The sequence below is a fragment of the Mobula hypostoma genome, chromosome 5 (assembly GCF_963921235.1).
Source record: "Mobula hypostoma chromosome 5, sMobHyp1.1, whole genome shotgun sequence".
In the NCBI taxonomy this organism is placed as follows: domain Eukaryota; kingdom Metazoa; phylum Chordata; class Chondrichthyes; order Myliobatiformes; family Myliobatidae; genus Mobula; species Mobula hypostoma.
This window is the reverse complement of record NC_086101.1, coordinates 109,269,537-109,341,625: the sequence shown is the minus strand read 5'-3', so window position 1 is coordinate 109,341,625 and position 72,089 is coordinate 109,269,537. Positions and strand designations below refer to the sequence as shown.

At 44.9% G+C, this 72,089-nt stretch overlaps 1 protein-coding gene across 1 annotated transcript; it reads left to right on the top strand.

Annotated features, from left to right (window-relative positions):
* The first annotated feature begins 22,397 nt into the window (after nucleotides 1-22,397).
* Nucleotides 22,398-61,775, top strand: LOC134346905 (mucin-3A-like). Its single transcript, XM_063048739.1, has 8 exons — nucleotides 22,398-22,596; nucleotides 26,623-26,736; nucleotides 43,452-43,570; nucleotides 53,011-53,069; nucleotides 56,014-56,144; nucleotides 56,643-56,702; nucleotides 60,825-60,987; nucleotides 61,574-61,775. Exons 1-8 carry the CDS (start codon nucleotides 22,413-22,415, stop codon nucleotides 61,752-61,754), a joined length of 1,011 nt encoding a protein of 336 aa, XP_062904809.1. The 5' UTR covers nucleotides 22,398-22,412; the 3' UTR covers nucleotides 61,755-61,775.
* Nucleotides 61,776-72,089: the final 10,314 nt, after the last annotated feature.

The following is a 72,089-nucleotide window of genomic DNA, read 5'->3' as shown; positions in this document are numbered from 1 at the left end:
TTTATTCTGATTCTGATTCTACTGGTTTCTGCAAATCTTTCAGATGTTGCATGATTGGAGAATATTTGTCACTATTATGAGTATTGTTTTCTTTATGCTTATTACTCAATTGTTTTGGGTTCTCCTCATATCACTGCAGCCTGAGAGAATAGTAGATGGAGTAATGGAATTAGTTGTGTTTGAATGTAAAGTTTGAGTAACCTCCTATCACACTGAGCAGCTATTTTTTCCACAACTTGTTTTTACTGCCTACACTGCCTGCCATCTAAAATTCTTCTTTTTTCCTCTTGGTAGGAGGAAATGGAAACTACCTCACAGGTATGCTCCTCCTACAAGATTTGAGGGTTCTGGGACATTTGGGGGATCCGGCCCTGTGGGACCTGTGTCTACCTGCAGCCTACAGCAGCTGGAGTTGCAATTAGACTGGCTTTGGAGTGTCTGAGAGAGTGTGTTTAGCAAGTTGGTCACACTACAGATAGAGTAAGAAGATGGATGAGCACCAAGAGGGGCAGAAACTGCATACAGGTAGAGCAGGAGTCCCCTGTGGTCAATCCCCTCTCAAAACAAGATGATATTGAGGAAATTGCTTCTCTGAGGAAAGCACCACAACAGCCAAGTTCATAGCTCTGATGCATAGCAGGGGTGGGAACTCTCTGGGTGAGCATTGCTGGTGGGGGATTTGTTAAGGAGAGACCTGATGTTTGCATCTGTAGCTGAAAGCAAGAGTCCACAATGGGAAATTGCCTCCTGGTGCTAGGGATGTAGATGTCTCAAGATTCAATCCAGAACATTCTGAATGGGGAGAAAAGAAAGAGGGATCAGGTCCTGGAAAGTGTATTTATATTAAAGGGTTAAAAGTGGGACCTCTCGAGTTGTATTCTTGGGATTAGTCCCTGTGTCATATTCTAGTGAGGGTAGAAATAGGAGGTTAGGACAGATGAGTACATGGATGAAGAGTTGCTGGAGGAAGAAGGGCTTTCGGTATTTGGACCATCACTTCTGGGGCAGATGGGAATTGTACAAGAGGAATGGTTGGTAGCAAGTTGGAAGAGGACCAATATTCTGGCAGGGAGATTGGCCCATGTGTCTTGGGTCAGAGTGGGGAATGGAAAAGGAGAGAAAGGGAGGGGTAGAAATCAGAGTTCATGCTGTCAGGTTGGAGGCTGCTCTGAGGTGTTGATCTTCAACCAGGGAGTGGCGTCATCATGGTAATAGTGGAGGCCATAGACCACATGTCAGACTGGCAAAGGAGACTGGAATTAAAGTGGATGGTCACCAGGAAAACCCAGCTTTTGTGGTGGGCAGAGTGAATGTGCTTGACAAATCCTTCTCTCCCTTCCCTCTGTTTTCATTTCCCTTTCTAGTTCCGCTCTTACCCCTTCTCCTCTCCTCATCAACCCATCACCTCTCTGTGGGTCCCCTCCTCCTTCCCTTTTTCCCATGGTCCACTCTCCTCTCAGATTCATTATTCTTCAGACCTTTACCTTTTCCACCTATCACCTCCCAGCTCCTCACTTCATACCCCCCTCCCCAACACAACCAGCTTTCCCTTCATTGCTTCACCAACTTGCCAATTTTTACTCCTTTCTCCCATCTTCTTATTCTGGCTACTTCTGCCTTCTTTTCCACTCCTGACAAAGGATCTCAGCCTGAAATGTTGACTGTTTATTCCTCTCCATGGCAGTTTCTGACCAGATAAATTCCTCCAGCAATTTGTGTGTGAATCACAATTAGATTACAGGTTTCTAGGTAACCTTTCCTTATCTTAATTGTGGTATACTGAGTCATGAAAAGAAAGGAGATTGCATCAGTAGTGATAATGTCTACGTGTCTGAGACACACTCTTAACTGCTGCTTTGGAGCTTTTCCCGATTGTTTTCTGTCAAATTTCCTGTAGTAGCTCCATTAATTGGTGGTAAAATGTCATCAGAACCTGAACCAACATGTTACAACAGAATAATGTATCATATGAAACATATCTGTACAATCACATGAATAGACATATTCTGCTTCAATTGTACTGGATATAAAAACAATGAAATCAAAGTCCACTCTGCCTAAGCTGATTGATAGCTAGAAAATAGGTCATTCTGATTGGTGCATTCTGTTTCAATTCATTTTCTGGAAAGGTTAAGCATTGGAACTTTGATCTTCATTGGTCTCAAGGACTCCTGCGTTTCTACAAATGCTACATTGAATAGTCAGGTGGTTGTTTAAGTGGGCTGATATCACATGAGCGACATTCAGAGCAGAATGGTCACTAGTTAGAATACATTCCCCTTTATCTGATGGACGGTTAAACATCAGGGGAACAGATGTTTAACCGTCCATCAGATAAAGAGGAATGTATTCTAACTAGTGAATACATTCCCCTTTCTTCTGCCCAACTCATAAATGCCAGCCCAGGTGCTTATCTGTTACATATTAGATCTCGTCCTATTTGCCTGTGTTTTGCCCATAAGCCTGTGTTTTTTTTCTTAACTATGTAGCTGTCCAAATATTGATTAAATGTTGTAATTGTGCACACCTTGAACCCCTCTTCAGGCAACTTGTTCCATAAGCCACCATCCTCTGTGGGAAAATCTTGCCCCTTAGATCCTGCTTAAATTATTCCCCTCTCAGCTTTAAACTCTCTCCTTTAGTTTCCTCACCCTGGGGAAAAAGACTGTAACTGTCTCCCATATCTGTACCCCTCATGATTTTATAAATGTTTATCAGTCACCCCTCGGCCTCCTACACTCCAGGGAATACAGTCCGGCTTGTCCAGCCTCTCCATGTATCTCAAGGCTTCCAGTCCAGGCAACATTCCTGTGAATCTTTCCAGAATGCTCTCTAGTTTAATGACATTTTTCCGAAAGTCTGCTGATCAAAACTGCAAACAGTATTCTAAGTGAGGCCTAACCAACAATTTGTACAACTGTAGCACGGCATTCCAATTCCTTTACTCAATGTCCCAACTAACGAAGACAAGAACACATTCTTAACTTTTGAAATATTGAGCCGGATTGTTTTTATATCAGTCTAGCTGGAGGCAATCTGTTAAGTGTGCCCAAGCGAGGTTTTTTGAAGGCAGTATGTGGATAGTTGTGGAACACTGTGCCATTTAACTGGGACATTAGACTGCAGCTGAACTGTTTCTGAATAGTGTCTGTCACATGTATTTGTGTTACTATCAGACAATGCTCTGTGCTTAGAGTGAACAGTTTTTAAATAGCATGTGTTCGTCTTCAAAAAGCAGTAATTTTTGTCACTGTTAGTTGGTGAGAAATAAGCGGTAAGAAAATCAGAAACCGTTTTGCTCACTGTGGTTTCAAGCATTTAGGTTCAGAGATGCCAGAAACAGCTGGGAGTGAACATGAAATGATTTTGTTACTATAGTGAAGAATTTGAACGTATTGACAATCATCTTGAATGTTACTGTGAAAATGAAGATAATACCCCCCTGTGCAATTAGATCTTGGATTTCCTCACTTGTAGACCCCAGTCCATTCGGATTGGGAAAAAACATCTCCTCCACAATCTCCATCAGCACAGGAGCACCTCAGGGATGTGTACTTAGCCCCTGGGCTTACTCCTATCACTGTGTAGCTAAGTACAGCACCAACACCTTATACAAGTTTGCTGATGACACCACTGTTGTGGGCTGTATCAAACATGGTGATGAATTAGCAGATGAGAGGGAGAGTGAAAACTTGGCTGAGTGGTGTAATAACAATAACCTCTCACTCAGTGTCAATATGACCAAGGGACCGATTGTAGACTTCAGGAGAGGGAAACGAGAGACGCATGAGGCAGTAATCTTCGGAGGATCAGAGGTGGAGAGGGTCAGTAACTTTAAATTTCTGGGTGTCACTATCTCAGAGGACCTGTTCTGGACCCATCCTATAAATATTATTGTGAAGAAAGCACGTTAGCACCTCTACTTCCTCAGGAGATTTCAGAGGTTCGGCACGTCATCGTAAACCTTGCAAGCTTCTATAGCTGAGTGGAGGGAAGTGTATTGACTGGCTGCATTACGGCCTGGGATGGGAACACCAATGTCTTTGAATGGAAAATCCCACAAAAGGTAACAGATTCGGCCCAGTACTTCACGGGCAAAGCCCTCCCAACCATTGAGCGCACGTACATGAAAGATTGCCGTAGAAAAGCAGCATCCATCATCAAAGATCCTCACCACTCAGACAAGAACAGCTACTATCCCTCAGCCATCCGATTCTTGAATTAGGTGTGTTATCACTGGCACACTGTAGTGAAATTTGATGCTTTCTGGCAGCAGTACCTTGCAATAAATAAATCATTTCTTCTAAGATACAATAAGAAATATAAAAAAGTTAATAGTGCAAAAAGAGAGGAAAAAGTGAGGTAGTGTTGGTCTGTTCAGAAAAGGTAAGAAACTGTTCCTAAAATTCTGATTGTGTGTCTTCAGGCTGAAAGTATAGACCTATTAGCCTGACATCAGTGGTTGGGAAGTTGTTGGAATTGATTGTTAGGGATGAGATTACGGAATACCTGGAGGCACATGACAAGATAGGGCAAAGCCAGCATGTTTCCCTGAAAGGAAAATTCTGCTTGACTAAGCTAATGCACTTTTTTGATGAAATTACAGGCAGGGTAGACAAAGGAGATGCAGTAGATGTGGTGCTCTTGGATTTCCAGAAGGCCTTTGACAAGGTGCCACACATGAGACTGCTCAGTAAGGTAAGAGCCCATGGAATTACAGGGAAGTTACTAGCATGTGTGGAGCATTGGATGATCGGCAGAAAACAGAGTGGGAATAAAGGGATCTATTCTGGCTGGCTGCCGGTTACCAGTGGAGTTCCACAGGGGTCGGTGTTGGAACCGCTGCTTTTTACGATGTATGACAATGATTTGGATGATGGAATTAATGTATTTGAGGCTAAATTAACCGATGATACAAAGGTAGGTAGACGAGCGGGTAGTGTTGAGGAAACAGAGAGCCTGCAGAGAGACTTAGATAGTTTAAGGGAATGGGCAAAGAAGTGGCAATGAAAGTGTACAGTCATTCACTTTGGTGGAAGAAATAAATGGGAAGACTATTACTTAGATGGGGAGAGAACTCAAAATTCAGAGATGCAAATGGACTTGGGAGTCCTTGTGCAGGAGACCCTGAAGGTTAACCTCCAGGTTGAGTCGGTTGTGAAGAAGGCGAATGCAATGTCGGCATTTATTTCTAGAGGTATAGAATATAACAGCAGGGATGTGATTTTCAGGCTCTATAAGGCACTCGTGAGACCACCCTTGGAGTATTGTGTGCAGTTTTGGGCTTCTTATTTTAGAAAGGATATACTGAGATTGGAGAAGGTTCAGAGAAGATTCACAAGAATGATTCCAGGAATGAAAGGGTTACTGTATGAGGAACATCTGGCAGCTCTTGGGCTGTATTCCCTGGAGTTCAGGAGAATGAGCGGGAATCTCATAGAAACATTCCGAATGTTAAAAGGCCTGAACAGATTAGATATGGCAAAGTTATTTCCCATGGTAGGGTATCCTCAGTCAAGAGGGCACGACTTCAGTATTGAAGCATGTCTATTTGAAGCAGATGAGGAGAAATTACTTTAGTCAGAGGGTGGTAAATCTATGGCATTCGTTGCCACGAGCGACTGCTGAGGTCAAGTCATTGGGTGCATTTAAGGCAGAGATAGATAGGTTCTTGATTAGCCAGGGCATCAAAGGGTATGGGAGGAAGACAGGGGAGTGGGGATGACTGGAAGAATTGGAACAGCCCATGATGAATGGCAGAGCAGACTCAATGGGCTGAACAGCCTACTCCTGCTCCAATATCTTATGGTCTTATGGTCTGATGAAGGTGGGGTTGTAATCAATAGTCTAACATGTATCTTTCCTGTCCAGATGCTGTAGAATGACTGTAGGGCCAGGGATATGGCATTTGCTGGAGACCTGTTTTGATGCTCAGTGAACTGGAGTGGTCAAGGTTGTCTGGGATGCTGGAGTTAATGTGTCACATGACAAACATCTCAGAGTACTATATGGTGATGCATGTCACATCCGATGTGCTGTCGTCATTAAGGAACACGACCTTGTTTGCCTTAGGTATGATGGATCTGTTAGACTATTGATTACCTCCATATTGTCAGCAAGCTTTGCAACAAAGCCATCAATTCCATCACCCAAATCACTGACATATGAAAAAATGTACTGGTCATGATTTGTCCCAATTAACCAGAATCCACTGTATATTATTTTTCATAAAATCTGTTGTACATCATTTTTCATGTTAGTTCATGCAATAAAATACATCTCAAGGTAACATATACTATATACACTCTGATAATAAATTTACTTTGAACTTTGATAAGTGAAACCAGGTAAGGGAGTGATCATGGGCAAACACAGTCAGTAGGGAAGGGATAAAATTCTCAGTCTACAGCACTTCTGAAAATTACAAAACATTTTATTTTATGACGTGACCCAGTATTTCAGACTGCAAAATGCTTTGACAACATTCATGTGTTAAAGGGTGGGAAGAGCTGGACTCAATTATAAAATAACAATGAAAGGACGAAGGAGCAGAAGATGGTGGCGTGACGCAGTTTGCGTGGCCACTCCGCTGAATGATATCTGTAATCTGTCAAGTAGGGTGCCGTGCACAATTCTGATTTGATGGAGACAGACGTGAAAGAATGGAGGAACATCTGGAAAAACTTCTGAGATGCCTTTTTCACTGCCGCTGTTACTGTGTGATCCTGAATCTCCGGAGGAGAAGGCCCCGAGTCCTCGGCTTTGCTTGTTGCTTGGCGGCTGGGACGTGGTCGAAGCGCTCGGTGCTTAGTGTTGAAGGGCTGGTTGGAGGTTCAAAATTTTCGGTCGGACTCAGATTTGGCTGGGGTCGGGTGCTTCCAATGCATCGACAGTTGTCGGTGCCTGGAGGTTTATGGCAGAGAGAGTTTCTCCCTTCTGCCGCCTGCTATCGGGGACTATCGGGAGTCAATCGGAACTTTGAGACTTTTTTTTACCGTTCCCATCGTCTGTTCTTTATCAAATTATGGTATTGCTTTGCACTGCTGTAACTATATGTTATAGTTATGTGGTCTTGTCAGTGTTAGTCTTTGGTTTGTCCTGTTTTTTTTTGTGATATCACTCTGGAGGAACATTGTATCATTTTTAATGCATGCATTTCTAAATGACAATAAACAAGGACTGAGTGTCCTCATAATCTAAATACAAAATGGTGTTCAGGTATTGAGAAGGAAGGCAATGTCCAGCGAAAGGTGTTCTTTTTGTATAAACCTCCCACTGGATACTGGAAGCAGCAGTGAAGATAGTTCTATTTCTTATCTGCAACATCTTATAGGGTAATAACTTCCTTATCAAATTATGGGCTAGGCGTAACATTTACATTACTCCAAGATGCAAAGGTGACAATTGTGAGCTTTGGCACAATTTAGTTTCTGTTTCACCATTTCCACTGCAGCAGACAATTGATCACCAGAGAAAGAGAAAAGCTAGAGTTCCAATTTTAGTCCTTTTTTGTTTCATTTAGGTTTGGTTTTGTTTCGGTTTTAAAATGACAAGATAAACACTATATATTACCGCTATCTCTATTTTACTACAGCCTTAGGTAAGTTTCAATATAATCTATATTCTAAAAGTATTGTTGTGAGATTTGTATTTGTATTTATCTGAAACCTGTGATAGACATTGTAGCCAATATGAATGGGATGCGTGAGTTTCAGGCGCTGTGTGAAGAGGATAGATAAACCTTGGATATGCAGAAAGCTGGAGCAAAAGTTTGCTTCTCCCCAGTCAAGCAAACAATACAAAGAACCCAAATGACTATGAATAATAAATGCAGGATGGAGCTGATAAATCAAACTGCTTGTCTCTTTCACTATTTCAGTCTGGAAACCATTTTTATTTTCATCTGTTAAAAAGAACCCCGTCAAGTATGTGGTGTTTCAGTTGTGGGTTTTCTGAACACAACACATTCTAACCAATTGAAACAGAAAGCGAGTTAGCTAATTCTTTTATACTCCAGCTAAATGAAAACCTGAAGTCAGGTTCATAAGAAGAGACTGACTGAAATACCTTACTAACGTTACACTGGGTGCATTAGGTTAAAATTGTTCTCAGGGTTTCTAACCACTGTTGGTTAAAAGATCCTAAACTGTTAAAACACTTGACAGTTTCTAACACTATTAAAAGCTCTCAAACTCCCTCTGCTAACTCCTGATCAATTCAAATAACTTCAGACTATAAACATATCTGGAATCTCTCATTCCTTGTCCCATCCCTAAAAACATCCTTGACAAATATATGAAGTATGAGGGGGAGTAAACCATTCACTTCTTCATGCCCCTCTCACGTTCAATGTGCCTGATATAACTGTAAACTCATCACCACGTTCCAATCTATTCTCAGCCTTAAAATTCCTCAAAAACTCTGTTTTCACCATACATCAAGGAAGAGAGTTCCAAAGGTTCCCAACTCTGAGAGAATAAATTTTCACCTCATCTACACCTTAAATCAATAAACCTTTTTTTTAAACAGTGACCTCCTAGCTATACATTCTGAAAGATGAAATAACATCTCCTCTACATCTATATATGGAAAAAAGGCCAGTAATATCATGAAGGATCCCACCCACCCTGCTCATGGACTGTTTGTTCCACTCCTATCAGGAAGAAGACTATGCAGCATCCACACCAGGACCACCAGACTCAAAAACAGTTACTTTCCTCAGACTGTAAGGCTAATCAATACCTCCACCCACAAACTCACCACACCACCACTACTTTGTCATTTCCTCTCAAGTTACCATATGTACAGACACTCTTGTACCAAGCATCATTTTATGTGAATAGAATCAAAGTATAGAAACTATCCTCTGCATTTATATCTATCGTGTTTGTATTGTTGTTTTATTTATCTTATTTTTATATACTGCATCAGATCAGGAGTAACAATTATTTCTTTTTTTTGTAATTTATTTTTTATTGAGTTTCATCATCAAACAAACATTTCCATAAGATGTATTTCAGATACTGTACATATATATCATATAATCATATGTGTCACAAATCTCCACATAATATTTATCTGAAGTATACACTTATGGAAAGGAGAGGAAAGAAAGAACAATCGAAAGAAGAAAACTATGTATAGAGTAGGCAGTGATTTTTTTTTACAACGTATTCATTGATTGTGAGAATAAAATCAGGCCTATGAGGTGTTACGTAGTTAAAACATTTTTTCCAGTATGAATAAAATTGTTCCAACTTACGGTTAACAGATGCTGTTATCATCTCCATTTTGTAAATGTCCATTGTAATTTCCATCCATATGTTTAAAGTTGGGCTCTCATGTGATAACCATTTCCTGGTAAGGGTCTTTTTACCAGCCACCAGCAGTACATTCTCTGATGGTGGTGTCTGAAAAGAGGATGCTGTCCAAGTTGCACGCCATCTTGGACAATGTCTCCCATCCACTACATAATGTACTGATTGGGCACAGGAGTACATTCAGCCAGAGACTCATTCCACCGAGATGCAGCACAGAGCGTCATAGGAAGTCATTCCTGCCTGTGGCCATCAAACTTTACAACTCCTCCCTTGGAGGGTCAGACACCCTGAGACAATAGGCTGGTTCTGGACATATTTCCATCTGGCATAATTTACATAATATTATTTAATTATTTATGGTTTTATATTGCTATATTTATACTCAGTTCTTGGTCGGTGCAACTGTAACGAAACCCAATTTCCCTCGGGTTCAATAAAGTATGTCTATCTATCTATCTACATTCATTAAATATTTATATTTATCTCTTTTCAACCATTCTTGAGGTATATACCCAAAATATATGGTCTTACTCTCTAAGTGTATTTATCTGTTCGTATATTATTGAAATTTGCAGAATATAACTTAATCGATCTACTCCTTGAACAAATAAGAACCAAGAAAAGCGAATAATAAAAAAAGGGTAACGAAGGTGTGGTTCCAAGGCTGGGGTCTCTAGATGACCCTGGGTTGGGCTAGAAGAAAAGTCTAGCCATGGGGACTAGCCCCTCCTACCTGTGGGTTAAGGGCCCCCGCTGCAGTACCTATAAAAGTAAGTAAAAAAAAACTATGTCCATTACACAGAAATAATTTCCCTGTGTATTCCTCCCATGTATATATTCTCATTTAGGTGGGGAAAAAGGAATGAATAAATGAATTTTTTAAAAATTGAGTAATATAAAGAGTAACAATTATTTCATCCTCCTTTACACTTGTGCACTGGAAATGATATTAAACATTGCTGAATCACCGTGTCAAGATCTCTCAGAATACCTACTTACTGGCAAATATCAGCAGACACAAGCTTTGCCTGTCCAACTGTTCCTCACTCTTTTCTGGAATTAGTCATGAAAGTCTTCTCTGAACATTCTTCCTTAGATAAAGGAGAACCAACACTGTCACACGTAACAGAGAATAACTTGTATACGTTTACACTCAGTTCTCAAAGCCATGAACTTTCTGTTACTTTTTGCAATAACTTGCTGTACCTGCAAACAAACCTTTTGCAAATTATGCACAATGATACCCAGGTCTTTCTGGCATTTCAGAATTTAATTTAATGACTACCAGCTGAATTTAGCTACAACACTCAGCTGAGGCACAAAAGAGTATTGAAAAGTTTGTTTTGGATATTGATTCCTCTCTAATAGAAGAGGACTGCTGAAATTCGATCTCTCTGTTAAATGCTGGACTATCAGGGCAAAGATGACCAATGCCCATCAACAATGACAGGTAAAGATCATAAGACACAGGGACAGACTTAGGCCATTCAGACCATCGAGTCTGCTCCACCATTTCATCGTGGCTGATTTATTATTCCTTTTCTGAACTTCATTCTCCTGCCTTTTCTTGATTGTAATTTGCACCCCACACCCTGGCTACTAGTTACGCACCTGTATATGACTTGCATCGGGGTCTTTTTAACCCTTGCAGTTCCTTAACTCTACTCTTGATACTTCGACACTTTCCAATCCTACTTCACGTCTTACGTGAAACACTTCAACACCTCAGCCAACCTGTCTGACTTTTCAATATACACACATGAAAGTTGCTGGTGAATGCAGCAGGCCAGGCGGCATCTCTAGGAAGAGGAACAGTCGACGTTTCGGGCCGAGACCCCTTGTCAGGACTAACTGAAAGAAGAGCTATTAAGAGATTTGAAAGTGGGAGGAGGAGGGGGAGATCCAAAATGTTAGGAGAAGACAGGAGGGGGAGGGATGGAGCCAAGAGCTGGACAGGTGATAGGCAAAAGGGATATGAGAGGATCATGGGACAGGAGGCCCAGGGAGAAGGAAAAGGGGGAGGGGGGGAAAACCCAGAGGATGGGCAAGGGGTATAGTGAGAGGGACAGAGGGAGAAAAAGGAGAGAGAGAAAAAGAGTGTGTGTATATAAATAACAGATGGGGTACGAGGGGGAGGTGGGGCATTAGCGGAAGTTTGAGAAGTCAATGTTCATGCCATCAGGTTGGAGGCTTCTGTCCCTCTGACTATACCCCTTGCCCATCCTCTGGGTTTTCCCCCCCTCTCCCTTTTCCTTCTCCCTAGGCCTCCTGTCCCATGATCCTCTCACATCCCTTTTGCCAATCAACTGTCCAGCTCTTGGCTCCATCCCTCCCCTTCCTGTCTTCTCCTATCATTTCGGATCTCCCCCTCCCCCTTCCACTTTCAAATCTCTTACTAGCTCTTCTTTCAGTTAGTCCTGACGAAGGGTCTCGGCCCGAAATGTCGACTGTTCCTCTTGTTACGAGAATACACATAAAATTAAGATGTTTGCTGGCCTGGGCTAGCATCAGTGGCATCAGCAGTTGGTCTGCCACCTGCCCTCAGGGGAAGGAGAGATAAGGAACAATGGAGCAGCGTCTGGAGATGTGTAATGAAGGGATGTGGGAGGGAGAGCTGTCTGGAGCGGCTCCCCCCTTTGAACCCTGAACTGTTTGAAGTGATGGACAGGCGATACCCCAGCAGGGGGATAAAAAGGGACAGGTTCGCTAAGACAGGGACACACGCCACCCGAGGTAACGTACCCTGGAAGCGGTACGCTTCTCACGAGTGGGTGAGAAGTGCCAGACAACGACCAGGGTGGAAAGGTACGATCAGCGGGAACCCGGTGTGTGTCCGCCCTTGCCTGGGTGCCGGGTTCACTGCAGAGGATCGACCGCATCTGGAGGAGGGGTCACAGTCGGTGACCTCAGGTGACATCACCAAGGACCCGCCCAAATGCTGTTTGTGAGCCATCCCGCTGGTCTGTGAGTGAAGCTGTTCTGAATGATCAGTTGTTCCTATTCTATCTCTGTCTCTCTTCCCCCACCTTGTCCATCGCCATGGCAACGATTACTGCGAACTGAACTACAAACTGGACTGAACTTTGAGTCATTTTGAAATTGGTCATTTACCCCTAGACAACGATAGAGCTTGATTGATGCTGTTATCTTAATTCTGTGCACATGTGTGGTTATCATTGTTGAATTGTTGCATTTATTATCCTTTCGATTACTGTGTTGCTTGTTTCTTTAATAAAACTTTCTTAGTTCTAGTACTCCAGACTCCAACTGAGTGATCCATTTCTGCTGGTTTGGCAACCCAGTTACGGGGTACGTAACATAAGTGGGGGCTCGTCCGGGATTTTGAACGCTAAATTTGGGACGGAGTAAATTGATTGGGTTAAAATTCCCGAAAGAAAGAAAAGACAAACAGCAGAAATGGAGGTTGAGGAATTTATAAAGGCGCCGACCTTGGAGGCATTAGAGGATGCCAGGAAATCGGAATTGATAGCTGTGGCTAAACGGGTGAATCTTGCTAAGGTGAAGTCGACAATGAGGAGAGAGGAGATACACAGAGCTATTGTAGAGCACTATGTATCTAAAGGTGTGTTTCCCCAAGGTGAGCTGGGGGTGGTGTCTATTGAAAAACCTGCTGGAGACGCGGTACAGGTACAGCTTGAAAAACTGAGACTCGAGCACGAGTTCCGGGTACGGCAGTTAGAACACGAAGAGAGAGAGTTAGAAAGGCAGGAGAAAGAGAGAGAGTTAGAAAGGCGAGAGAGAGAGAAAGAGGTAGAAAGGCAAGAGAGAGAAAGACAGTTGGAGAGAGAGGAGAAACAGAGGGAAAGGGAATTTGAGCTGGAGAAGTTAAAGATAAGGGCCGAGCAGGGGCTCGTGCTGAACCAAGGTGGAGGGTTCCGGGCGACCCAGGAGGTTAGGCTGGTTCCCCCATTTGACGATACCGATGTGGATCGGTACTTTCTTCATTTCGAAAAGGTGGCTATAAGTCAGGAATGGCCGAGGGATAAGTGGGTTGTCTTACTTCAGAGTGTACTGAAAGGGAAAGCCAAACAAGCTTACTCAGCTTTATCCGCGGAAGATGCCCAGAAGTATGAGGTGGTGAAGGAGGCCATCCTCAGGATTTATGAGTTGGTCCCGGAGGCATACCGGCAGAGGTTCCGGAATGCGAGGAAGCGGTGGGACCGCACGTATTTGGAGTTTGCTCGCGAGATGCAAACATATTGTGAGCGTTGGTGCGCCTCGAAAGGGGTAGAGGGGGATCATGACAGACTGCTGCAACTGATTCTGATTGAGCAGTTTAAAGGTTGTGTCCCTGAGGGTATGAGACCCTACCTCGATGAGAAAGAGGCAGCCACGTTAGCCGCAACTGCTAAGTTAGCGGATGAGTATGCGTTGACGCATAAAATGAAGGTTGCCCCGAGTAAAGGCTACCAGAAGGGTAGTCAGGACGGCGGGGAGAGTCCGCCGGAAAAGTCAGAAAGTAAGCCGGGGACTAGTGAAAAGGATAAGGTAGACCGGGAGCAGTCTGGTCGGAAGTCTCCTGGGGTCGTCTGTTTTAATTGTGGGAAAGTCGGACACTTTGCGTCCAGGTGCTTTGCCCCAAGGAAGGAGACGGGGAAAGGAAAAGCGGAAATTTTGAATGGCTGTATTGAGCTGTTAAGCGAACCGCTAGGGAAGGACAGGTCTGAAAAAGTCCAGGAAGGGCGCGAGAGGTTTATCTCGGCCGGACTGGTGTCAGTGAAGGAGAGGTTAAAACCAGTTCCAGTGCGGATCTGGAGAGACACGGGAGCGTGTCAGTCACTAATACTGAAGAGTGTATTAGAGTTTAGCTCAGAGACCCAGACTGGGGAGGTAGAGGTCAAAGGTGTTGGGGAAGGGACAGAGTCAGTCCCTTTGCACCAGATACATTTACAGAGCAACCTGGTCTCTGGACTAGTCACGATCGGGGTGAGGTCCGAATTACCGATGAAAGACGTGGAAGTCTTGCTCGGTAATGACATCGCCGGAGGAATCGTGTTCCCAGTCGTGAGATTGACGGGTCAGCCTGCCAGCATGGAGGCCCCGCCCGCGATGGTGAATTTGGCTGAAACATTTCTGCCAACCTTGTATGAGACAGGGTGTAGTGAGATAAGAGGTAGTGAGGGAGCTGGGACGGACGTAGCAGTAGCCAGGAAAGAATTTGTGCAGACGCAGGAGCGAAGCGAGGGGCTGATGGGTTTTGCAGAGACAGCTCTCTCTGACACAGCCTTGACAAGGGAACTAGTAGGCTATTGTGCGGATGAGGAAGTGCTAAGGAAGAAAGGGAAATCAAGGACAGTATCCGCAGATGAGGAGTGGGGGGTGGTGCAAAAGAGTTATGGGGATGAGGTTTTTAACATGGCCCACGAGGTACCCCCCGGTGGACATTTTGCGGTGCTGGAGGAAACAGTTGGTGGAATCATGAAAGAGATTTACCGGCTGCCCAGGGGGAAAAATTTTATTGATCATGACCGACGCGAACTGGGACGGTCACCGGCTTTTGATATGCTAACAAACCTAGTCGGTGTTAGCGTGGAAATCAATGAAGCTAGGGGCCCCCTGATAAGAGAAAAGAACCATTTTGAAAAGACTAGGATGGGAACGGTCAGATGGGAGAAGGCTATTGTTTTGGCCAGGTCTACTGATAAGGTCTCTCCCTTAATCCCCGAACAAAGCGAATCTTTAGAAGGAGTAATTAAACGACTCGCACCTATGTGTTTGATTGTCCCGAGGAAATGCAAAGAACTGGGACGTTGGGTTATGTCTGTTACAATAGGGCAGCCCAGTAAACAACACCCATATTTTTTGAGTAATTCAGTGACTAAAGGGCTGATGAACACAGAGGTGTGTATTGGCAATTTAATACGGCTGTCTGAAGCCAGTTTGATAGTGAACCTTGAAAAAAATGAATTCGGCCACACGAGAGTCACTTACCTGGGAATTGTGGTGACACAGGGGCAGCTGGCAGTGATGCAAGCTACAGTGCAGGCTATCGCTGACCTCCCAACCCCGACAGACAAGAGGGCCCTCGGAAGGCTCTTGGAGATGGTGGGGTACTGCAGGAAGTTTTGCAATAACTCTGCGGTCAATACCCGTCCCCCTCCTTCTAAGCCCTTGCGAGAGAAAATTGAGTCGGAATGGGACGACCCTTGCTGTTGTGGTCCGGGGCAAAACCAAATGAGAGGTTACATTGGTCGCAATTCATCAGTGTTTTTGGCCACTATGAAGTTTGCTGAGTTGGAGCCTGGTCTAAGGGATTATTAATAACACGTGTAAAAGGAACAGAAAATGTGATGACTGTCTGTCAAGGTGTTGACAGCTTCAAATTCTCTGTATTAGCTAAATAACTGTTAAAGATGTATATTGTGTATGTATCAGATAATGTAGTCATGTTTGTAATTTTTACCTCCCGGTAAAAATCCTTAAAGGGGGGAAGTGTTACGAGAATACACATAAAATTAAGATGTTTGCTGGCCTGGGCTAGCATCAGTGGCATCAGCAGTTGGTCTGCCACCTGCCCTCAGGGGAAGGAGAGATAAGGAACAATGGAGCAGCGTCTGGAGATGTGTAATGAAGGGATGTGGGAGGGAGAGCTGTCTGGAGCGGCTCCCCCCTTTGAACCCTGAACTGTTTGAAGTGATGGACAGGCGATACCCCAGCAGGGGGATAAAAAGGGACAGGTTCGCTAAGACAGGGACACACGCCACCCGAGGTAACGACCCTGGAAGCGGTACGCTTCTCACGAGTGGGTGAGAAGTGCCAGACAACGACCAGGGTGGAAAGGTACGATCAGCGGGAACCCGGTGTGTGTCCGCCCTTGCCTGGGTGCCGGGTTCACTGCAGAGGATCGACCGCATCTGGAGGAGGGGTCACAGTCGGTGACCTCAGGTGACATCACCAAGGACCCGCCCAAATGCTGTTTGTGAGCCATCCCGCTGGTCTGTGAGTGAAGCTGTTCTGAATGATCAGTTGTTCCTATTCTATCTCTGTCTCTCTTCCCCCACCTTGTCCATCGCCATGGCAACGATTACTGCGAACTGAACTACAAACTGGACTGAACTTTGAGTCATTTTGAAATTGGTCATTTACCCCTAGACAACGATAGAGCTTGATTGATGCTGTTATCTTAATTCTGTGTACATGTGTGGTTATCATTGTTGAATTGTTGCATTTATTATCCTTTCGATTACTGTGTTGCTTGTTTCTTTAATAAAACTTTCTTAGTTCTAGTACTCCAGACTCCAACTGAGTGATCCATTTCTGCTGGTTTGGCAACCCAGTTACGGGGTACGTAACACTCTTTCTAGAGATGCTGCCTGGCCTGCTGCGTTCACCAGCAACTTTTATGTGTGTTGTTTGAAATTCCAGCAGCTGCAGAATTCCTCGTGTTTGACTTTTCAATAGTATCCACGCAACATCCACCACACTGCACACAGTTCTCTCTCACTTGGACAACAAAGACACTTATGCCAGAATCCTGTACATTGATTTCACTTCAGCGTTCAATACCATCATCCCGCAGAGACTAGTGGAGAAACTGTTGCTGCTTGGCCTTAACACTGCCATGTGTTGCTGGATTCTAGATTTCTTGACAGAGAGACCACAGTCAGTCCGTGTTGGCAGGAACATCTCTGACTCCATCACGCTGAGCACTGGATCCCCACAAGGCTGTGTGCTTAGCCCATTGCTGTTTACACTGCTAACACATGACTGTGCAGCCAGATTCAAGGAGAACCTGATCATTAAATTTGCTGATGATACCACAGTGGTGGGGCTCATCAGCAAAAATGATGAAACTATGTACAGGGAGGAGGTTAAACACCGAGAGAGCTGGTGCAGTGATAACATCTTGATGCTTAATGTCACCAAAACCAAGGAGATGATCGTCGATTTCAGATGGTCTCAGCCTGAGCACACACCCCTCAGCATCAGCTTCTCCACAGTGGAGAAAGTGGAAAACATCAAGTTCCTTGGGGTGCAGATCTCGGGCAATCTCTCCTGGTCCAGGAACACCACTGGGATTGTGAAACGGGCCCAGCAGAGATTGCACTTTCTGAGGAAGCTTAAGCAAGCATCACTCCCCACTAACATCTTAACTACATTCTACAGAGGCGTGGTTGAGAGTGCGCTGACCTTTTGCATCACAATCTGGTACTCCATCTGCAGTGCTGTTGACAAAAAAGCCTTGCAGAGAGTGGTTAAGGGAGCAGAGAATGTTATTGGGATCTCCCTAACTTCTGTCCAAGACCTCTTTCAGAGTCGATGCCTCCAGAAGACACGGTACATTATTAAAGACCCCTCACACCCTCTCCATGGACTGTTTGTTCTTCTGCCATCAGGCAAATGTTACAGGAGCATCAAAACTAAAACCACAAGGCTACTAAACAGCTTCCTCCCACAGGCAGTCAGACTGCTAAATAGCTGCTCCACCTGACTCTGCTTTGGACACTTTTAACTCGCACTGGACACCTATAACTTGATTTTAACTGACATGTGGCTGTTGTGTTTTACTATTTATTGTTATGTTTATTATTTAGTGTTGTGTTTGTTATGTCATGATTGCACAGCTCCTGGGAAACGTTGTCTCATTCTGCCCTGCAGAGCTGATGTACGGTTAGAATGACAATAAAGTTTTTTGAATCTTGAATCTTGAATCTAGATGATTTGGCTCAGCTGTGATATTCTTTCAGCTACTTTTAATAAAGAAGCTACTTTTATTACAAAACTTGAAATAATACACAGATGAAGCTTCTACAAGATTAGTTCTGCCATGTGAAAATGTTAAAAATGAAAACCGCTAAAAACTGTTGCTCCTTTCTTTTGCTTTATTCAAGTGATTGGAGGATTTTCTGACTCTCAACTAAACAAAACCCGACAGAGTACAAGACGCACAATGCTGGCATTACTTCAACACAAACGCCCAGTGTAGAGTCCAGCAGTTCAACCCGAGGGACCAGCACACTGACGAGTGAATCAACCACAGAGAACTGCATATGGGTCTGTGTGACAACCAGCAAAACCACCACAACAGCTACAGACTCAAACATAGAAACCACAACAACTACAGGAACCATAACAATGAGCACTACTTCGATCACAGTAACAAGTACAACAACCACAACATTTACCAGTACACCGACCAGCACACCAACCACGGTGACCAATACACTGACCACAGTCACAAGTACACCGACCACAACATTTACCACACTGACCATCACATCAACCACAGTGACCAGTACACCGACCAGCACATCGACCACAGAGACCAGTACACCGACCAGCACATCGACCACAGTGACCAGTACACCAACCAGCACATCGACCACAGAGACCAGTACACCGACCAGCACATCGACCACAGTGACCAGTACACCGACCAGCACATCGACCACAGTGACCAGTACACCGACCAGCACATCGATCACACTGACCAGTACCACAACCAGTACATCGACCACGGATACCAGTACACCGACCAGCACATCGACCACAATGACCAATACACTGACCACAGTCACAAGTTCACCAACCACAACATTTACCACACTGACCAGCACATCAACCACAGTGACCAGTACACCGACCAGCACATCGACCACAGAGACCAGTACACCGACCAGCACATCGACCACAGTGACCAGTACACCGACCAGCACATCGACCACAGTGACCAGTACACCGACCAGCACATTGACCACAGTGACCAGTACACCGACCAGCACATCGACCACAGTGACCAGTACACCTGCCAGCACATCGACCACAGTGACCAGTACATCGACCAGCACATCGACCACAGTGACCAGTACACCGACCAGCACATTGACCATAGTGACCAGTACACCTGCCAGCACATCGACCACAGTGACCAGTACACCGACCAGCACATCGACCACAGTGACCAGTACACCAACCAGCACATTGACCACAGTGACCAGTACACCTGCCAGCACATCGACCACAGTGACCAGTACACCGACCAGCACATTGACCATAGTGACCAGTACACCTGCCAGCACATCGACCACAGTGACCAGTACATCGACCAGCACATCGACCACAGTGACCAGTACACCGACCAGCACATTGACCATAGTGACCAGTACACCTGCCAGCACATCGACCACAGTGACCAGTACACCTGCCAGCACATCGACCACAGTGACCAGTACACAGAGCAGCACATCGACCACAGTGACCAGTACACCGACCAGCACATCGACCACAGTGACCAGTACACCGACCAGCACATTGACCATAGTGACCAGTACACCTACCAGCACATCGACCACAGTGACCAGTACACCGACCAGCACATCGACCACAGTGACCAGTACACCGACCAGCACATCGACCACAGTGACCAGTACACCGACCAGCACATTGACCACAGTGACCAGTACACCTACCAGCACATCGACCACAGTGACCAGTACACAGAGCAGCACATTGACCACAGTGACCAGTACACCCACCAGCACATCGACCACAGTGACCAGTACACCGACCAGCACATCGAACACAGAGACCAGTACACCGACCAGCACATCGAACACAGAGACCAGTACACCGACCAGCACATCGACCACAGTGACCAGTACACCGACCAGCACATCGACCACAGAGACCAGTACACCGACCAGCACATCAACCACAGTGACCAGTACACCCACCAGCACATCAACCACAGAGACCAGCACATCAACCACAGAGACCAGCACATCAACCACAGAGACCAGTACACCGACCAGCACACCGACTACAGATACCAGTGCACTGACCAGTACATCGACCACAGAGATCAATACACTGACACCATTGATAAGTGCACCAACCACAATATCTACCACAGCGACCAGTACACAGAGCAGCACATTGACCATAGTGACCAGTACATCGACCACATTCACAAGTACACCGACCATAGTGACCAGTACACCGACCAGTGAACCAACCACAGTGACCAGTACACTGACTACAATATCTACCACAGTGACCAGTATATTGACCACAGGTTCCAGTACACCGACCACAACATCCACCAAAATGACCAGCACACCAAGACAGAGACCAGTACACTGACCACAACATCTTCCACAGCAACCAGTACATCAACCACAAATACCAGTATACCAACCAGCACATCGACCACAGTAACCAATAAAGTGACCAGCATGAGTCCAGACATCTGTACAGTGATCTATATTCCAATCACACAGTCCTCCACACCAGCCAGTGCACCCACCACATTCTGCAGCACATTGTGCACCACACTAGACAGTGAGTCCAGTGCAGCTGCCAGTGTGTCTCCCTGAGTGACCCCATCAACAACAATCAGTACACCAAACAAATTCATCTCCACTGGCTCATCATCCACAGTGAAAAGTATACCATCCTCAGTGACCAGTTCCCTGACCAGCACACCGACTACAGTGAACAGTCCACTGCCCACAGAATCCAGCACACCATCTAGCACATTCACTACAGTGGGCAGTCCACCGACCACACAGTCCAGTACACCAACCAGCACATCGACTACAGTGACCAGTAGATCAATCACACAGTTCAGCACCTCAATTACAGTGAACAGACCACTGCCCACACAGTCCAGCAACCCAACCAGTACATCAGCTATGGTCATCATCATAGCTTGTCACACCAGACAGCCAGCCACTCTAGTGTTGTTTGGTTGATGTTGAGCAGGTCAGTGTCAGCTAGATCAGGTGAGAGTGGGCAGCTGCGCAGAACGTGTTCAATGTTCTGCACCCTTTCGCCACACTCACAGGATTCGCTGGTCTTTAAACCCCACTTCACCATATTGTCTCCCGTCCTACAAACTCCCGCTCTCGCTCTGTTGAGAGTGCACCACTTCCGTCTGACAAGCAGTGCCCCGTCTGGTAACATTTCTGTGGGGTCTTGCACTGTACTGATTGAGGTTCTGGCTGCTGTTTGTTGTCAGAGCTCAATCCTGTACGTTTGGGGGGGGGATGTTCCGTGCGGTAGTTCCTCCACTGTAGCAAAGCTTTTCCTCGATTTTAGGCAGTTGGATACTGGCAGATGATGGTGTAGTGGGTGCCATGGATCCGAGTTCTGTTTACCTTTTACAATTTTTGTTGTAGTGTGTCTCCGGATCTCTGAGGGAGCAAAAGCGTCGGCTATGGTGACCAGTACACCGGCCACACAGTCCAGCACACTGACCAGCACACCGACCACACAGTCCAGCACACTGACCACACTGACCAGTACACCGACCACACAGTCCAGCACACTGACCACACTGACCAGTGCACCGGCCACGCAGTCCAGCACACTGACCAGCTCATTGATTACAATGACCAGCACACCGACCACACAGTCCAGCACACTGACCAGCTCATCGATTACAATGACCAGCACACCGATTACAATGACCAGCACACCGACCACACAGTCCAGCACACCGACCACACTGACCAGTGCACCGGCCACACAGTCCAGCACACCGACCACACTGACCAGTGCACCAACCATACAGTCCAGCACACCGACCACACTGACCAGTGCACCAACCATACAGTCCAGCACACCGACCACACTGACCAGTGCACCGACCACACAGTCCAGCACACTGACCAGCACACGACTACACTGACCAGTACTCCGACCACACAGACCAGCACATCGACTACACTGACCAGTACTCCGACCACACAGACCAGCACATCGACTACACTGACCAGTACTCCGACCACACAGACCAGCACATCGACTACACTGACCAGTACTCCGACCACACAGACCAGCACATCGACTACACTGACCAGTACTCCGACCACACAGACCAGCACATCGACTACACTGACCACACAGTCCAGCACACCGACTATACTGACCAGCACACCGACCACACTGACCAGCACACCGACCACACTGACCAGCACACCGACCACACTGACCACACAGTCCAGCACACCGACTATACTGACCAGCACACCGACCATACTGACCAGCACACCGACCACACTGACCAGCACACTGACCACACAGTCCAGCACACCAACCAGCACATCACCTACAGTAACCAGTACACCAATGAGGACTTCAACAAAGCCACCAAGTCAACCCAACAGCACATCAAACTTGCTAACTACAAATACCACAACAAGCCGCACGACATCCACAACGACCTCCTCCTCGACATCCAAAAAGCCGGTGTTGACGACAGCTGTTACAACTCCTCGGACCACTGTGCGTCCCACCACAACTAAATTACCAGGTAATTGTTGATTTTGTTACTTAGTTTGTCCATGTCACTGCAAACAGTCTATTTTGTGCATCATCCTGTCCTGAATTATAGAATTGTCTTTCACCTTCTCCATATGCTAACTGACCACTGGATGTTTTCAATATTTCTGGTGTTATTCATTAGTTACAAATGATCCTGCTGTGTTGCCTCATTAATTAAACCGGAATATGTTCGATGAAATACTGGCGGCAAAATATGCAGCATCGAGATTACAAGGATGTTCAATAATAAAGGGTTCCAGCAGGATGTAGATCATTTATATATTGGCTAAGAATTAGAAGATGGAGTTTAAACCAGGCTAGTGAGAGGTGTTGCATTTTGGGAGGTCTAATGTGTGTGCAAAGTAAGTGATTAATGGCAGGACACTTAATGATGTATAATTGGATCGGATCCTGGAGTCCATGTCCATAGCTTCATGACAGTGGCCAAGCAAGTAGATAGGGTGTTAGGGTGTAGCTCATGCTTACCTTAATTGATCTGGGCACTGAGCATAAGAATCTGCAGTAATGTGGCAACATTATAAAACTTTGGTTAAGCCACTCTTGGAGTCTTGTATGCAAATCCATCATGGAAATGACGTGGAGGCTTTGGAAAGAGCACAGAAGAGGTTTCCCAGAATGTTGCCTGAATTTGAGGGCGTGAGTTATAAGCAGAGGTTGGACAAACTTAGAGCTTCAGAGACTATGGGAAACCAAGTAGAAGTTTATAGAATCAATTAGAGTAGACTGTCGGAGGGTAGAAGTGTTAAATACTAGAGTACGTGCATTTAAACTGATAGAGGGAAAGTTCAAAGGACCAGGACAAGTCTTTTTACACAGAAAGTGGGAGGTGTCTGGAGGGAGTTGACCTGGGGCGGTGCTAGAACCAGATGATATTGACGTTTAAGAGGCTTTTAGATAGACACAGAATATACAGGGAATAGAGGAATAGGGATCATGTGCAGGCAGACGAGATTTACTTTGGCATCATGCTTGACAGAGACATTGTAAGACAAAAGGCTTTTTCCAGTGTTGTACTGTTCTATGTTCTATATAAAATAGAACTGTAAATGTCGGAAATGTTTGGGAAGTTAGACAGCATTAGCTAATGTTTGGATTAAACTTCAACAGATTTTACTAGATTTCCATCATCTTCACTTTTCCTTCGATTTTGATCTCACATTGGGGGCAGTGTTCCAGTTGGTGAAGTACACCCAGCAGTATGTCTGTTATAAACAAGAGAAAGTCTCTGGATTCTGGAAATCCAAAGCAACATGCATAAAATGCAGGTGAAACTCTGCAGGTCAGACAGCATATATGGAAATGAATGAACAGTGAACGTCCAAATATTAAATATACATATGTTATATTTTCTAACTTAAAAACATTAAACTAATTCAAAGGAAGACATGTTAGTCTGAAATGCGGGTCTAACTTCAAGTTTACTTTAAGCAAGGCATGCATTCATCACAAGGTAGCATTGTGACGTTTGCAATTCATGTATTTATACACTCAGCCACAATGAATTATATAAATAACAAAGAATGCTTGATTGAAGAATATATATAGTACAAGATTGCTGAAATAATACTGAAATATTAAATACACAACAATGAGGTCCCAGCACTGACCACTGGAACACCACTGATGAAAGACCTCAAGTTAGAATAACACTCCTCTGCCACTACCCTATGTTTTCCATTGCCAAACCAATTTTGAATTTAGTCCACCAGTCCTCTGTGGATCCCATGTGCCTGAATTTTATGGATCAGTCTACTCTGAGAGACCTTGTTGAACTTTCTACTTAAGTCCATGTAGGCAACATCCAAAGCCTCGAGGGACCGTGTTGAATGCCTGACGAACATTCATAGATATATCCTACCCTCATCAATCATCCTCATCACCTGTTCAAAAAATGTAATCAAGTTTGTAAGACATGCCCTTCCCACACCAAGCCATGTTGACTGCCCCTAATAAGTCTATGCTTTTCCAGATGTGAGTAGCTCCTCATATCCATAGTTTAACACTAACATTTTTATTTTTAAATCATTCCTTATTCTTTAAAATTATTGAATTTTTTTTGCATGTTGCACCAACACACCACAGCAAATTCCTAATACATGTAAATTACATGGGGAATAAAGTTGATCCTTGATCTTAATATTGTTGTCTAGTGATTTAGGGCTTACCGACCAATCATTTCTGGTACAAACTGGTAACACATAAATTCACATGGAAATGATGGTGATCCCAAGCTATCTCATTATATATTCCAAAATCCAAAAATATCCAAAAGGCAAAATACTTCCAACCACAAGCATTTCAGATAAGGGGAAGTCAAACTGTACTTCCATTTTGTTTTTTGACTAAATTGACAACATATCCCATCATCCAAGGTTCCTTGCCATTCCTGTCTTTCTTCCTCACAGGAACATGTTGGTCCTGAATTCTGACCAGCTGGCCTTTAAATGAACCTTACATCTAAGCCAATCTCAATTATTTCTCCCCAGCTTTGTACCTCCTCCCCACCGCCATGCAAAGTCCATAAATATCCTTATACACGACTATCTGAAAACCTATGGAGTTAGATCACAATTCCCAAATGCTTTCTCATGGAAACTCCAATTGCCTGGCCAAGCTAATTTACTAATACATTGTCCAACATGGCTCCTTCTCTGACTGGATTACCCAAAAAACTGTATTAAAAACTATTAAGTGCATCAACAAATTCAGTCCCAACTAATCTTCCGGCAATAGGGAAGTGTCCGTCAATATTGAAAAAAAATTATAGTCACCTACAACAACTACCCTGTTGTGTTCTATCTTTCCATCATCTACCAACCTCTCTGTTCCATTATCTCCCTCTAGGTATTGGTGAGCCGAGAGTATAATTCCATCAGAGAGATTGCATCTTTCTTATTCCTGAACTCTACCCGTATTGCTTCACTAGATGAGCCTCAGTGCCACTGTGATGTTCTGTCTGCTCACTGGTACAACTCCACCTTATTCACACCCTCTCTATTGCACCTGAAACATCTGAGTCCTGCAATGTTCTGCCCCTCTCTCGGTGAAACTTCTATAATGGCCACAACATCTTATTTCCATGTGCTAATCTAGGCCCTAAATTGATCTGCCCAATCCTGTAATACTCCATGCATTGAAATAAATACACTTGAGCCCATCAGCATGGAATGACATCTCTCCATAGATGCTGTCTCACCTGCTAAGTTTCTCCAGCATTTTGTGAGTGTTACTCTGGATTTCCAGCGTCTGCAGAATCTTTTGTATTTATATTCATTAAACTTTTATTTCTCTTTTTCATTTTCAATTTGCTTGATCTAATCTCTACCTTCTCCTCAATCCCTTCATATGCTGAACCTATTATTCTGGTTTCCACCCAACCACACAAGTTTAAACACTCCCCAGAAGTTCTAACAAATCTCCTTGCAGGGATATTGCTCCCCTTTCAATTTCGGTGCAACTCATCCTTTCTGTGCTGGCCCCTGCTTCCCTGTGCCTGGGTGATGGGGTGTGGATATGTCACTACCAAAGGATGTGTAAGGTGCTCCCCACCTCCGCCAGCCTGCAGGTCACACTCGGGCTAGGTGTAGTACCTGCTTAGCCCCCTCCTCTCCCCCCGCCCGACCAGGGTCACGTGAAGACATGGAAGCAGGTGGTGGATGTATATATTGTCACCTGAGAGAGTCCAGAGGAGGTTATTACCTGAGGGGTTGTCCATTCGCAATGGAGTCTGTGGTGGGAATTGAACCTGGGTCACTGGTACTGTAAAGCTTTGTGCTGACCACTACACTACCATGCTGTCAGCCATTGTGTGTGAACTTTGGACCTTCTGTATGATTGAATAATCATGCCAAGAAGAATGGTGCATAACAGCAGATTAAAGATAGATTGATACATCTGTTCAGGTGGCAGTACAGTTTTCAATCTGTAGGAAGAACTTGTAATGTGAGCTTAATCCAAAAAATGCCTATATAAAACTCGTGATCTATTTTTACAGAAAAAAATCCATGCCAGAATGGAGGGACCTGGGATGATGATGACGATGAATGTGATTGCCCCGATCCCTATGAAGGGGACTATTGTGAACGTATAGATGATGACATTGATGTTGGTGAGTATGTTTTCAAAGTTGGTGAGTATGTTGTGAGTTTGGTGCTGTTGTTTTGACTGTCCTGCTGCTTGGCATTCTCTTGCTATACAAAGATCAACCTGCCTCCATCCTGAAGCCCAGTAAATGAAAGAACAGTTTCTAACTCTCCTCTGCTCCTACGTAGAAGTGTTATTGATTATTGAATCATGCTATATGATGGAATTTCAACCTGGTGTTAAATACAGTTGGGTGATATGGATGCAGAGAGGAAATCTTTGGGAATTCCATTAGAACAAAAATAATACATGTAACTTCTGTGAGCATATTACATGTAAGGAGGATCCTGGTGAATCTGAATGACATCTATTGTTCATTCAATAGAAGAAGAGTAGGCAACTTGGCAACTAACATCATGGCTCTGTGCCATTTCTCATTTACCCTCGTTCCCCAAGTCTCTTCATATTAAAAGTATTATCAATTTCTGAGTGTCTACAGTCTCCAGAAACCCTTACTTGAATATACCCAGTGGCTGAGCCTTTATACGTCCTTCTGTAATGAATGCAAAGTTTCATTATCCACTGGGTGAGGAAAGTTCTGGGTTGTGGAGTGGAGATACATGCTACCAAAGAAGATGTAAGGAGCTCCTTCCCTCCGCTACCTTGCTGGTCAACCTTGGGCACAGTGTAGCACCTGCCTGGCACCTCCCTCCCCGAACAGGGTCATGGGAGCAGGTGGTGTATGGTTGTATGAGAAGATGGTGCATATCACATCCTGGTTATGCGACCACCGACGCAGGGCAGAAAATTTCTGATAATGGTTGAGGTAACCCATCTTATCAAGACACTGGCCAGAAAAAGGCAATAGCAAACCATTTCTGTAGAAAAAATTGCCAAGAACAATCATGGTCAATAATAGACCATGATTGCCTATGTCATACAGAATAATGATGATAAGGAAAGTTCACCTCATTTCTCTTCTGAATGGCCAACTTTGTTTCTTTTTTATTTTGACTGTGGCCTTTAGATGAACAGGGAACACATTAACTCAGTACCCACCTGACCAACCCTCTTCAGAGTTTTATACTTTTCAGTGAGGTCATCTCTAATTTATCTAAAATACAGACAGAAATTACTCAATTTGCCGAATTATAAACATAGAAAGTCTGGACGTGCTGGAAATCCAAAGCAACACACGCAAAATGATGGAGTAACTCATCAAGTCGGGCAGTATCTATGGAAATGGATGGACAGTTTTGGACCAAGACCATTCTTCAGCACTGGAATGGAAGAGGCAAGACACCAGAATGAAAAAGCTTTGAGGGGGTGGAGGGAAGGGGGATAGCTCGATAGTGACAGGTGAAGCCAGACGGGTAGAAAAGATCAAGGACTGGAGAGGAAGGAATCTGATAGGAGAGGGGTGTGGACATCTCTTCAACCAAGTCATATGTCAATCCAGAAATCAATTGGGTCAACTTCTGTTGAACTCTGTTTGATGGAAGAGCAGAAATACACCCTTCCTTTGGGAGGAAGACAACATTCTAGATGCAAATTCTTCTGGAATATACAACTGGAGCAAGGTTTATTTATTCAAATCCTCTTGCAATGAAGTCCATCTTAATATTTGTCTTTCTGATTGCTTGCTGTATCTATTTACATGTTGAAAACTAACCAATGTCAGAACACAAAAAAATGCCAGACCACAGAGATTGCAACCTGATGATCTTCCACCAAGCAGACTGTTTTTTTTTAACACTGTTCCTTCAGGCACTCCACCAGTTCTATAAGTGATCCAAGAACTGTCTGTAAACTGTAGTTACAGATTACCCTGTACCCTAATGACTCTGATTTCAGTCTCTGAGGCTGTCGTGAGACAACCCTTAAGGAGGGTAAACCCATTGATAGCATCCAGCACCTGGCCGAGTACTGAAGATCTGTGCTGATCAACTGGCTGGTGTGTTCACTGAGATATTTAACCCCTTGCTTTAGCAGTCAGAGGTACTCACCTGCTTCAGTTATACTGGTGCCCAAGAAGAGCATGGTAACCTACCTCAATGACTGTCATCCAGTAGCACTTACAACCACAGTGATGAAGTGTTTTGAGAGGTTGGTGATGAAACATCAACTCTGCCTGAGAAGTGACTGGGATCCACTCCAGTTTGCCTGCTGACACAACAGGTCCACACCAGACACCAGCTCATTGGATCATCACTCAACCCCGGATCACCTGGACCGCAAAGACGCACAAATCAGAATGCTATTTACAACTACAGCTCAACATTCAATACCATCATCCCATCAAAACAAATCAATAAGCTTCAAGACCTGGGCCTCAATACCTCCTTGATTGTCAGACCCCAGACAGTTCAGATTGGCAACAACATCTCCTCCACGATCTCCATCAGCACAGGAGCACCACAAGTCTGTGTGCTTGGCCCCTGCTCTACTCACCTGACACTTATGACTGTGTGGCTGAGCACTGCTCCAGCTTTGAGCAGCACCCAATTGCAGACTGGAGATCAGAAGCCAGAGAAGACGTAGTTCACTCGGGTTCGCCAATTGAGCAGAAACGGCAGCGACTCGTGGTAGTTTGGAGCCTTGAGCATTTGGATTTGATTAGCAAGAACAAATTAAAGGAAGTCGGGGCAAGTGGAGTGGCCATTGTCAGAGCAGCCATTGTTGGAGTGGCAAGTTAGAGTGGAGATTTTGAGGCTTTTGCTCTTTGAGGTTTCAGTCAGAGAAAGCAAAAAAGTTGCAGGTAGAGTTTTTCTCCCCTGTCTCACAGTTTATTGTTTTTCCTTTGTTATATTTGCCAGAGGTCATGGTTCATGTTGGTTCATAGGCAGGAAGTGTGACGAGGTTCTGCAAAGTGAGTTCAGGGAGTTAAGTGCTACGTTAAACAGCAGGACCTCCAGAGCTGTGATCTCAGGATTGCTACCCGTGCTAGTAAGGCCAGAAATAGGAAAATTATACAGTTTACCATGTAGCTAAGGGTGTGCAGTGAACACTTAGCCACTAGTGATCACAATACCATTTGTTTCAAAGTAAATATGCAAAAAGATAGGTTGGTCCGTGGGTATAGATTCTAAATTGGAGAAAGCCCAATTTTAATGGTTTCAGCAGTGATCTGTCAAGTGTGGATTGGGGCAGGCTGTTTTCTGGCAAAGGTATGTTTGAAAGGCGGGGGGGTTCCTTCAAAAGTGAACATTTTGAGAGTACGAAGCTTGTATGTGCTCATCAGAATAAATAGTAAAGATAACAGATGTAGGGAACCTCGGTTTTCAAGAGATTCTGAGGCCCTGGTTAAGAAAAAGAGGAGGTGCATGGCAGATATAAGCAGGTAGGAACAAATGAGATGTTCATGGAGTATAAAAATGCAAGAGAACCCTTGAGAAAGAAATCAGGAGGGCTAAAACAAGGCATGAAGTTACTCTAGCAGACAAGGTGAAGGAGAATTCTAAGGGATTCTACAGATATGTTAAGAGCAAAAGGACTGCAAGGGACAACATTTGTCCTCTAGGAGATTAGATTGGTAATCCATGTGTGGAGACAAAAGACATGGGAATCTTAAATGGATTTTTTTGCATCTCCATTTACTCAGGCGATGGGATGCAGAGTCTATAGAAGGGAGGCAGAGTGGCATTGACTTAATTCACCCTATGCAGATTGCAGAGGAGGAGGGGTTTGCTGTCCTGATGCAAATTAGGGTAAATAAATCCTCAGGGCTTTACAAGGTGCCTCTTTGGACCCTGGGAGATGCAAATGCAGAAATTACCAGAGCCCTCGCAAAGATATTTAAATCATCCTTGGCGACGGGTGACTGGTGGATAGATTGAGGATTGGTGGATAGCCAATGTTCTTCCACTGTTTAAGAGAGGCTCTAAGAATAAGCCAGGAAATTGAAGGCACTGAGGAGTACTGTAGAATAAAGGGATCTGGGAACACAGGTCCATAATTCATTAAAATTGGTGTCACAGGTAGATCAGGTTGTAAAGAAAGCTTTTGGCACAGTGTCCTTCATAAATCAATGTATTGAGTACAGGAGTTAGGATGTTATGTTGAGGTTGTATAAGAAGTTGGTGAGGCCTAATTTAAAGTATTGTGAGCAGTTTTGTTCACCTACCAACAAGAAAGATGTAAATAAGGTTGAAAGAGTACAGAGAAAATTTACAAGGATGTTGCCAGATCTGGAGGATTGAATAGGTTCGTACTTCATTCACTGGAATGCAGAAGACTGGGAGGAGATTTGATAAAGGTATACAAAATTAAGAGGAGTACAGATGGGATAAATACAAGCAGGCTTTTTCATGAAGGATGGGTGGGACTACAACCAGAGGTCATGTGATAAGTGACAGGTGAAATGTTTAAGGGAACATGAGGGGAACTTGTTCACTCAGAGGTCATGAGAGTGTGGAATGAGCTGCCAACACAAGTGGTGCATGTGAGCTCGATGTCAATGTTTAAGTTTTGGATAACTACATGGATGGTAGGGGTACAGGGGGCTTTAGTCTTGGTGCACAGTGATGGGAGTAGGCAGTTCAAATGGTTTGACATGGTCTAAATGGGATGAAGAGCCTGTTTCTGTACTGTATTTTTCTATGACTATGACTCAATGTTATATTTAAATTTGCTGATAACACTACAGTTGTTGGCTACTCAAAGGCAGTGAAGAATCAGCATTTAGCAGGAAGATTGAAAATCTGACCATTTGGTGCCACAACAACAATGTCTAACAATGTCAGCAAGACCAAGGGGCTGATTATTGACTTCAGGAGGAGGGTAATGCCTGAGGGCCATGAGCTAGTCCTTATCAGGGGTTTAGAGGTGGAGTGGGTCCTCTGTGTTATCATTTCCTCTGCAATTAAGAAGAAAGCATGGCAGTGCCATTATCTCCTTTGAAGCTTGTAACATGACATCTGAAACTTTGACCAACTTGCATAGATGTGTAATGGAGAGTATATTGACTGGCTGCATCACAGCCTGAAAATGGAAACATCAATGCCCTGTGAAAAGTAGTGGATATGGCCCAGTCCATCAGGGGTAAAGCCCTCCCCACCACTCAGGGCATCTACATGGACCACTGTCATAGGAAAGCATCATCCATCATCTGGGACCCCCACCACCCAGCTCATACTCTCTACTGCTGCTGCCATCAGGAAGAAGGTGCAGGAGCTTCAGGACTCAAATCACCAGGTTCAAGAACAGTTACTACCCGTCAACCATCAAACTCTTGAATCAGTGGGGATAATTTCATTCAACTTTACTTGCCCCATCTCAGAACAGTTTATTATTATTTATTTTTCTTCCTTTTGTCTTTGCAGTTTGTTGCCTTTTGCACACTGGTTGTTTGTTCGCCCTGTTGGTGCAGTCTTTCACTACACACTAAACACTATAATACTACAGAACAGTACAGGCCCTTCGGCCCTCGATGTTGTGCTGACCCATATATTCCTTAAAAAATGTACTAAACCCACACTACCCCGTAACCCTCTATTTTTCTTTCCTCCATGTGCCTGTCCAAAAGGCTGTTAAATACCCCTAATGTTTTAGCCACCACCATCCCTGGCAAGTCATTCCAGGCACCCACAACCCTCTATGTAAAAAAACTTACCCCTGTTGTCTCCCCTAAACTTCCTTCCCTTAACTTTGTACATATGCCCTCTGGTGTTTGCAATTACATGCCCTGGGAAAGAGGTACTGGCTATCCACCCTATCTATGCCTCTCATAATCTTGTAGACATCTATCAAGTCCCCTCTCATTCTTCTACGCTCCAAAGAGAAAAGTCCCAGCTCTGCTAACCTCCCTCATAAGACTTGTTTTCCAATCCAGGCAACATCCTGGTAAATCTCCTCTGCACCTTCTCCATAGCTTCCACATCCTTCCTATAATGAGGTGACCAGAACTGAACACAATACTCTAAGTGTGGTGTCACCAGAGATTTGCAGAGTTGCAACATGACCTCTCTACTCTTTGTGACGACAAACCAAGTTATCAGAAGATTGATGCTAATGAGAGAGAGATAAGTGAGACAATGGAGAAACATTCAAAATGCTAATAAGAGAGAAGAGAGAGATTAATGAGAAAGAAACACATTTCAGAATATTGACAGACCGGTTGCTTTGAACCTGAACTGTTTGAAGTTTGATGGACAGGCGATACCCCAGCAGGGGGATAAAAAGAACAGGTTCGCTAAGGCACGACAAACCACGAGATCACGAGGTAGCGAGACCCTGGAAGAGCAGTGTGCCCCCACAAGTTGGTGTTAGTTGGAGGTCTGGTTCACGGGAACCGACCATAGACTGACAGGGTGAAAAGGGTACAATTGGTGGGAACCTGGCGTGTGTGTCTGCCCTTGCCTGGGTGCCGGGTTCACCGCGGAAGAACGGTCGTATCCAGAACAGAGGGGTCACAGTCAGTGACCACAGAAGACATAAAAGGGTTCGCCCGAAAGCTAACTGTGAAGAATATCAAAGGTCTGTTTGAATCAAAATTTGCGTTCTCTCTCTCTCTCTCTCCAACGGCACAACAGCGATTACTGCGAACTGTGCTAAGCTGAACTGAACTCTGCGTCACTTGAGACTGATCATTTTACCCCTAGACTGCGATAGAGCTTGGTTGATTCCTATTACCCTAGTTCTGTGTACATGTGTGTTTTATCATTGCTAAACCTGTTGCATTTATATCCTTACGATTAGAGTACTGTGTTACTTATTTCTTTAATAAAACTTTACTAGTTTCTGTTAAACCAGACTCCAACTAAGTGGTCCATTTCTGCTGGTTTGGCAACTCAGTTGCGGGGTATATAACATCTTGAACTCAATCCCCCTATTAATGAAGCCTAGCATCCCACAAACCCTCTTAACTATCCTATCAACCTGTGCAGCGACCTTGAGGGATGTATGGATTTGAACTGTTACGAGAATACACATAAAATTAAGATGTTTGCTGGCCTGGGCTAGCATCAGTGGCATCAGCAGTTGGTCTGCCACCTGCCCTCAGGGGAAGGAGAGATAAGGAACAATGGAGCAGCGTCTGGGGATGTGTAATGAAGGGATGTGGGAGGAAGAGCTGTCTGGAGCGGCTCCCCCCTTTGAACCCTGAACTGTTTGAAGTGATGGACAGGCGATACCCCAGCAGGGGGATAAAAAGGGACAGGTTCGCTAAGACGACACACACGCCACCCGAGGTAACAAGACCCTGGAAGCGGTGCGCCTCTCACGAGTGGGTGAGAAGTGCCAGACAACGACAAGGGTGGAAAGGTACGATCAGCGGGAACCCGGTGTGTGTCCGCCCTTGCCTGGGTGCCGGGTTCACTGCAGAGGATCGACCGCATCTGGATGAGGGGTCACAGTCGGTGACCTCAGGTGACATCACCAAGGACCCGCCCAAATGCTGTTTGTGAGCCATCCCGCTGGTCTGTGAGTGAAGCTGTTCTGAATGATCAGTTGTTCCTATTCTATCTCTGTCTCTCTTCCCCCACCTTGTCCATCGCCATGGCAACGATTACTGCGAACTGAACTACAAACTGGACTGAACTTTGAGTCATTTTGAAATTGGTCATTTACCCCTAGACAACGATAGAGCTTGATTGATGCTGTTATCTTAATTCTGTGCACATGTGTGGTTATCATTGTTGAATTGTTGCATTTATTATCCTTTCGATTACTGTGTTGCTTGTTTCTTTAATAAAACTTTCTTAGTTCTAGTACTCCAGACTCCAACTGAGTGATCCATTTCTGCTGGTTTGGCAACCCAGTTACGGGGTACGTAACATAAGTGGGGTTCTCGTCCGCGATTTTGAACGCTAAATTTGGGACGGAGTAAATTGATTGGGTTAAAATTCCCGAAAGAAAGAAAAGACAAACAGCAGAAATGGAGGTTGAGGAATTTATAAAGGCGCCGACCTTGGAGGCATTAGAGGATGCCAGGAAATCAGAATTGATAGCTGTGGCCAAACGGGTGAATCTTGCCAAGGTGAAGTCGACAATGAGGAGAGAGGAGATACACAGAGCTATTGTAGAGCACTATGTATCTAAAGGTGTGTTTCCCCAAGGTGAGCTGGGGGTGGTGTCTATTGAAAAACCTGCTGGAGACGCGGTACAGGTACAGCTTGAAAAACTGAGACTCGAGCACGAGTTCCGGGTACGGCAGTTAGAACACGAAGAGAAGCAGTTAGAAAGGCGGGAGAGAGAGAAAGAGGTAGAAAGGCAAGAGAGAGAAAGACAGTTGGAGAGAGAAGAGAGAGAGAGGGACAGACAGTTGGAGAGAGAGGAGAAACAGAGGGAAAGGGAATTTGAGCTGGAGAAGTTAAAGATAAGGGCCGAGCAGGGGCTCGTGCCGAACCAAGGTGGAGGGTTCCGGGCGACCCAGGAGGTTAGGCTGGTTCCCCCATTTGACGATACCGATGTGGATCGGTACTTTCTCCATTTCGAAAAAGTGGCCATAAGTCAGGAATGGCCGAGGGATAAGTGGGTTGTTTTACTTCAGAGTGTACTGAAAGGGAAGGCCCAACAAGCTTACTCAGCTTTATCCGCGGAAGATGCCCAGAGGTATGAGGTGGTGAAGGAGGCCATCCTCAGGATTTATGAGTTGGTCCCAGAGGCATACCGGCAGAGGTTCCGGAATGCGAGGAAGCGGTGGGACCGCACGTATTTGGAGTTTGCTCGTGAGATGCAAACATATTGTGAGCGTTGGTGCGCCTCGAAAGGGGTAGAGGGGGATTATGACAGACTGCTGCAACTGATTCTGATTGAGCAGTTTAAAGGTTGTGTCCCTGAGGGTATGAGACCCTACCTCGATGAGAAAGAGGCAGCCACGTTAGCCGCAACTGCTAAGTTAGCGGATGAGTATGCGTTGACGCATAAAATGAAGGTTGCCCCGAGTAAAGGCTACCAGAAGGGTAGTCAGGACGGCGGGGAGAGTCCACCGGAAAAGTCAGAAAGTAAGCCGGGGACTAGTGAAAAGGATAAGGTAGACCGGGAACAGTCTGGTAGGAAGTCTCCTGGGGTCGTCTGTTATAATTGTGGGAAAGTCGGACACTTTGCGTCCAGGTGCTTTGCCCCAAGGAAGGAGACGGGGAAAGGAAAAGCGGAAATTTTGAATGGCTGTATTGAGCTGTTAAGCGAACCGCTAGGGAAGGACAGGTCTGAAAAAGTCCAGGAAGGGCGCGAGAGGTTTATCTCGGCCGGACTGGTGTCAGTGAAGGAGAGGTTAAAACCAGTTCCAGTGCGGATCTGGAGAGACACGGGAGCGTGTCAGTCACTAATACTGAAGAGTGTATTAGAGTTTAGCTCAGAGACCCAGACTGGGGAGGTAGAGGTCAAAGGTGTTGGGGAAGGGACAGAGTCAGTCCCTTTGCACCAGATACATTTACAGAGCAACCTGGTCTCTGGACTAGTCACGATCGGGGTGAGGTCCGAATTACCGATGAAAGACGTGGAAGTCTTGCTCGGTAATGACATCGCCGGAGGAATCGTGTTCCCAGTCGTGAGATTGACGGGTCAGCCTGCCAGCATGGAGGCCCCGCCCGCGATGGTGAATTTGGCTGAAACATTTCTGCCAACCTTGTATGAGACAGGGTGTAGTGAGATAAGAGGTAGTGAGGGAGCTGGGACGGACGTAGCAGTAGCCAGGAAAGAATTTGTGCAGACGCAGGAGCGAGACGAGGGGCTGATGGTTTTTGCAGAGACAGCTCTCTCTGACACAGCCTTGACAAGGGAACTAGTAGGCTATTGTGCGGATGAGGAAGTGCTAAGGAAGAAAGGGAAATCAAGTACAGTACCCGCAGATGAGGAATGGGGGGTGGTGCAAAAGAGTTATGGGGATGAGGTTTTTAACATGGCCCACGAGGTACCCCCCGGTGGACATTTTGCGGTGCTGGAGGAAACAGTTGGTGGAATCATGAAAGAGAGTTTCCGGCTGCCCAGGGGGAAGAATATTATTGATCATGACCGACGCGAACTGAGACGGTCACCGGCTTTTGATATGCTAACAAACCTAGTCGGTGTTAGCGTGGAAATCAATGAAGCTAGGGGCCCCCTGATAAGAGAAAAGAACCATTTTGAGAAGATTAGGATGGGATCGGTCAGATGGGAGAAGGCTATTGTTTTGGCCAGGTCTACTGATAAGGTCTCTCCCTTAATCCCCGAAGGAGTAATTAAACGACTCGCACCTATGTGTTTGATTGTCCCGAGGAAATGCAAAGAACTGGGACGTTGGGTTATGTCTGTTACAATAGGGCAGCCCAGTAAACAACACCCATATTTTTTGAGTAATTCAGTGACTAAAGGGCTGATGAACACAGAGGTGTGTATTGGCAATTTAACACGGCTGTCTGAAGCCAGCTTGATAGTGAACCTTGAAAAAAATGAATTCGGCCACACGAAGGTCACTTACCTGGGAATTGTGGTGACACAGGGGCAGCTGGCAGTGATGCAAGCTACAGTGCAGGCTATCGCTGACCTCCCAACCCCGACAGACAAGAGGGCCCTCAGAAGGCTCTTGGAGATGGTGGGGTACTGCAGGAAGTTTTGCAATAACTCTGCGGTCAATACCCGTCCCCCTCCTACTAAGCCCTTGCGAGAGAAAACTGAGTCGGAATGGGACGACCCTTGTTATTGTGGTCCGGGACAAAACCAAATGAGAGGTTACATTGGTCGCAATTCATCAGTGTTTTTGGCCACTATGAAGTTTGCTGAGTTGGAGCCTGGTCTAAGGGATTATTAATAACACGTGTAAAAGGAACAGAAAATGTGATGACTGTCTGTCAAGGTGTTGACAGCTTCAAATTCTCTGTATTAGCTAAATAACTGTTAAAGATGTATATTGTGTATGTATCAGATAATGTAGTCATGTTTGTAATTTTTACCTCCCGGTAAAAATCCTTAAAGGGGGGAAGTGTTACGAGAATACACATAAAATTAAGATGTTTGCTGGCCTGGGCTAGCATCAGTGGCATCAGCAGTTGGTCTGCCACCTGCCCTCAGGGGAAGGAGAGATAAGGAACAATGGAGCAGCGTCTGGGGATGTGTAATGAAGGGATGTGGGAGGAAGAGCTGTCTGGAGCGGCTCCCCCCTTTGAACCCTGAACTGTTTGAAGTGATGGACAGGCGATACCCCAGCAGGGGGATAAAAAGGGACAGGTTCGCTAAGACGACACACACGCCACCCGAGGTAACAAGACCCTGGAAGCGGTGCGCCTCTCACGAGTGGGTGAGAAGTGCCAGACAACGACAAGGGTGGAAAGGTACGATCAGCGGGAACCCGGTGTGTGTCCGCCCTTGCCTGGGTGCCGGGTTCACTGCAGAGGATCGACCGCATCTGGAGGAGGGGTCACAGTCGGTGACCTCAGGTGACATCACCAAGGACCCGCCCAAAAAGTTGCTCGTGAGCCATCCCGCTGGTCTGTGAGTGAAGCCGTTCTGAATGATGAGTTGTTCCTGTTCTCTCTGTCTCTCTTCCCCCACCTTGTCCATCGCCATGGCAACGATTACTGCGAACTGAACTTTGAGTCATTTTGAAATTGGTCATTTACCCCTAGACAACGATAGAGCTTGATTGATGCTGTTATCTTAATTCTGTGCACATGTGTGGTTATCATTGTTGAATTGTTGCATTTATTATCCTTTCGATTACTGTGTTGCTTGTTTCTTTAATAAAACTTTCTTAGTTCTAGTACTCCAGACTCCAACTGAGTGATCCATTTCTGCTGGTTTGGCAACCCAGTTACGGGGTACGTAACAGAACCCCAAAGTCCCTCTGTTCATCCACACTCTTAAGTAACCCTGTACTCAGCCTTCTGGTTTGTCCTTCCAAAATGCATCACCTTACACTTATCCGGATTGAACTCCATCTACCACTTTTCTGCCCAACTCTGTCTATATCCCCTTGTAACCTTCGACAACCTACAGCTCCATCCACAACTCCTCCAATCTTTGTGTCATCCGCAAACTTACTCACCCATCCTTCCGTCTCTTCATCCAGGTTATCCAGAACTTCGTATTCATACAGCAGATCCACAAACTCAACGCATGTTATGCTCACTGGACCCTCTTCTTCAAACAGTTTAACTGCACCACCTCCTCCCAAACCATTTCCCAGTTGAAATGGAGACTGAGTCCTTGCCCCATCATCCCATCCCCACAGATCCTCACACTGATCATCTGGATCTGCCAGTCCCTATAGCATGAGCCTGATCCAGCCAGCACACCTGACAATGTATCCAGCCTCAACCAGATGCTCCTAGCTTAGACTCTCCCTGCCTAAAGTTTACCCTGTTGCCTGTTGTTTAGTTTCTTTACTCACTCGTTTTGTGGCCTGTTGTGGCTTGTTATTTTGCCACCTATTGGTAAAGTTATTGCTCACTGGTAAATCATCTCTGCTTCTCTGCTTTAGGGTCAAGCCTCTTCTACATTTACGAAGACTGCAGATTTCCAGCAACGATTGTGTTTTGTATCTCACAGTTTCAGTACGTTTGATTTTTGTTTCTCTCTCCTCTGTTCTCCGTCTGTAACTCCTCAAGATGAGCTGTGATGAACAAACTTTCTTCCCTCTTTCTCACTCAACACCACTCTGGGACTTCCGTTGCTCCTTGATCTCCAACATATCACAGACATTCCCCTTCTTCTCATCCCCATTTCTCTTTCCTGCAGCTCAAAACACAACTGGATTCTAAATGCTCCCAGTTCTGGAGAAAGTGTGTTTATCTAAACTGTGAAGTCCAATTCTCAATCCGCAGATACTGCTTTCCATTTTTATTTCAGATTGATAACATCAGCAGTTAAATGTATTGAAATGACTGACTCTCTTGTCCAGCATTGTGTTAATAAAAAATGTTATCTCAGGACAATATCATCCAATTTCCCCAAGAACACTTCAACTGAATTCTCCCCTTGTCACCCCTCTACATATCTGAAATGGAAATTGAAGCACAAGGTTAAGGGTTTCTCACACCAGGGAATAGCCGTGATCAACTGCCACTTAGCACCAAACAGCAGAAGGCAATCTGGCACACCATCCCGTAGCTGTTCTTTGAAACATGTTTCCCATTTATCCTTTCTAAATCTCTCAACGCTGCAAACATTCATTCTTCCAAGCATACTACTGTCATGGTCCAGTCCGAGAAGCCCCCATTCTGGTTCACGGTCCGGTCCGTGGACTCAGGACTCCGGGTCTTCCAGCTGAACCTTGTTTGAGTTAATCATTGGCACCTGATTCCCATCTTTGGACTTGCAATATATGTAGCCTTGGGGTTGAGTATGGGCTGCTGGTTTGTCCTGTCAGTTCCCCTGGGAGCAACCTGCTGATGGAAGGCTAGTGAAACCATTCATGATCTCCAGGCCTGGTTGGAGAACCACTGCTTCACGGAGACTGGTTGCCACTCGTTGGAGTAGTCTTTGCGGTATGGATTTGGCTGTTTCCTGGGCCAGATGAGTGGCTGCCAGCCACTCTGAGCTAGGTAGGGATCCGGCTGTTTCTGTAGCCAGCTGAGGTTGCTGGCTGAACTGAGACTTGGAGCTACCCTGGAGCAGAGATGGAACTGTCTGTTGTTCTTTGGTGTTTGTCTCTGCTTGTCCTTGTCTCTGTGGGGTAAGTCAGGCTGTTCTGTGTTGCCCCATGGGAGGTCATGTCTTGTCTTATCCTTGCCTCTGTGGGGTAAGTCAGGCCATTTTGCTGTTGCCCTGTGGGGGGTCATGTCTTGTCTTTGCCTCTGTTGGGTAAGTCTGGTTGTACTGCTGTTATGCAACAGGTGGACCTGTCCCACCTTGCGTGGAGATTAAGTTGAGTTCTGGCTTGTCTTAGGATAAGTCCTGGCTCTATGTTTATGTTCTGTCCTGTCTCATGTTAGTGTCGTGTTAATGATGAGTCCTGGCTTTTTGAAGGACAAGTCCTGGCTCTATGTTGATGTTCAGTTCCCAGTCAGTCTCCAGCTCCAGCCTCCGCATTTCAAGATGATGATCCCGAGGCCAAGCTCCAAGAGCCCTAGCCTCGAGGATCCCGCGGCCGAGCTCCAAGAGCCCTAGCCTCGAGGATCCCGCGGCCGAGCGCCAAGAGCCCTAGCCTCGAGGATCCCGCGGCCGAGCGCCAAGAGCCCTAGCCTCGAGGATCCCGCGGCCGAGCGCCAAGAGCCCTAGCCTCGAGGATCCCGCGGCCGAGCGCCAAGAGCCCTAGCCTCGAGGATCCCGCGGCCGAGCGCCAAGAGCCCTAGCCTCGAGGATCCCGCGGCCGAGCGCCAAGAGCCCTAGCCTCGAGGATCCCGCGGCCGAGCGCCAAGAGCCCTAGCCTCGAGGATCCCGCGGCCGAGCGCCAAGAGCCCTAGCCTCGAGGATCCCGCGGCCGAGCGCCAAGAGCCCTAGCCTCGAGGATCCCGCGGCCGAGCGCCAAGAGCCCTAGCCTCGAGGATCCCGCGGCCGAGCTCCAAGAGCCAAGAGCCCTAGCCTCGAGGATCCCGCGGCCGAGCTCCAAGAGCCCTAGCCTCGAGGATCCCGCGGCCGAGCTCCAAGAGCCAAGAGCCCTAGCCTCGAGGATCCCGCGGCCGAGCTCAAGACCCAAGACCCCAGCCTGTCTCCAAGCTCAGGCCTCTAGACCCCAGCCATGTCCTGTCCTGAAGCCATGTCATGTCCTTGCCTGGTTCCGGGGTCCGAGCCCAAGTCAAGACCCAGGTTTTGGGTCCTTGTCTAGTCTTGGGCTCGGAGTCCAAGCCTTGTCTCCTAGTCCTGGTCCCGCTTTCCCTAGCCCAAATCTGCGTTCTTGTCCCTGCTCCTGGTCTGAATCCTGTCACGTCCCTAGGCTAGTCAAGTCCTGTTCCTTGTACTTCAGTGTCTGTGTCTCACATTTGGGTCCATTCCCAGCACCCCTTTGTGAGAGAACGAACCAGGCAACCATGAACCCAGCAACACAGACACTAGAGATGAACTCTAGCCATCCAGGATTCCCTAGTGCCGAAACCTCCCACCCACCCGCCAAGTTGTCCTTAGTAATGAAGAGCCTCTTCATTTGCCGGGAGGCTCCCGTAGAAGGGAGGACACTGTCATGGTCCAGTCTGTGAAGTCTGCATTCCGGTTCACTGTCTGGTCCGTGGACTCAGGGCTCCGAGTCTTCCAGCAGTCCCTTGTTTGAGTTAATCATAGGCACCTGATTCCAATCTTTGGGCTTGCAATATAAGTAGCCTTGGGATTGTGTATGGGCTGCTGGTTTGTCCTTTCAGTTCCCCTGGGAGCAACCTGCTGATGGAAAGCTAGTGAAACCATTCATGATCTCTAGGCCTGTTTGGAGGACCACTGCTTCATGGAGCCTTGTGCCACTCATTGGAGTAGTCTTTGCGGTATGGATTTGGCTGTTTCCTGGGCCAGCTGAGTGGCTGCTAGCCACTCCAAGCTAGGTAGGGATCCAGCTGTGTCTGTAGCCAGCGGAGGTTGCTGGCCGAACTGAGACTTGGAGCTACCCTGGAGCAGAGATGGAACTGTCTGTTGTTCTTTGGTGTTTGTCTCTTCTTGCCCTTGTCTCTGTGGGGTAAGTCAGGCTGTCTTGCCGTTGCCCTGCGGGGGGGACATGTCTTTGCCTCTGTTGGGTAAGTCTGGTTGACCTGCTGTTACCCAACAGGTGGACCTGTCCCACCTTGGTGTGGAGATTAAGTTGTGTCCCGGCTTGTCTTAGGATAAGTCCCGGCTCTATGTTTATGTTCTGTCCTGTCTCATGTTAGTGTTGTGTTAACGATGAGTCCCGGCTTTTCGAAGAACAAGTCCCGGTTCTATGTTGATGTTCAGTTCCCAGTGAGTCTCCAGCTCCACCTTCCGAGTTATCAGCCTCCGCATTTCAAGATGACGATCCCGCAGCCAGGCTCCAAGAGCCCAAGCCTCGAGGATCCCGCAGCCAGGCTCAAGACCCAAGACCCCAAGCCAAGCTCAAGACCCAAGACCCCAGCCTCAAGAGCAAAGACCCCAGCCTGTCTCCAAGCTCAGGCCTCTAGTCCCCTGCCACGTCCTGTCCTGAAGCCATGTTATGTCCTTGCCTGGTTCTGGGGTCCGAACCCGAGGCAAGACCCAGGTTTTGGGTCCTTGTCCAGTCTCGGGCTCGGAGTTCAAGCCTTGTCTCCTAGTCCATGGTTCCTAGTCCTGGTCCCGCTTTCCCTAGCCCAAGTCTGCGCTCTTGTCCCTGCTCCTTGCCTGAATCCTGTCACGTCCTTACTCTAGTCAAGTCCTGTTCCTTGTACTTCAGTGTCTGTGTCTTGCATTTGGGTCCATTCCCAGCACCCCCTTGTGACAACTACTTCTCAAAGTCACTCCTTAATCTGCCAGCACCTTTCATACAGCAGCCATTTCAGAATCATAATCAGGTTTAATATCACCGGTATGTCATGAAATTTGTTGTTTTGCGGCAGCAGTACATTGCAATAGACAATAATAAAAACTGTGAATTACAGTAAATATATATGCACACAGAATAGTTAAATTCAATAATTAGTGCTAAAAAAGTAGTGAGATAGTGTTGACTGGTTCAATGTCCATTCAGAAATCGGAGAGCTGAGGGGAAGAAGCAGTTCCTGAATTGCTGAATGTGTGCCTTCAAGCTCCTGTACCTCCTTCCTCATGGCAGCAATGAGAAGAAGGCATGTCCTGGGTGATGGGGGTCCTTAATTTCCAGTTTATTACAAGCTACTGTATCAAAAGAAGAATTACATTTATCCCCCATTTAATGTTTGCTGATGTGTGATTGATTGAATTGTAACTGATGATTTACAGATGAAGTTGAAGCCGGTGTCGATGTCACACTCAGGATAACAAGTCGCAATTTTACAAAAGACCTGGAGGATAAGGAATCACCAGAATACAAAGACTTCTCAAAGGACTTTGAAAATCAGGTTAGTCAAGTATCAGCTCTCCGGTATTTACTGTGCTCCCAATGGTAACATGTATTGGTTTAACATTACTTCCTTGCTTTCACAATCATTCCCTCCGTGTATTAATGTTATTTGATTATTGATTTTTTTCCTGTGAAACACTCAGTTTCCTTGGCTGTGTAAGTCTAGGGAAGACTCTCTGGTCTCACCAAACCCGTGAGACTGAGCCGGCTCTCCCACCCCAAACCCCGGTTAGTGTGGATGCTGTGTAATTTGTTGCCCTGTTACAAATTAGTGCCAGGAAATAACAGACATACACTGCATACGATTAAAGGAATTATGTTTATCAATCTTAACTTAACTGAAGGGTTAGTAAAGAAAAACAGAAAGAAAAGGGCCCATTTTAATTAAACAGTCAAATGTGCACAAGTTGGAGCTCAATATTTCACCGTACTCACCGATCCTCAATCGATCTCGGAACCTGGCTGCATTGAATCACAGTCCCACACCGGGTCGAATCCTACGACCCGTTCTCTCCAGTGCCTTCTCTCTTCATCGCCCGCCAAACAAAAGCCCCAAGACCAATCTTAGTATCCCTCACCAGAAAAACTTCCCCCCAGTTCCACCATCCTAATTGGATGGCACATATTCCTCATCATCCCTTATCTTCAACAATAACCCAAACAGGCTGACAGCAGAACAGACTGCTCTTACAGAACTGCTACATGAAATACCTGCAGCAGAACAGTAAAAATGTGAACCAGTACATTACACCCGTCATATCCACATTGACTCTCTTTAATCAGTGCCAATTGTCCAAATGACTGTTAATTCAGTCTAATCATTACTAATAGAATCCACCCCATTACCAAGTTAAAATTAACTGGTCTGTAATACAGAGTTGATCCCCACCATCTTTTGTTGAACAAGGATGTAACAATGCAATTTTCTGATATTAAGACATCAATTGGAATCTATAGGTACTTGGAAAATTATGGCTCATGTCCTTGCAGCTTCAATCAGTAACCATAGACGCATCTTATCTGCAATATGTAACGTATCTACTTCAAATGCACCTGGTCTTCCCAGAACCTCCATTTTAAAACTTTTTACCCATCCAGAATCCTGACAAAAACTTTTGGTGCTGTAGATACAGCCACCATCATCTTTCTTGGTGGCAAGTAATACTTACTCAGATACTTACTGAGGATCTTGGCCATGCCCTTTGACTCTATTAGAAAATTTCCTTTTGGTCTTCAACTGGCCCAGTTCTTCTCTTGTAACTTTTTGTTTCCCATTTACATACCTACTTTTGGATTCCATTTAATGATTCTGCCATCCTTATTTTCATTGTCTCTGGTATTTCATCTCTATAATCAGTCTTGTTTCCACTGGTGTATTCAACCTGGCATCTTTCATATGTTGCAATAAAACAGAAATATTGATAACACACAACTGAACAGGCAGCATCTGTGGAAACAGAAACTGAGTTAACATTTACCATCAGGAAGGTACAGGAGCCTCAGGACTCACACAACCAGGTTCAGGAACAGATTCTACCCCACAACCATCAGGCTCTTGAACAAGGGAGAAAATGTCACGCAACTTCACTTGCCCCATCATTGAAATGTTGCCACAACCTATGAACTCACTGTCAATGACTCCTTTCATCATATTCACCTGAACCACATCCCCCACCACCACTACTGCTCAACAGCACTTTTATCTGCCAAACTCTGATTCCAATTTAACCCCAGGGGTGCCTGAGAGGGGGGGAAGATGAGCACCCCAGTCGGATGGACACAACGACATCAGACCCAGGCAATGAACAAACGACGATGAGGAAGCAGTGTGCATGTGGCAAATTCTGCAAGAACGATCGTGGCTTGTGGATCCACCAAGCGAGGATGAAGTGTTTGGCAGGAGCAGGAGCAGCACAACGCGTAGGTGTCCAACCTGGCGAGATGAAGGAGGGGCGAGGCCCGGAGTCACCCCATAGTGCCCGGAACCTCCAAGTGTTGCAAACTAATCCCTCGAACATGAAGTCTAACAGGAGGCGGATCAAATGGCCTGCAGCTAACATGACTTCACTGTGGAAGCAGTTTGATGACGATGTTAACCAAATCCTGGAGGCAACGGCGAAGGGAGGGGTTGATAGGAAGCTGCAAGCCATGACAACAATTATTGTCAGTATTGCAGCTGAACGGTTCGGGGAAGAGGAGAAGGAAGGCTCCAAAACATCTTACTCGAAGAACCAAAGAGCATTGAGGATCCACAACATCAGGCAGGAGATGAAAGCGCTGAAGTCGCAATACAAGGAGGCAGGAGGAGAGGAGCGCATTGGCTTGGCCCGGCTGATGTGCATACCACGAAAGAAGATCAGGGTCCTCCGCTGGGCAGAGTGGCATCGGAGGTGGCGGCGTGAAAGGGCCCGAAAATGTGCTGCCTTTATCGCCAACCCCTTCAAGTTCACCAAGGAGCTGCTGGGGGAGAAGCGCAGTGGGAAACTGGCCTGTTCGCAGGAAGACATAGACCAACATCTGAAGAAGATATATAATGATCCTGAAAGAGAGCAGGAGTTGGGAGAGTGCAACATCCTAATAGACCCACCTGAACCGGATGTGCAGTTTGACATGTCAGAACTGCAACTAAAGGAAGTCAGAGAGGTCGTCCGCAAAGCAAGGGCAAGCTCGGCTCCAGGACCAAGCAACACCTCGTACAAAGTGTACAAGAACTGCCCCAAACCCCTGCTGCGTCTGTGGAAGATCCTGAGAATCTTCTGGAGAAGGGGGAAGATCCCAGAACAGTGGAGAGTGGCTGAAGGGATGTGGATCCCGAAGGAGGAAAATGTCACCCAGACCCAGTTTCGCATCATCTCCCTGCTGTGTGTCGAGGCGAAGATCTTCTTCAGTGCAGTTCCTAACCGGTTGTGCACCTACCTAGCAAAGAACACCTATATTGATACATCAGTCCAGAAGGGTGGCATTTCAGGGATGCCGGGCTGTCTGGAGCACATCGGTGTGGTGACACAGCTCATCAGGGAGGCCAGAGAGAACAAGGGCAACCTGTCAGTGTTGTGGCTCAACCTGGCAAATGCATATGGCTCCATTCCGCACAAGCTGGTGCAGCTCACCCTGACCAAATATCACGTCCCCAGTAGAATCAGAGACCTTATCGCTGATTATTACAGCAACTTCAGGATGAGGGTCTCTTCAGGAGCAATTACATCAACCTGGCACAAGGTGGAGATTGGCATCATCACAGGGTGCACTATCTCAGTGACACTGTTCTCCCTAGCCATGAACATGCTCACTAGGTCTGCTGAACCAGAGTGCAGAGGGCCCAGAATGAATTCCGCTCAACGGCAACCACCTATCAGGACATTCATGGATGACCTCACAGTCACCACAGAATCAGTCCCAGGCTGCCGGAGGATTCTGCAAGGGCTCGAAAAGATGGTGGAGTGGGCCCGGATGCGTTTCAAACCCGCCAAATCAAGATCGATGGTGCTGAGGAAAGGGAAGGTGGAGAACAAGTTCCGGTTCAGCATCGCAGGCATAGCCATCCCAACCATCACAGAAAAGCCAGTCAAGAGCTTAGGTAAAGTTTTTGACAGCTCTTTAAGGGACACAACATCCATTCAGGCAACCTGCACTGAGTTGGATGGCTGGCTGAAATCTGTGGACAAGTCTGGCCTGCCTGGGATGTTTAAAGCCTGGGTGTATCAGCATGGCATTCTCCCCAGAATCCTGTGGCCCCTCCTTGTCTATGCAGTTCCAATCTCGACAGTCGAAACCTAAGAGAGGAGGGTTAGCAACCACCTCAGGAGATGGCTGGGGCTGCCAAAGACCCTGAGCAGCATCGCACTCTATGGACTCCACAACAAACTGCAACTGCCCTTCAAATCCTTGGAGGAAGAATTCAAGGTAACAAGAGCCAGAGAAGTGCTACAGTATAGGGACTCAAGTGACCCGAAGGTGGCTAGAGCAGGGATCCAAGTAAGTACTGGCAGGAAGTGGAGGGCAGAGGAAGCTGTTCAGGAGGCAGAGGTGAGGCTGCATCACAGGAGGCTGGTGGGAGTGGTCACACGAGGCCGAGCTGGGCTAGGATCCTTTCCAACTCCCCAAATGGACACCAGAGGGAAGGAAAGGTGTCGTCTTGTTCAGGAGGAGGTGAGAGCAGTAGTGGGGGAGATGACCACCTGCAAGGCGGTGGGAATGAAGCAACAGGGAGCTTGGACAAGATGGGAGAATGCGGTTGAGAGGAAGGTGACCTGGGCTGATCTTTGGAAAGCCGATCCACACCACATCCAATTTCTCATCCAGGCAGTGTACGATGTGCTTCCAAGCCCATCAAACCTGCACACATGGGGCAAGGCAGAGTCATCTGCGTGCCCACTGTGCTCCAAGCAAGGAACCCTGGAGCACATCCTCAGCGGCTGTGCAAGGGCACTTGGTGAGGGACGGTACAGGTGGAGGCATGATCAGGTCCTGAAGACCATCGCTGAAGCCGTCAGCGCAGGAGTTGAGTGGGCGAAGCGGTCCCGACCCTCCAAGCAGACCATTGCCTTTGTCAGAGCTGGGGAGCAGCCAATACCTGCCAAGAGAACATCTGCAGGCATTCTGACCTCTGCAAGGGACTGGCAGCTGTTGGTGGACCTCAAAGGGCAGCTGAAGATCCCCAACCATATCGCAGCCACTACCCTGCGACCAGACATTGTCCTACTGTCTGAGTCTACTAAGCAAGAGGAGCTGCTGGAGCTGACAGTCCCATGGGAAGATGGCTTGGAAGAGGCCTTTGAAAGGAAGCTCTCCAAGTACACAGGACTGGTCAGCAACTGTCAGCAGGCTGGATGGAGAGCGAGGTGTCTCCCAGTGGAGGTTGGTTGTAGGGGATTCGCAGCCCATTTCTTAGTTAGAGCCTTCAGCATTTTGGGCATCGAGGGAGAGAGGAAGAGGAGAGCCATCCGCAATACCACCGATGCGGCAGAGAGGGCCTCAAGATGGCTGTGGTTCAAAAGAGGGGAGCCATGGAGTCATAAGTAGCTAGCCATCTGGACACAAGCTGGGGTCTGATCAGCCCCGGCTGGGTCACCTGGAGGAGGTTGGATGATGTTGAAAGACTCGAAACACCCGATGATTCCAGGAACATCACTGAAGATGTGTCCAGAAGCATCAATAGATGTATGTACACAACCTGGGCATATCCTCTCTTATCAATGACACTTTGTCTGGAGAGTACAGTGTTGAAGAGTAAGGGCCCCAGAACAGATCCCTGAGGCACTCCACTGGTGACCGACCTTCAGGCAGAATGACCTGTCTACAACCACTCTTCGCCTTCTGTGGGCAAGCCAGTTCTGGATCCACAAAACAATGTCCCCTAGGGGGGGAGGAGAAGATGGTGGCGCAATGCAGCGCGCACGGCTGTTTCGAATGATATCGATATGTATTAACTAGGGGGCCGTGCACAATCCTGATTTGATGGAGACAGCTGTGAGAAGCTCGGAGGAACACCTGGAGAAACTTCTGAAATGCCTGCTTCACTGCCGTTGCTATCGTGTGATCGAGATTCTCCGGAGGGAAAGGCCCCAAATCCTTGGCTTCTCTGGAGGGGAAGGCCCCAGATCCTTGCCGGGGCTGAGATTGAAGCGTTCGGCAGAGATGGTACTTGGTGCTCGGTGTCAGAGAGCTGGTCGGAGGCTCGGAGTTTTCGGACGGACTTGGAGTCGGACTGTGGTCGGATGTTTCCAGGATGCTGCATCAGCAAGTTTGCGGCGCTGGACGTTCACTGTCTGCGTGAGATGATGGGAGTTTTGAGAGACTTTGAGATTTTTTTACTGTGCCCATGGTCTGTTCTTAGCAAATTATGGAATTGCTTTGCATTGTTGTAACTATATGTTATAATTATGTGGGTTTTTTTGTCAGGTGTTTCTGTGATATCATTCTGGAGGAACATTGTATCATTTCTTAATGCATGCATTACTAAATGACAATAAAAGAGGACTGCGTGTCCTCATAATCTAATAATCTAATCCCATACCTCCTTACTTTCCGAATAAGGCTTGCATGGGGTACCTTATCAAATGTTTTGCTGAAATCCATATACACTACATCTATTACTCTACCCTCATCAATGTGTTTAGTCACATCCTCAAAAAATTCAATCAGGCTCATAAGGCACGACCTGCCTTTAGGAATAGTCAGCATGGCTTTGCCAATCATATTATGCCTCTCCAAATGTTCATAAATCCTGCCTCTCAGCATCTTTTCCATCAATTTACCAACCACTGAGGTAAGACTCACTGATCTATAATTTCCTGGGCTATCTCTACTCTCTTTCTTGAATAAAGGAACAACATCTGTAACCCTCCAATCCTCCGGAACCTCTCCCGTCCCCATTGATGATGCAAAGATCATCGCCAGAGACTCAGCAATCTCCTCCCTCGCCTCCCACAGTAGCCTGGGCTACATCTCACCCGGTCCCGGCGATTTATCCAACTTGATGCTTTCCAAAAGCTTCAGTACATCCTCTTTCTTAATATCTACATTCTCAAACTTTTCAGTCTGCTGCAAGTCAGTACTACAATCACCAAGATCCTTTTCCATCATGAATACTGTCACGCGACTAGTCAAAAAATGGCAGGTAACCATAGATCAGTTAGTTTAACATCTGTAGTTGGGAAAATGCATGAAGCTATCATTAGAGAAGAAATAGTGAGGCATCTGGAAAGAAATGGATCCATCAGGTGGATTCAGCAAAGGCAGGTCCTGTTTGACAAACTTACTCGAGTTCTTTGAGTTCTTCAGTGGTGAGCGGTGTACCGCAGGGCTCAGTGCTGGGACCGCAACTGTTCACGATATACATTAATGATCTGGAAGAGGGGACTAAGGTTAGTGTATCTAAGTTTGCTGATGACACTAAATTGAGTGGAAAAACAAATTGTACAGAAGATACGGAGAGCCTGCAGAGAGATATGGATAGGTTAAGTGAGTGAGAAAGGGTCTGGCAGATGGAGTACAATGTTGGTAAATGCAAGGTCATCCACTTCGCAAGGAAAACTGGAAGATCAGATTATTATTTAAATGGTAAAAGATTGCAGCATGCTGCTGTGCAGAGGGACTTGGGAGCACTTGTGCATGAATCACAAAAGGTTGGTTTGCAGGTACAGCAGGGTATCAAGAAGGCAAATGAGATGTTGGCCTTCATTACTAGAGGGATTAAATTTAAGAGCAGGGTGGTTATCCTGCAGCTGTGCAGGGTACTGGTGAGGCCGTAACTGGAGCACTGCGTGCAGTTTGGTCTCCTTACTTGAGGAAGGATATACTGGCTTTGGAGGTGACACAGAGGAGGTTCACCAGGTTGATTCCAGAGATGAGCAGGTTAGACTATGAGGAGAGATTGGGTCACCTGGGACTGTACTCACCGGAATTCAGAAGAATGAGAGAGATCTTATAGAGACATATAAAATTATGAAAGAGATAGATAAGATAGAGGCAGGAAAATTGTTTCCACTGGTTGGTGAGACAAGTACTAGGGGACATAGCCACAAGATTTGGGGGAGTAAATTTAGGATACTGATGAGGAGGAGCTGATTTTCCCAAAGAGTGGTGAACCTGTGAAATTCTCAGCCCAATGAAGCAGGCTGACTCAGTAAACATTATAAGACAAGGTTGGATAGATTTTTGCATAGTAGGGGAATTAAGGGTTCTGGGGAACAGGGAGGTTGGTGGAGATGAGTCCATGATCCAATCAGCCATGATCAGATTGAATGGCGGACAAGGCTCGACGGGCTAGCTGGCATACTCCTGCTCCTATTTCTTATGTTCTTATACCTAACAATATCTCAGCTTTCTTTCCTACAGTCTGTTCTTTTAAGAAAATGCTATTTACAGTCAAATTCAGGAATATTGACCATAGAAACCATAGAAACTACAGCACAGAAACAGGCCCTTTGGCCCTTCTTGGCTGTGCCGAACCATTTTCTGCTTAGTCCCACTGACCTGCACACGGACCATGTCCCTCCATACACCTCCCATCCATGTATCTGTCCAATTTATTCTTAAATGTTAAAAAAGAACCCGCATTTACCACCTCGTCTGGCAGCTCATTCCATACTCCCACCACTCTCTGTATGAAGAAGCCCCCCTAATGTTCCCTTTAAACATTTCCCCCCTCACCCTTAACCCATGTCCTCTGTTTTTTTTTTCTCCCCTTGCCTCAGTGGAAAAAGCCTGCTTGCATTCACTCTATCTATACCCATCATAATTTTATATACCTCTATCAAATCTCCCCTCATTCTTCTACGGTCCAGGGAATAAAGTCCTAACCTATTCAACCTTTCTCTGTAACTGAGTTTCTCAAGTCCCAGCAACATCCTTCTAAACCTTCTCTGCACTCTTTCAACCTTATTTATATCCTTCCTGTAATTTGGTGACCAAAACTGAATGCAATACTCCAGATTCGGCCTCACCAGTGCCTTATATAACCTCATCATAACATTCCAGGTCTTATACTCAATACTTCGATTAATAAAGGCCAATGTACCAAAAGCTCTCTTTATGACCCTATCTACCTGTGACAACACTTTTAGGGAATTTTGTATCTGTATTCCCAGATCCCTCTGTTCCACTGTACTCTTCAGTGCCTTACCATTAACCCTGTATGTTCTATGTTGGTTTGTCCTTCCAACGTGCAATACCTCACACTTGTCAGTATTAAACTCCATCTGCCATTTTTCAGCCCATTTTTTCAGCTGGTCCAAGTCCCTCTGCAGGCTCTGAAAACCTTCCTCACTGTCTACTACACCTCCAATCTTTGTACCATCAGCAAATTTGCTGATCCAATTTACCACATTATCATCCAGATCATTGATATAGATGACAAATAACAATGGACCCAGCACTGATCCCTGTGGCACACCACTAGTCACAGGCCTCCACTCAGAGAAGCAATTCTCTACCACCACTCTCTGGCTTCTTCCATCGAGCCAATGTCTAATCCAATTTACCACCTCTCCATGTATACCTAGCGACTGAATTTTCCTAACTAACCTCCCATGCGGGACCTTGTCAAAGGCCTTACTGAAATCCATGTAGACAATATCCACTGCCTTCCCTTCATCCACTTTCCTGGTAACCTCCTCGAAAAACTCCAACAGATTGGTCAAACATGACCTACCATGCACAAATCCATGTTGACTCTCCCTAATAAGCCCCTGTCTATCCAAATGCTTGTAGATTCTGTCTCTTAGTACTCCCTCCAATAATTTACCTACTACTGACGTTAAACTCACTGGCCTATAATTTCCCAGATTACTTTTCGATCCTTTTTTAAACAACGGAACAACATGAGCCACTCTCCAATCCTCCGGCACTTCACCCATAGACAGCGACATTTTAAATATTTCTGCCAGGGCTCCCGCAATTTCAACACTAGACAACACATTCCTTGTTTCTTTTCAGATGGACAACATTTATAGATCGGTTGAAGGATACAGAGGCCTGAAGATTATAAAAATCAGGTAATCTCAGCAATACCCTGCTCACTGATTCATGCTTTGCCAGGATCACACTGATCCAGACTTCACTCCAACCTTGTTCCAAATCTGGGTCAAAGAGATGAAGTCCAGAGTTGTGGCTATAGTGACAGCCTTGACCAAGTGTGGCATCGAGACATTCTGGAAACTTAGTCAGTGGGCATTAAAAGGAAATCATTCCAGTTTCTGGAATCATAACTGATACAATGGGAGGTGGTTGTGGTTATTTGAAGAAATTTATCCTAACCGCAGGACATCACTGCAGGAGTTCCTCAGGGCAATGTCCTAGGATCAACCATCTCCATCAATAGCCACAGGTGGAGATATTCACTGATTGCACAATGTTCGATTCTATCCACAGATCTTCAGCAAACAAAGCCACCCGTCCCTGAGAGGTGGAAAGTAATAGTGGTGTGTCAAAAGTGCTGAACATGAGAAAACTTAACTACTTAACTTTTATTTCAGTGATATGACTGTTTCTCTGTCTGCTGTCCCATCTACTCTGACAGCACCTGCCAAAGCTCTGATTGCCACCACCCCCAAAGCTCGAGGGCAGCGGGCGCAGAGAAACACCAGTACTTGCAGGTTCTCCTTCAAATTGCAAACCCTTATGACTTGCAAATATATTGTCAGTCCTTCATTGAAGCTGGATCTAAATCCTGAAACTCACTCCCTGAAAATACTGAGGAAGTGCCATCACCAGAGGGACTGCAACAGCATCCTCATGGGAATTAGGGATGGGCAATAAATACTGGCCACTTCAGCAGTGCATGGATGTCAAAAATAATTACTACAATATTATGTCAACTTGTAATCAGCTGGCTGCTTCAAAACGTTCTTTAGTCATGAATTGTACACCGACCCTGGATGGGTAGGGAAGAATTTGCATTATTGTGTAACTTTCACTCCTGCCAGGATGACCCAAAGCACTTCCACCTACTTCTGAATGAACATCATTGTTACTATTTGGATGAACACAGTAGCCAATGTGAACACTGTGAAGCTTCAGTCAGAACAAGAAAGATTTGGTTCAGGATAACTATTGTCTAGAACATGGGGGAAGATGTCCCTGATTTTGTTCCAGTAGATGATTTGGGATATTTCCACACCAGTATTTTCTCTGCAATTGTGCTGGGAAATCCACCAAGATTACTTGATCAAGTCTCTGCAAAGTGGTGTGAACCAAAGCCTTTACAACTCAGAGGCTGCAAATATTTCCTGAGCCAAGCTCACTCTGACGCTAAAGTCTGAAGCTCGACTCAGACTGTCTGGCTGTGCAGCTGGTGATGTTACAGAATTCTTGGTGGGATGCATCACAATAGTGAGATCAAACTGAGGACTAGTCGTGGTGTTGGAAGCTTAAATACATTTGGCAAACATTCCCACTTCAAAATCAATTTCCTTATCCTTTCATCTCATTCATCTGCATTGCATCAAAATCACACTTCTCTTTCTTTGTTCAACTAGTTAGTGCACTCAAAGAAACATCTTTTACCAGGAAATGTTTTTGAGTTTCTGTCACGCAGACATTGTACTGCAAATAAATGGAAGAAATAGAGAGTGCTTCTCTGGATTTGTTCCTCTACAAGGACGTCAGAAATTGGAGCAGGAGTTTGTCATGGCTCAGGCTGGCAATAAGATACGGCACCATGGTAGTGTAGCAATTCGCACAACGCTTTACAGCTTGGGAAGTGGGGGTTCAATTCCGACACCATCTGTAAGGAGTCCGTACATCCTCCCCATGTAATGCACGGGTTTTCTCTTGGTGCTTCAGTCTCCTCCCACAGTCCAAAGACCTAGCAGATGGCAGGTTAAATGGTCATTGTAAACTGTCCTCTGATTAGGCAAGGGTTGAATTGGGGGTTGCTGAGGCAACACAATTTGAATGGACAGGAGAGTTTCCTATGCGCTGGATCCCAAATGATGTCTGCAACACTTGATTCTACTGCAGATCCAAAATCTTACAGCATGGAATATAGTCATCAATTGTTCCTAGAAATTCAGTTTTCTAATCATGGCCTATTTGAAATTCAATCTTATTAATCAGAATTCTATTCTGAAATCAAAAGAGTTCACACCCTTCTAGGAGAGAACCTGTCATATTCTACCAACATGAAACTCTAGTTAATTGAATGTTATTTAATCTGGTCAGTTGTAAAACTGATGACAAAAGAGTCTGACAATGAGTAATAAATGCAGCAACCATAACATGACAAAAAATATATTTAGAAAATAAACCATTCTGTTCTGATGTTGCTATGAGCAGCACCTAGGACCTGATCAATGTGTTTCCCAAAGAAATATCCTTAAATCAATTTGATTAGGCTTCCGAAGAGTAGAGTACTCAAGTTCTAAAGTTCAACATAATATTTATTAACAAAGTACATATATCACAATGTACAACCCTGAAATTCATTTTATTGTGGGCATACTCAACAAATCTAGAGAATAATAACTCTAAAAGAATCAATGAAAGACCGCCCAACTAGGGTGTTCAACCAGAGTGCAGAAGACAACAAACTGTGCAAATGCAAAAAGAAGAAACAGTAATACAAATAAATAAGCAATAAATATTGAGAACAGGTAATGAAGACTCCTTGAAAGTGAATTCATTGGTTGTGGGAACATTTCAATGATGGAGTGAGTGAAACTGAGTGAAGTTATCCCCTTTGGTTCAAAGCCTGATGGTTAAGGGGTAGTAACTGTTCCCGAATCCGGTGGCGTTCCTGCATCTAGATTAGATTTACAGCCCCAAAAGGGGAAGGAAGTTATTAAACTCAATTCCCCCAAAGAAAACCAAAACTGTTAATTGACATTTCTACCTCTCGATGATCGTTCATTTTTAATCATTACCCATCTACACCCTTCTTTATTCAGATGCTAAGGTTAAACTTGACTAGTTGAACTTGTGTTTTATTTTTGCAAACAGGAAAGGCAGTATCATTGTGGATCATGAAGTTTTACTTGCTATGAACACCTCGGAAGGATTTTCTGATGCGGTTCTCAATAAAACAGTCGAAAATATCAAAACAAGTCTAAAAAATTCAAATTCAGCGGGAGGTAGGAATTAAACTCAAAGGGGAGCTTTACACCGTACGTAATCTGTACTCTACTGAAATGTTCAGTAAGACAGAGTTTATTACTTGCCTTGCAGTGTTTGATGGAACGGTGTAGGCCTTTCTCATTATCAGAATATTTGATTGAATTTCCAAGAGTGTGATTAACCCGGATTCATTGTTTTTATCTTTTACATTTAATGTTTAGTTATCATATGTTTTTAAAATTAATTTGTGCCACATGCATTGTTATTATCTGTTCTGCACAGACTGGAGTAGTACTGCCATCTTGGTGTCCTGAGCAACAACAATGAAGTTTTGTTCTCTTCTATTCTACTCATGGGTTTGGAAATGAGGTTTTGCTGTGCTCCATGACCCAGCACTGAAACCCTTCACCTAAATTGTCATCAGATTCAGAAAACTTCCATTCTTTTATGTTTCAGGTTTATATCATCCTGCAATCATTTATGAAAATAATTTACTTTCAAATTTTAAATTTCAGGCAACAATGGATTTGAGTTTGATACTTCAAGTATAACTGTGAAAAAGCCTGTTTTAAAAGGTAGGATGTGCAATTCAATACTTTGTTACAACAGAACAAATCAATATTAGGTAATTAGGTGTAAATCTATGTATGCATCCAGTTGTTTAAATATCTTTAATGGCACTTTTAGCAGCAGAAATATTGGTAAGCAGAAAATTCCATTTTAGGTTACACAACCAGCTGAAGTGGAGAGAAGTGTCTGGCATGTGACCAGCAACAATGAATATAGAATTCAGTCAGGTTTAAAAAAACAAACGTAAACATTTATTAAACTCTGCTCAACAACAGCGAAAAGTATTCAAACGACTAACTTAAACGGAAGTTACCTGCTATATGGCAACTCTGGAACAGTTCTTAAAGTGGTAAATTCGAAAGTCCAAGTGATTTACACAGTCAATAAGGAGAGACTTCTCTGGAAACGGATTTCTTGAAAGACACGACATTACCGCTGATTCTGTCCAAAGGATTCACATTGAGGGAAATAAAACAGCTTAAAGGAACTGATCTTTTTCTTGGCGAATGAACACAGCACAACCTTCCTGTTCTTACAATGGTTATCTCACATGCAGGTCACTATTTCTGAATGAAGATTCAATAAGGTCGATCCTGTATGAAACCGCTAAACGACACCAACTTTACTCGATCCTTCGTGTTCCCATACTTTAATAAGGTCTAAACTCTTCAATACTAGACCGTAAAGTTAAATCAAAGATACCAAACAAAACTGGCAGCAATTGGCAAAACCGCCAGCACAATGATTTTACCTTATAATAGAAAGTAAAACTCCACTTTAGAACGAAACTGCGTCACGAGACAAATACGCAGCATAACGGAGTAACTGACAAATTAAACAACGAATCAACTAAACTCGGTGACAACAGAGGTTTCCCGTTATATACCTGTTGAGAACATGTCATCATGTGACCTCACACTGGCGGGAAAATTACATCACCCCACCATCACAAGACCATTATGTCATGCTCACAAGATACTCAATTACATCATGGTCATAAGACAGTCACAAGGTACTCACAAGGTGTGTAACAGAAGATTCTTTTAAATCTGTCAGTTGTTGGAAATGCATTGAGCACTGGATTTTCTCATGGTGTCAAAGATCGAAAACCTGGTACGAGTCTAATAATGGTTGAGTCTCCCCCAAGGAAATAGACAAAACTAGAATTCCACACTCAACAATTGTTCAGCTTCTCATCTCCAAGGTGCATGAACTCTACCCTTCTTCCGTACAATTTATTTACTTTGTAATTTATAGTAATTTTATGCCTTTGCACTGTGCTGTTGCCACAAAACAACACATTTTTACACGATATATGACCTAATTCTGCATCCTTTGCCTCACACATCTGCTCATCTTTGAGGTATCAGTTTGTTGGTCCACAACAGACCAAACCTGGATCCAGTACACTCAAACACCGACAGACAGGGGTTTTTATTCCCAGTTAATTCTCATGTCATTTCTGTAATGCTAATAGGTCCTTACATTTTGCAACAATGACATTAAACTTGTTATTCCACACTTCTTGTCATGAGTACAGTAGAGAGACCTCTGTGTATAGGCATGTCACACATGAAGGCCGTGGTACAATTTCACAGAGGATGATTGCACGGAAAGATTGATCACTTTTTGAGAATGGCAGTATCAATACACTGAAAACAAACATGCTGCTCAATTGTACTTTTCCCCCAAAACATTATTTTTTTTAATAAATAGAGTCAAGTTAACATTATTGTCATGTACATGAATACCGTGAGGCCCAGGTATAAGGAAATAATTTCTTGCAGCACATAGATTCTGACAATACACAACTTAAATTGCACAAGACAGTGATGAAAAGGTGTGAAAACAGGACATCAGTGAAGATCACAGCTAAAAACAAAGACAGATAGAAAGGGGAAACAAAGCCAGAGTAATCTGGTGGGGGAGGGGAAGGTGTACAAGCTGACAGGTGATGGGTGAAGCCGGGATAGGGGGATTGTAGGTGGCTGGAGGAGGGGCGATGAACTGGGAAGGTGGGAGGTGATAGGTGGTAAAGGTAAAGGGTTGAAGAAGACATAACCTGATCGGAGAGGGGAGAGGAGGTGACAGGCAGGTGAACAGAAGGAGTAAGAGAGCAGCAGGATGGGGGATGGAGAAGAAAGAAAGGGGAGGGAGAGAAATGACCGATAGAGAAATCGATGTTCGTGCCATCAGGTTGGAGGGTACCTAGAAGGAATATGAGTATTGCTCCTCCAATCTGAGAGTGACCTCATTGTGGCAGTAGAGAGGCCATGGACTGACATGTCAAGATGGGAATGGGGAATTAATTAAAATGGTTGGCCACTGGGAATTCCTCCCTGTTATGAACAGAGTTGTTCTGCCTATTCGTGACAAAAGAGTCCCCAATCTATTTTGGGGCTCACGAGTGTCAAGGCCACACCAGGAGATCCTGATACAATAGAAAGACTCGCAGGTGAAGTGTTGCCTCAGCTGAAACGGCTGTTTGGGACTCTGAATGGTGGTGAGGGTGGAGGTGAATCAGCAAGTGTAGCATTTCTCAGAGGGAGTTCAGTGCAGAAGGACAAAAGATCAAAGGAGTCACATAGAGAGCAACTGCGGAAAGTGATGAGCGAGGGGGAGGTGTTTAGTGCTAGGATACCACGGAAAGTAGTGGAAGTTAGTAGAATGATATAATGGATGCGGAGGCTCGTGTGGTGGTATGTAAGGACAAGAGGAACTCTATCCTTGTTATGGCAGTAGGATGATGGGGGGTGGTCAGATATCTGGGAAATGGAGGCGATGTGGGTGAGGGCAGCACCTAATGATAGACAAAGGAAACCCCATTCTTTGAAGGAGGACATTTTATAAGTTCTGAGATGGAAAGTCTCATCCTGAGAACTGATGCGGCAGAGATGGGGGAACTGAAAAAGAGAACAGTATTTTCACAAGTGACAGGAATGGAAGAGGTATAGTCAAGATACCGTAGGAGAGAGAGTCAGCGGGTTTAAAAGATACAACAGCAGACAGACTGTCTCCAAAGACAGAGACAGAATGATTGTGAAAGGGCAGAGAGGTGTCAGGTATGGTACCTGGATATCAGTGAGAACTGGTACATGGTTTCCCAACTTCTCCTCTCTGAAGTCAACAAGTACTTCCTTGGTTTTACTGATATTGGATGTGAGGATGCTGTTGTGACTTGTCTCAATCAAGTGTCCTATTTCAAAATTCAAAGTCAATTTCGAAGTAAAATTTATCATCAGAATACAAATACGTCACCACGTACAGCCCTGAGATTCATTTTCCTGCGGGCATACTCAGCAGATCTACAGAATAGTAACTATAACAGACTCAACGAAAGATCAACCAGAGTGCAAAAGACAACAAACTTTGCAAATGCAAATCTACATAAATAGCAATAAATAATGTGAACATGAGATAAAGAGAAAAAGAATCCTTGCAGTGAGATCATTAGTTGTGGGAACATTTCAATGGTTGGGCAAGAGAATGTAGTTATCTCTGTCGATAAAGAGCCTGCTGGTTGAGGGGTAGCAGCTGTGCTGGAACCTGGTGGTGCAATCACAGTTTACCTGATGGTGACAGTGAGAAAAGAGCATGGCCTGGGTGGAAGCATTTCTGATGATGGATACTGCTTTCCGATGACAACGTTTCATGTAGATGTGCACAATGGTTGGATTTACCTGTGATGTACTGGGACAAATCCAGTACCTTTTGTATGATTTCACTTCAAAGATATTGATGTTTCCATAACAATTCCATTGAAATTTGTCAGAGTTTTTAATGAGATGCCAAATCTCTGCAGATTCCTGAGGAAGTAGTGGCGCTGCCGTGCTTTCTTTGCAATTGCATTTGCATACTGGGTCCAGGAAAAGTCCACTGAAATAGTAACACCCGGGAATTTACAGTTACTGACTCTCTCTACCCTGATGCTCCGGGGAGGACTGGCTTATGGAACTCCGGTTTCCCTCTCCTGAATCTATAATCAGTCCCTTGGTCTGGGTGACATTGTGTGAGAGGATGTTGTTATGACACCGCTCAGCCAAATTTTGAATTTTCCTCCTGTATGCTGACCCACGACCACATTGGTAATTCATTAATAATAACTTCTATTGTTTTACGATTGACAGATAATTGCACTTCATCTGTTCCTGGTAATGCCGGTAAATACTATAAACTGGTTTTCACTGCGAAGGGCGCCAGATGTGTTTCAGTATGTGATTCAGCAAGGAATGACTCAATGAAGTGTGGAAGTGGAATGTGCGGAATGACAAATGATGGACCCTTGTGCTAGTAAGAACTGACAATCATTGTTCTCTGAATATTTTCATATCTTTACAGCCTTAATAGTATTCTTCTGTGCAGTGAGGTTCCACTGCCATGAAATCATAAAGCATAAATAACTGCATGAAGAGTCCACACCATTTCCTTTCTTAGATGAAATTCTTAGATGGAGCGGATTTGCCGATGCAGTCAGGGGTCAAAGTTCAAGGATCTGCAATATCTCGTGTCTCTAGATTTTATGAACTGTTGGACATTATTCATACTGATACCTAAACAAATTTCTATTTCACTATTTTTAGATGTTACTTTGTACTGTAATGATTTTTTTCTGTGGGCCTTTGTTAGGAAGAATGTGACCTCAAGTGTCCAGTGAAATTTCTTGATGGTTAGGATTTCATTAGGAAATGAATTTTAACACCTCAAAATATGCCCAAAACACTATCACTGCTCAGACAGGACAGATACATCAGTTCTAATAGCTGTGCAACTGTGGCAATGTGGGATGGATTTTCAGCCCTGAGAACCCCAAAGTACTAAAACCAAAAGCAAGAAAGGTCAGTCTATAATAGTGATTTTGTTCTTCACTTTCTTCCAGTTGCGACGTGAGTCAAGACTACTGGTACTTTGGTGTTCACTGTGATCATACGATTCACAAGAATGGATTCATTGCTGGTTTATCAGTGACACTAATTGTACTTGTCCTTGGCCTTCTGGCTATTATCATCTACAACATGAAGTTTCGCAGGACCATAAAGCAATTTGAAAGCAAAAGGTAGAGCAAAATATGTCCTTTTTGTATTTTTATGTAATTATTATGTTTTCATTCTGGAGATCCTGAGGATAGCAAAGACATCTCCTGAAATATTGGATGAGATAAAATTTCTGAAAACTGAAAAGTCTTAAAAAGTTACTAAGTGAGCACTTGAAGCACCATAACGTTCTGCTCTCCTTCTATACTGTAAATTGATTCTCTGACTAACCAAATGACTGAACTTCTGGCTCCAGTATATTTACATTCTTGTAAAAATAGATTCATTGGATCTTGAAAAAGGCTTTAACATACAAGAAATTTAATGGAAAAGAGTGTCAGGCTGAATTATGAGGAAAGTTAGGCTAGACTTGAAGTTCAAAGTTCAACCAGGATCCTTTTGAATGTCAGAACATGGTCAAGGGGCTTGTCTGCATTTTGCATAATTTCTGAAAAGAAAGGAAATTGTAGTTCCAAAAATGCAAATAGATTAGCAAAACCTGAATTATTGAGGGGATGTGGGAATAATTATGCAAACTGGTTATCTTCTCATCAGTTTTTTAAGCTTTAAAGGATTTTGACTAGGTAACATGGACTGTGATATGTTGAGTTACCTTGAGCAGTCCTGTTGAACAAAGTACAGAGCCTTGTCTAGTACAAGGTAGTGGTAAATTCAAAACTAATCTGTAAAGCATCATTTTGTGTGAGCCAATGGTCAATCAATGAATCAGCTTCCACAGGAGTTAATATTCATTCAAATTGAGTTATTTTGCCATACAGTGAATTTGGGTCTTGGTGCAGAAAAGGAAAACAAATGGGTGATAAGATCGGAATCAGAGGGTTGTTTCTCAGAATGAAGGCTGATGACTCGCAATGCTGTCATTGGAACCCTGGCTGTTTGTTATTTATATCAACAATTTGAATGTGGATGCATAAGGCTTGGTAGCCTCCAACCTGATGGAATGAACATCGACTTCTCGAACTTCCGCTAATGCCCCACCTCCCCCTCGTACCCCATCTGTTACTTATTTTTATACACACATTCTTTCTCTCGCTCTCCTTTTTCTCCCTCTGTCCCTCTGAATATACCCCTTGCCCATCCTCTGGGTCCCCCCCCCACTTGTCTTTCTTCCCCGACCTACTGTCCCATGATCCTCTCGTATCCCTTTTGCCTATCACCCGTCCAGCTCTTGGCTCCATCCCTCCCCCTCCTGTCTTCTCCTATCATTTTGGATCTCCCCCTCCCCCTCCAACTTTCAAATCCCTTACTCACTCTTCCTTCAGTTAGTCCTGACGAAGGATCTCGGCCTGAAATGTAACTGTACCTCTTCCTATAGATGCTGCCTGGCCTGCTGCGTTCACCAGCAACTTTGATGTGTGTTGCATAAGGCTTGATCAGTTTTTGGATGACAACATTCAGAAGTGCTCTTGATAGTGAGGAGATTTCTGGCTGATCTTGATAATTTAGGCGAGTGGGCTGAGGAGTGACAAGTGGATTTCAATACAGATAATTATGAGGTTATATTATGCAGTTTGGAAAGTCAGACCATTGTCGGACTTGCTGTATACTATAAATAAATAGGGCACGAGGGATATAATGGAACAATGGGTCATTGGAGTACAAGTACTTATTTCATTTAAAAGAAACATGACAGGTAGACAGGGTGGTGAAAAGGGCATTTACTGTAGCATATTGGCCTTCATCAGTCAGGGCACTGAGTACAGGAATTGAGTTATAGAGTCATTCCACCGTAAGACATAGCAGCAGAATTTGGCCCATCAAGTCTGCTCCGCCATTTCATCATGCGTTATTTTCCCTCTCAATCCCAGTCTCCGGCATTCTCCACCTAACCTTTAACGCCCACAGTAATCAAGAACCTATCAATCCTCTTTTAAATATACTCAATGATTTGGCCTCTACAGCCATCTGTGGCATTGAATTCTACAGATTCGCTACCCCTGGCTAAAGAAATTCCTCCTCATCTCTGTTCCAAATGGACATCCTTCTATTCTGAGACTGTGCTCTCTGGTCCGAGACTCCCCCACTATCGGAAACGTCCTCTCCACATCCACACCATTTAGGCCCTTCAATATTCGAGAGGTTTCAGTGAAATACCCATCATTCTTCTGTACTCTCGTGAATACAGGCCCAGAGTCATCAAACGCTCCTCATATGTTAACCCTTTCATTACCAGAATCATTATCGTGAGCCTCAATAGCAGAACATCTTTTCTGAGATAACCAAAACTGCTCACAATACTCCAAGTGCAGACTAACTAATGTCCTATAAAGCCCCAGCATTGCATCCTTACTTTTCAATTCTTGCCCTCTCAAAATGAATGTTAACATTGCATTTGCCTTTCTTCCTGCTGACTCAACCAGTAAGTTAACTTTCAGGGAATCCTGCACAAGGACTCCCAAGTCCCTTTACACCTCTGATTGTTTGAATTTTCCGCCTATTTTAAAAATAGGCCTTCTCCATTCTTCCTTCTACCAAAGTGCATGACTGACCATACACTTCTCAACACTGTATTCCATTTTCATCTTTGTCCGATCTCCTTACCTGTCCAAGTCCTTCTGCAGACTCCCTGCATCCTCAACGCAACCTGCCCCTCCTCCTATCTTCATATCGTCCACAAAGCCATCAATTTCATCATCCAAACCATTGATATACAACATGAAAAGAAGCAGTCTTTGCAGACTCCAGTGGAACACCACCAGTCACCTACAGCAAACTGGAAGTAGCCCCCTTGATTCCTATTCTTCACCCCCCGCCAGACAGCAAACGTTCTATACATGCTAACTTCTGGCCAAGATGGTGCCTGCATACAACACTCCTCAGTCAACTTCTGGATAGACCATGAAACCAAATATTTCACTTTTGTGTCTTTTATGTTTGTATTTTGTCTGAATGTGATTCTGGAACTGTTGGAACCTGTGATTTGCAGTTGGGAGATAGTTTGCATGTTTCAGCACGCTGCACTCTCCAAGAGAATGCCGTGAGGCAGAGGGGAGACTGCCTTTTGATCACTAGTGGGATCACTCTGTTCCCAGAGAGGGGAGACTGCCTTTTGATCACTGGTGGGATCACTCTGTTCCCAGAGAGGGGAGACTGCCTTTTGATCACTGGTGGGATCACTCTGTTCCCAGAGAGGGGAGACTGCCTTTTGATCACTGGTGGGATCGCTCTGTTACCAGAGAGGGGAGACTGCCTTTTGATCACTAGTGGGATCACTCTGTTACCAGAGAGAGGAGACTGCCTTTTGATCACTAGTGGGATCACTCTGTTCCCAGAGAGGGGAGACAGCCTTTTGATCACTGGTGGGATCGCTCTGTTACCAGAGAGAGGAGACTGCCTTTTGATCACTAGTGGGATCACTCTGTTCCCAGAGAGGGGAGACTGCCTTTTGATCACTGGTGGGATCGCTCTGTTACCAGAGAGGGGAGACTGCCTTTTGATCACTGGTGGGATCGCTCTGTTACCAGAGAGGGGAGACTGCCTTTTGATCACTAGTGGGATCACTCTGTTCCCAGAGAGGGGAGACTGCCTTTTGATCACTGATGGGATCGCTCTGTTACCAGAGAGGGGAGACTGCCTTTTGATCACTGATGGGATTGCTCGCTGTCGGAGAGGGAAAGGCCTACTGCTATGCCCAGAGAATGTTAGCCAGGTCTTCTGCTTTTGGATATGGAATTGGATTATAAACATTTTTCAGTTTTATAGTTTTCTATATTCTGTGTTTGTAGCCCAAACTTTCTCATTTTTTGTGTGTGGGGGAAGGGGATTTGTGGGTCGATGTGCCTGTTCCATTTTTGTTGGATTTTTTGTGCGGGGAGGAGGGATTTGGGGGTTGATGATCGTGCTACCGTTCTTTTCTTCCTTGGTTTTGTGGCTGTGTGGAGAAGAAGAATTTCAGAGTTGTATACTTTGATAATAAATGAACCTTTGAACATCAGATCTTTCCCATAATTCCATGAGCTCTTGCATTGTTAAGCAGCCTCCTGTACGGCACCTTGTTAAAAGCCTTCTGAAAATCCAAGTAAACAACATCCACTGACTCTCCTGTTAGTTCCTCAAAGAATTCTAACGGGTTTGTCAGGCAAGATTTCCCTCAAGGAAACCATGCTGAATTTGGCCTATTTTATCATGTGCCTTCAGGTACCCCCGAAATCTCATCTTTACTAATGGACTCCAACACCTTCCCAACTATGGAAGTCAGGCCAACGGGTCTGTAATCTCCTTTCTTCTGCCTTCCTCCCTTTCATAAAGAATGGAATGCCATTTGCAAATTTCCAATCCTCCAGAACCATTGCAGAATCTGGTAATTCATGAATGATCATTATTAATGCCTCCACAACCTCTTCAGCTACTACTTTCAGAACCTTGGGGAATAGTCTATCTGGTCCAGTTGATTTATCTGCCTTCAGACCATACAGATTCCCAAGCATCTTCTCCTTAGTAATAGTGACTACTTACTTCTGCTCCTGACATTCTCAAATTTCTGGCAGGCTTATTAAAAATATTTATTAGAATTCATCCATCATATCTTTGTCCCCCATTACCTACTCTCTGGTGTCATTTTTCTAGCTGTCCAATATCCACTCTCACCGCTCTTTTTACTCTATGTTTCTGAAAAAGAAACTGTTGGCAGCCTCTTTTATATTACTGACTAACCTAACTATTTAATTTTCCTTTCTTGTTCTGGCTTTTTAGCTGCTTTCTGTTAGTTTTAAAAGCTCCCCAATCATCTAACTTCCCAGCAATTTTTGCTCTGTAGAATGCCCTCTTCTTTCCTTTCTTTGCTGTCTTTGACTTGTCATCCTCAGTTGCTTCATCCTCTCTTGAGAATATTTCATCTCTGGAATGTGTCTATCCTGCACCTTGTGAAATGCTCCCAGAAACTACAGCCAGTGCTATTCTGCCATCATCCCTGTTAGTGTCTCCTTCCAATTAATTTTGGCTGGCTCCTGTGTCATGCCTCTCTAATTCCCTTTACTCCACTGTAATACTGATACATCTGACTTTAACTTCTCTCTCGGCTGGCTGGTGGCACAATGGCATCAGCGCTGGACTCTGAAGGGAAGGTTCCCGAGTTCCAACCCAAATTGGGCCAACCCCCAAGCACGCTTTCCAGAGCGTCGAGCTAGCCACTCGGCCTCATAGAATAAAAGGGTCGAGTCAGGAACGTTCATATTGTGACCCAGTTAATCCAAAAGGAGACGAATCCTGACACCACGCGCTAGACAAACATGGCTGTCTGGTGCGACACGATTAAAAAAATACTTCTCTCTCAAAGTGCAGGCTGAATCCTGTCATATTATGATCACTGCCTCCGAATGGTTCCTTTACCTTAAACTCCCCAATCAGATCTAGTTCATAACACAACACCTAATCCAGAATTGTCTTTTCCCTTGCGGGCTCAGCCACAAACTGCTGTAAAAAGCCATCTCATAGGCATTCTACAAATTCCCTCCTGATTTTCCCAATCTACCGGCTTATTGACATCTCCCATCACTGTCATAACATTGCCCTTTTTTGCATGCCTTTTCTCTTTCCCATTGTAATTTGTATCCCACCTCCTGGCTATTCTTCAGAGGCCTGTACGTAACTCCCTCAGGGTCTCTTTTCCTTTGCAGTTTCTTAACTGTACCTGCAAAGATTCCATATCTTCTAACCCTATGTCACCTCTTTCTGAGGACTTTGGATTTCATTTTTTTTTACCCACAGAACCACAACATCCCCTCTGCCTACCTGCCCGTCCTTTCGATACAATGTATTTCCTTCTATGTTCAGCTCCAAACTATGACCATCTTTTGGCTACGACTCAGTGATGGCCATAGCAGCATACCTGCCAATCACTAACTGCGCTGAAAGACCATCTACTTTTCTGCATATACTACATGCATTTAAGTATAACACCTTCAGTCTGGTATTCATCATCCTTTTCAATTTTGCCCCCAGGTTACATTTCAACTCAATGTTGCCCTATCATCTATGTGTCCTTCCTCACAGTCTCACACTGCATCTATTTGTGTAAAACTACGCATCTTCAGCTCTATCACTCTAGTTCCCATCCCCCAGCAAAATTATTTTAAACCTTCCCCAAAAGCTCTATCACACCTGTCTGCAAAGATATTGGACCCCCTTGGGTTTAGGTGTAACCTGTTCTCTTTGTACAGGCCATACCTTTTCCCAGAAGAGATCCTAATGATCCAGAAATCTGAACCCTGCACCTTGCACCAGTTCCTCAGCCATGCATCCATCTGCCAAATCATCCCATTCTCACCCTTACTGGTGCGTGGCACAGGCAGCAATCCAGAGATTACTACCCTGGAGATCCTGCTTTTCATCTTTCTAACTAACTCCCTACCCTTTTCCAACCTATGTTGTTGGTACTAATACGTACCATGACTTCTGGCTGCTTGCCCTCCCCATTTATAATGTTGTGGACCCGATCCAAGACATCCCTGAGCCTGGCACCTGGGAGGGTAAATACCATCTGGGTTTCTTTTCAGGTCTACATAATCTCCTGTCTCCTCCTCTGACTATGGAATCCCTTATCATCACAGCACTCATCTTCTCCCTCCTTCCCTTCTGACCCACCGAGCCAGACTCAGCCGGAGACTTATTTGATGCAGATTCTGCCTGGTAGGTCATCCCTTCCCAACAGTACCCAAAGCGGTGTACTTGTATTGATTGGAACAGCCACATGGGTACTCTACACTGGCTGCCTATTCCCTTTCCCACTCCTGACAGTCACCCAGGTACTTGCCTCCTGCAGCCTAGTGATGACTATCTCCCTGTAGCTCCAATCTATCACCTCCTCATTCTCCCATATGAGCTGAAGTTCACTGAGCTGCAGTTCCAGTTCCTTAACACAGTCTCTAAGGAGCTGCAGCTCGATGCACTTTGTGCAGATGTAGTTATCAGGGAGTCTGGATGTCTCCTAAAGTTTCCACATCTCACACAAAGAACATACCACTAACTTTGCACCTATTCTCAATGCAAGAGCTATGTACAAATGGATAAATAAAGAGAAAAAAATATACTAGAACCTTACTTAGAACCTCTGCCTGTGCTTGCTCAAGCTCATTCTTGCTAAAGCCTGTTGAGCCAAAGCCCCCCGCTCTAACATTGGCCCACTCCAGTAATGGCCGCTCCAACAATGCCACTCTGCTTCCATCTCTCTTCTTCTTATTGGCTCAAATAAAATTCAGTCCCAACAAGACTTGTTATTTTCAAAGGATCCCTCCTTACAACAATGTCCCTCTCTCACTCGCTACTTCAAATTATGACTCATTCCTGAAGAGACTCATTCTTTTCAAAGGCTTCTGCCTTACGACAATGTCTCTCTCTCACTCGCTACTTCAAAATATGACCCACTCCTGAAGAGACTCGTTCTTTTCAAATGTCTCCAACCTTGCAATGATATCTTTAGCACTACAGCACAGAACAGGCCCTTAGGCCCATCTAGTCTGTGTTGGTCTGGTGTTCTGCCGAGTCCCATCTACCTCCAAGGGTCCGTAGCCTTTCATAGCCTCTATCATCCAAGTGCCTATTTTCACATTATCATCTAAACCATTACTATAGATGATAAACAATAATGAATCCAAATGACAAAGTGCCATACATGAGGCTGCTTAACAAAGTAAGAGCCCATAGTACTACAGAAAAGGTACTAGCAAGGATAGAAGATTGGCTGACTGGCAGGGGGAAAGAGTGGGAATAAAGGGGGCCTTTTCTGTTTGGTTGCTGATGGTTAGTGGTATCCCACAGAGATCTGCGTTGGGACAGCTTCTTTTCATGTTATACAGTATATCAATAATCTGGATGGTGGAAGTGATAGTTTTCTGGCCTAGTATACATAAAGTTAGGTGGAGGGGCAGATGGTATTAAAGAAGAGGGAGTCATCACAAAGAATTAAGCAGATTAGGAGAATGGGCAAAGAACTTGCAATGGAATACAGTGTCGGGAAGTGTATGGTCAGACTTGCGCTTTGTTAGAAGGAATAAAGGCATAGACTGTTTCCTTTGGGGATCAAACTCAAAAATCAGAGGTGCAAAGGGACTTGGGAGTCCTCATGCAGTTTTCCCTAAAGGTTAACCTGCAGACTGAGTCGGTATTAAGGAGGCAAAATTGGACTGTAGGCAGGGAAGAGAGATGAATGGACTGATGTTGCATCTCCAGTGACGTGAGGATCGGTGGGTGGGATGGACAAGGGAGCAGATGTTTAGATTAAACGTGACTGGTTAAAGAGATCCAAAAGAACTGACAGATTTGTGGACTTTAAAAAAAATCAGACTCAATCAGGTTAGGCAGGGATGGGTGGCTGAGATAAAAGATCAGCCATATTGATAACAGACCTTGCACAATGGTCAAGTGGCTTATTCCTGCTTCTGTTTCTTGTGATCAAAGCTTTCCAATACTGGGAATTATGTTTTAGTCTTTACTTGATATTGATTAAGGAACTTCAGGATTTTCCACAATGCCAATGTAAGGATGACAACTTATGTCCTGATTAGGGGATAATATAGAGAACATTGTTTCCATGCATTTCTCCTCTTGTCAATCCTGTTGAATAATTTAATATTATAACTGCATGGTATATTATTGAAGGTCATACAATCGATTTTCCATATCAGTTATTATTAAGACAGTGCCAGAAGTGGAAGATTAATGTGTCAGTCACGTGTTTAGCTAGGCCCCCAGGGTCAACTGCATGTGGGTCAGTTAACAGTATTTTTGTCTCTTGGTCAAAAGATTGTGTGTTCATGCTCCACTTCAACAACTGCAGTATGAATGTCTAGGCTCACACTCCAATATCAATGGACTGTTGTTCATTTGGATATAACATTTTCAGGTGAGTTGTTACACCAAGTTCTGTTTTGGTTTTCAGATCATTATAAACGATTTCCCATGGACCTTTGAAGGAGAGCAAATGCTTTCTCTGCTGTGCTCTGACTAATATTTATTCCTCGATCAATATTGCTAAAACAATAATCACTGATTTCTATGGAAAGTTGCAAATTGTGGATTGGCTGATACTTATCCTACATTATGATTGTAACAAAGTTCCAAAAGTACTGGAGTTCCTTCATACTATGTGCAGTGCTGCAGAATCACAAATCCATTTTGTTTTGCTTCCCTAGCTCGAGCACTTTTGTGTTTTATAGGGATGAGCGACATTGCCATTGAAAAAAGCACTGAAAACCTTGATGTTATTGCATGACATTGCACAAATATGCATGAACAGTAATAAAATATCAAGAACTCTATTTTAAACGGGCTGCTCAGCATAGAAGACTCTGTGTTGCTTGCGTCAATTTTCTGTGTTTTCACATTATTGATTCTGAAATTGGTAAGAAAATCAAACAGCAGAGAAACAAATCCTTTGGCCCACCACGTTCATGCCTGCTTTCAAATGCCCATCTCTGGAAATCCATTTTACCATTCTATGCCTTAGTAATTCTAGTACTCGTCTAGATGTTTCATGAACGTTGTAAGAGACTTTGTCTCCAATACCCTCCTCAGGCAGTGCTCTTCAGATTTCAACCATTCTGTGGGTAAAACAAGTTTCCTCCTATCTCCTCCTAATGGTATAGCTCCTTAACTTAAATCCAGGTTTCCTGGTTCTTGAAAGCTTCCTTGTGTTTACCCTATGCAAGATGTTCCTAACGTTGTACACCTCTATTAGTTTTCTCCTTAGCTTTCTTCACTCCATGACAGACCCAGCCTATCTTGTTATTCCTCATAACTGAGTTACTCCATCCCAGGCAACATCCTGGTGAATCATAAAAACCGCAAAGTCTTGAAATCAAAAATAAAACTGAAAATGCTGGAATACTCGGAACATCAAGTTGAAGCTCTTATGCACAAGTTAGGAAAATGAGACAAAAGCTCATTAAACTATATGCAGGGTGGAGAAGGAATAATGTCTCTGTTGGGGATTAAATGGGGGTGACATTGAGAATAAGTAGCAAGCTATCTACTTGATGCAGGAATGGGAATAGTTAGAGGATGAACACATGGACAAAAGGACGGTGCACAGTGCAGAGGAGGAAAAGAAGCTCAGCACATCCGGCTGGGCAAGTCGTCCACTTTCAGAGAGAGAAAAAAGATCAAAATCAAGAAAGGAATCACAAACAGCCAAGAAGGAACAGAGCATGAGAAACAAACAAATTTCACTGTAGAATGAACTGAGTTTTCTTTCTGGAAGAGAAGATGCAGTAAATGAAGATCAAAATAGCTGATGACGCTGGAAGTTTAATTTTCATAGAAGTTCTCATGGAGCTATAGAAATTCAATTTAAATAGTTTCAGTTTACCCCTGTAGTCTCTCCCAAACTTCAACATCCGACCAAAA

Bases quoted from the DNA above. Each gene is read 5' to 3' on its own strand.
- LOC134346905 (XM_063048739.1), top strand. From the start codon at position 22,413: ATGAGGACTTCAACAAAGCCACCAAGTCAACCCAACAGCACATCAAAC. The intron at 26,737-43,451 runs GTGAGTATGTTT...GATGATTTACAG, and splicing joins AGATGATGACATTGATGTTG to ATGAAGTTGAAGCCGGTGTC. The intron at 53,070-56,013 runs GTAATCTCAGCA...TTTTGCAAACAG, and splicing joins CTGAAGATTATAAAAATCAG to GAAAGGCAGTATCATTGTGG.